At 44.1% G+C, this 65,928-nt stretch overlaps 2 protein-coding genes across 2 annotated transcripts; both read right to left on the bottom strand.

Annotated features, from left to right (window-relative positions):
- Positions 1 to 9,721: 9,721 nt before the first annotated feature.
- LOC142879633 (ribonuclease inhibitor-like) lies at positions 9,722 to 11,553 on the bottom strand. Its single transcript, XM_076013009.1, has 3 exons — positions 11,321 to 11,553; positions 10,256 to 10,429; positions 9,722 to 9,976 (listed from the first exon to the last, which is right to left on the bottom strand). The coding sequence occupies exons 1-3, from the start codon at positions 11,551 to 11,553 to the stop codon at positions 9,742 to 9,744; spliced, it is 642 nt and encodes a 213-aa protein (XP_075869124.1). The 3' UTR covers positions 9,722 to 9,741.
- Positions 11,554 to 18,813: 7,260 nt separating this feature from the next.
- LOC142879632 (NLR family CARD domain-containing protein 3-like) lies at positions 18,814 to 51,755 on the bottom strand. Its single transcript, XM_076013008.1, has 7 exons — positions 51,323 to 51,755; positions 36,692 to 36,757; positions 34,908 to 36,492; positions 32,762 to 32,935; positions 32,276 to 32,449; positions 26,422 to 26,599; positions 18,814 to 18,825 (listed from the first exon to the last, which is right to left on the bottom strand). Exons 1-7 carry the CDS (start codon positions 51,753 to 51,755, stop codon positions 18,814 to 18,816), a joined length of 2,622 nt encoding a protein of 873 aa, XP_075869123.1.
- Positions 51,756 to 65,928: the final 14,173 nt, after the last annotated feature.

Genomic DNA, 65,928 nt, shown 5'->3' with positions numbered 1-65,928 from the left:
ATCATTAATAAGTATGCAGTATCATAACTATGCTAATAACCTTTGTAACAAACCAAACCGCTCGAAATTCGGTTGAAAATAGAGCAATTTAGGGCTATTTAAAAGAACATGCACAATAAGAATACATAGTTATGAGTGAGAGGGGCGGAGCGAGGTGACTGTGGCAAGATGGCCGCCAGTGCGGACGTTCGATTCCATTGGCCAGCAGCGCGGATAGGACATCTCGCCTTCTGTATATATCTATGGTTAGAACAGTGCTCATCAGGTAAAACACCCGGAAGCCAACGTCATCAACTCGCACTCGATGTCTCTGCATATTGCATGGAACTTGGCTGCCATCTAGTGGTTAACTCTCATAACACTGTCCATTATGAAACATTTCGTCATCTACTCAAATCTTACAATAAAACTGTCAAACAGGCAAGAATAACCCATTTCTCCAACCTCATCACAAACAATAGCAAAAACCCTTGATTTCTTTTCTCTACCTTCAATCTTTTAACCAATACAAATTTTAATCAGGACGTACAGACACCAACAGATGCCCTCTGTGAGGATTTTGCAGACCACTTTGTAAGTAAAATTGATGTCATTAGGTCCAGTATTTTAATTAATCAAAATCAATTTTTCTACACATCTGGACAACCACTTTTATCTGAGGAAACACTGGAGAGTTTTGCTCTAGTTGATGCAAGGACACTTGGTCGAGTTTTCTCCCAAGTAAAGCCCACAGCCTGCCTTTTAGACCCAATTCCCACGTCACTCTTAAAGTCACTTTATGGGTTCTTTGAGGAGCAGATTTTATATATTGTCAATTGCTCTCTTCAGACGGGTGTTTTCCCTGCTGCCTCTAGAACGGCGGTGGTGAGGCCCCTTTTGAAGAGGAGCAACTTGGATCCAAACATTTTTAATAACTACCGACCTGTATCCAACTTACCATTTTTAAGTAAGATTTTAGAAAAACTGTTTTTTAACCAAGTAAATTACTTTTTAAATACAAACAATATTTTAGAGAATTATCAATCTGGTTTTAGAAAGAACCACAGTCCTGAGACAGCCCTTTTAAATATCGTCAATGATTTCAGGTGTAACGCAGACTCTCAGAAGCTGACAGTCTTGGTGCTACTGGATCAAAGCGCTGCTTTTGATACAGTAGATCACCATATTTTATTAAATAGACTCAGAAACCTGGTGGGCCTGTCAGGTACTGTTTTTAACTGGTTTCGTTCTTATCTCACAGATCAATGTTTCTTTGTAAGTATGGATACGTGCTCCTCCAGAATGCATGAAATTAGATGTGGGGTCCCCCAAGGGTCAATTTTAGGTCCAGTTCTTTTTAATCTGTACATGCTTCCCTTGGGGGACGTCATAAGGAAACACGGCATCAGCTTCCACAGCTATGCTGATGATACACAAATGTACATTTCCGTGTCTCCTGATGACACAGCGCCAGTTGATGCCCTTTTAAACTGTATTTTAGATATCAAATCATGGATGGCAGAGAATTTCCTACAGCTTAACCAGGACAAAACTGAGGTTTTAGTTATTGGTCCTGAAGGCCGGAGAGAGGAACTTTTACCAAAACGTTGGGATTTTAAACCCTCGCAATTTGTAAAGAATCTGGGCGTTGTTTTTGATTCTGAGCTCACCTTTGTTCCACATATAAAAAATATTACAAAGATAGGTTTTTATCATCTAAAGAAAATAGCCAGAATACGCCCGTTCCTCTCTCAGGCCAACACGGAGGTGCTAATGCATGCTTTTATTTCTTGTAGACTAGATTATTGCAATGCCCTGCTCTCTGGTCTTCCCAAAAAGAGTGTTTACAGTCTACAAATACTACAAAACTCAGTCGCACGTGTGCTGACTAGGACCAGAGGAAGGGAACACATTACACCGCTTTTAAAGTTGCTGCTTTGGCTCTCCGTCCGCTTCAGGATTGATTTTAAGGTTCTCTTATTAGTTTTTAAATGTCTCAACGGTCTTGGCCCATCTTATCTAACTGACCTGCTTTCATCATATCCTAGGTCTTCTGGCACTGGCCTGTTAACTGTTCCCCAAGTCAAAAAAAAACCCATGGTGAGGCTGCTTTCAGCCATTACGGCCCTACTCGGTGGAACAGCCTGCCAGAGAGCCTCAGGGCCGCAGAGACTGTTGATATTTTTAAGGGGAGGCTCAAGACGTACCTTTTTAACCTGCCGTTTAACTGACTTCTTTTACTCTTCTCTCTCTTACTCCACTAATTTTATGCCGTTTTACTATTTTTATGCCTTTTATTACCTTCAATTGATTTTTATACTTTTATAATGGTTACCCATTTTTATGCCACTGTTTCACACTTTATTTTTATGTATTTGGTTTATTTCTCATTATGATTATTCTCCCTTTTATACTTTTAGTGCCAGTGTTTCCTCATGGGGGGCCCTTCACGGTGGGAGCTACGCCTGGTCTGCCCATTGGGGCGCTGCAGGCCATGGTGCCCCCTTGTGTGGACGGCTCCCCATCGTAGCCTTTCCTCATCAGATTCTTCAGTGCCAGGCCGTGTTATCTAATGTCTGTGTGAATATGGGGGTGGGCGTTTGTCTGTGTGCGTTGGTGGGGAGGGGTGGGTCCGTATGGGGTGGGGGGAGGGGCAGTGGAGCTTTTTATTTTTTCTCATTGTTATTATTATGATTGTTGTTCTTCTTATCATTATTATTACCTTTCTTTGTTTTGTTTTGTTTTATTTTGTTAAGCACTGTGGGTTGCACATGTTGTGTATGAGCAGTGCTATATAAATAAAGTTTATTGTTATTATTATTATTATAGAAACATGAAGACACATCAAAGAGTAACATGAGGTTGTTGTTGTGACACTGGACGGTAGAGAGTCTGAATCCCTGTCCCAGGCGCAAATCCTCATGGAGGCTTCTGAGGAGGTCAAAGATGGCCAATCCGTCAATCCCAGCTCCATAACCGGGGTCTATGGAAGGAAGCCGCGAGCATTGCGCACTGATCCAGGAGAGCTTTCACCTGGCTTGATGGATCCGTGTCTTCTCATCCTGGATGGCTTTTAGTGCGACCCATGAAGCCTGGACACACGTGTTGTGGATTGGTTGAACGCTGAAGGCTTAGTGACTCATCTTGGATGACGCAATCCTACTTTGGTGCAAGGGGGCCCAGACAGCAACATCATCAAGAGCCAGTAATGGACTCCATAGTGTAGCACTCGTTCGCTCGCCCTCCCTCTCCCATTTTATTCTGTAGTGTCAGATTCTGAAGTCGACGTTTCACTTTGATTTTCAGAGTGATGACACCCTGGAAAAACTCTCCATCATTATAAACTCTCCATCATTTATTCTCTATTCAGGTTGATTGACTGCAGTTTGTCAGAGCTCAGCTGTGATTGGCTGCTCTCAGCTCTGAAGTCCAACCCCTCCCACCTCAGAGAGCTGGACCTGAATATGAACCCCCTGAAGGAGTCATCAGTGAAGCCACTGATGGATCTTGTCTACAGCAGTGACCATCAACTGGAGAGTGTGAGGTTAGTACTGGTTTGGAACCATTGGATGATGGTTCCAGCACCAAAGCCAGTTGATCCCACAGCAGAGGTCCAGTGTTCCCAGTCACAGTGTGAGAGGAGGATGGTGACGTCCAGCTGCTCCTCATTCATCCAACATCTGCTGCCAAACTGCTTCTTCTCTCAGTTCACCACTCAATTATTGATCAGTTCATCTTCATCAGGCCTCAGTATCAGTCCAACACTCCATGGTCACATGACCTTCTGATGTTCCACACTTGACATGTGACTGAGAGTCTGCTTCTTCTCACCAGTCACTCCATCATCTTCATCAACAGTCAACGTCTCTGTGATGATGCGTTCAAGGACCGTGAGTCCTGACTCCTGCTGTCTCTTCTTATCTTTGCAGGTGGTGGTGAGGATGAGGAGAGTGAAGAGGAGCGCTCCATCTACTGGTGGCTGACAGAACTACAACCAGTGGAGCCAAACAGCAAGCTGCATGCACCAACACTGTGTGGGTGTGTCACGACCTTTGACCCCAGTGCAGCCTGGTGGCTGGCGGACTGCTTCTCCCTACAAGCTGCTGTGGTTACTGGGAGAGACGTCCCAGAAGCCACTGGTGGAGCTGAATCCTCAGTGGAAGAAGCAGGACTTGGAGCAGCTGCTCAGTGAAGGTAGCAGCAACACAACCACTGCTTCTGCTCTCATCATCCACGGCTGGAACATCTCAGCATGAAGGTTCCACACATCAACAACACACTGCTCTGCTCTCACTTCAGACTTCTATAACATCTTCATTTTGGAGGTGAAAAATACTTTTCAAGAGACTTTATTTCTGCTTCATGATCTTAAATAAGGAAATCATGTGGAAAAGATAAAGTGATTCACAACACCTGTGATGGGAACTCAAATCATTATTGAATTATAAGTAAGACAAAAGAAGTTTCCCTCAAAATAATTCATGGTTTTGATGCTTGCCAGATGTTTGTGTGGAGATTTCAGAAGGACGTCAATGAATCAGAAGGAAACCAGATCATTTATTTTATGTGATTATGTTATATCATCCAAACTTTGTTACAAGCTCAAACTATAATTATATTTCAATGATTCAATATTCTGACAATAAAAGCCATCACAACCTCTGACCTGTGTAACCTTGACCTCAACTGACGTTTCATTTCTGCTGCTTTAACACTTTGATTATATATCTCCTGAAGTCCTGCCATGGGGATTCTCCATATCTGAATAACTTGTGTACTCAAACCTTCTGTAGGCCATACCCACTTCTCCACTAGGTCTCAACATAAACCACATGAATCAATGAAAATAAATCTCACTTTTACAAACAAATCCAATTCAGTTCAAATATAATTTAAATAAAATAAATGTTACATTATAATTAATCACCAACAGATAAATCAATGCTGGATATGAGGTGGTTTGCCCTCTCTGGGTCGGTGGGGAGGCCCTGCCTCAGGGGGAGGAGTTCCAGCATCTCGGGGTCTTGTTTAGGACGCCTCCCTGGGGAGGTGTTCCAGGCATGTCCCACCAGGAGGAGACCCTGCTGGAGGGACCAGGTCTCTGGGCTGGACTGGGAAGCCTTGGGGTCCCACTGGAGGAGCTGGAGGAGGTGACTGGGTCCAGGGAAGTCTGGGGGTCTCTGCTGAGGCTGCTGCCCCCGAGACCTGACTCCAGATACGGCAGTAGAAGATGGATGGATGGATGGATGGATGGATGGATGGATGGATGGATGGATGGATGCCAGGTGATAGAACATTTCATAAAAACAGACTCTGCATTATAACTTCTGTTACACTCGAAATAACTCACTCCAATATAACTGCACTCGTCCTTCTCTCACATTACATTGGATCACAATGACCAAACAACACAACAAAGACAATGATCCAACTGGACTGCCACGTCCAGACTCAGTGTAGGTCTGTAGGCCTCTTGGACCTTCATGTGAACCACTGCGTGTTGACTGGAGGTGAAACATGACTGACTGCTGTCCTCCTACCTGGACAATGCAATCTCACTTTCAATCTCACAGCCACTAAAAAACCTGATTGTGATTGAGAGGTCCTCAGCAGCCAATCACTGTTGGGAGTCCAGCCTTCAAACACTCCTCCTGAATCCACAGTCACATCTGTGAGCATCTGGAACTTTGGCCCTGATCCTCCACACCACACAACTTGGGATGACAGCGCCACCTACCTGGATCCTTTCAGCAGCCAGTCCATGCTCTGACCCGTTTCCACTGTGGCCTGTTGTGTCATCTGGACCGGAGTCTGGATCATCAGTGTCCAGGTTCATGGAATCTGTCAGAGTGCCGTCATCCTGTGATGTAATGATAGAGAATCACTCTATTTATACTAATGTGCAGAACCACTAGAGTGTCATTTCTTCACTGCTGTCAGCAACAAGCATTTGGTGTCACACTGGTGTACAACACTTATGGGCTAATTAATAAGAAATTACATATTTATGAATCACCCGCAATGCCCAGATTGTTGCTGCTTATCTGCTGATATGAGCCGTCAACTGTTGCAATATAGAACCACGGGCAGGAAATTACAATTAGTGTAGAGTGTATTATAATTTAAAAGTTTACTAACGGTAGTTCTTTGAAGAATTTAGCAGGGATGGAACAGCCTAACGTGACGACGTCACTTGTAAAACGGTAGGAGCTCAACCTGCTGTCACGGTGAAAACTCTGTGTTACGTCCCGTCTCGGGGGACCGAGACGCAACGTGTGGGACACCTTCCCCCACTCCCAAGCCTCATTAATTTCTCACGGCAGTTGGCGGTTTTTAACAAAAACATTTATTGATCAGTAAATAAAATAAACAAAACAACTTAACCGGTGGGCAGCAAAGGCTTCAGGGTGGGCCCAGGCCAAAATAATAAACCAAACTCCAACTAGCTCGCCTTAAGAACTAACTAAAGAAAGAAAGAGAAGCCAAATACAGAAAGGCTAACCTCCCTACATACTTAATAAACAGGAGAAAAGAGGGGACAAAGAAAATGGCAGCCCACCCCTACGGCTGCGTGCTCTAACACCATTTCAGAAGTGACTAACTGCAGACTTGGGAGCGGAGGAGGGATGACCGTCAGGCTGGCTCGACTGCTTCTCCTTCTCAGCCGTGGCGCGTCCAATCAGCAGCCGACATCCAGGACCGCACCTGCAAGGCGTCATCCACTCTCACACACACACACACACAGACACAAACATAGAGGCACCTAGACCCACCCGTGGGTCATAACACCCCCTCCCTTAAGAACCAAACCCTATTAACATACCTACAAACAAAACTAAACAAGAAAACCCTCAGTTCCCCCGAAATAAGAATTTCGCAGCTAGTCCACATGTACATGTGATAATGCATCTGCCAACACAATATCAAGATCCCTAGATAGTAAGTTTGATAGATGGATAGAAATAGATAAGTTAGTTAAAGTTACACACACACAAACACACACACACATGCACATATATGTACATATGTATATATATATGCATTATATATTTTTTTTTATTAATGTCTTTCAATGAACTCCAAAACATACATGGTCAAAATCCATATTATAATTATGTTGTTGTTTTTTTTAAATGCTCATACAAAACAAGAAAAGTGGAGGGTGAGGAGTCTGAATTGGGTTCAGTGAAGGTCACATCCACTTGTAGCGCATTATTTCCGGCAGCAACCTTCTCGTTTTTCGTCCACTAACTCACTCACTCAACCGATTGGCTTAGACCTTCCCCGAGGTGATTGGTGGAGTGACGAGCAACCAGCACGTGACCTCTACGATGAGCTTCCTCCCACGGACGTGCCATAGGAGGACACGGATTAAATAGTATGGCTTGTCCACCAGAAGGCTGTATTATGGTGTACATAATATAAAACTTCGGCCCAGTTCTGCTTGTATTGCAATGTATTGGTTGGTGTTCCTGAAGTTTCATTTTTCGTCCCTTTTTATTTTTTTTACATCCATGTTTGTGATGAAATAGTATTGTTAATCGCTAGCTCGCATTGCATGCTGGGAAAAAGCGTCACTCAAGGAAGTTTTGGCTTCGCTGACACGGTCCTGAAGGGAAGTGGGTTTTAGTGCACTGGAACGGGATGAATGTGTTCAATCAAGCAGTACAAACCTGATTAATTGTCTTAATACTTCACTTCGAATGGCCATATTGTTTAGGATTAGAATTAGATGACAACTTCTTCACAATATTTGCAACTATTCAATTTGACCAGCAGGTGTCAGTAGAAGACGAAATTTCATGTTGACCATTTCCTAATGGAAGTGCTCTCTACGTTGGATTTTTCTCATAATTATTTGAAGTGTAGGCCTGTATCTGCACACAATTTGCAATTCGTCCCAGCGCCCTGAGCTGTAAATTTGGACGGTGTAAAAGGAAAATGGCCAGCTGCAGCAGAAAAGTGGACCCATATATATATATATGTGTGTGTGTATATATATATATATATATATATGTATATATATATATATATATATATATATATGTATATATATACATATACATTTATATATATATATATACATATACATTTATATATATATATATATATGTATATATCTGCAATTCATATTTTAACGGTTTATATAGACCCCTCAGGCTCCATTCAAAATGGGGGTTATTGTAGGAGAGTTGCAGTCAACTGAGATTTGGAGAGAGTTTGGATTACTAGATTTTGGATAGTGTTTATAGTTTGGAGTGTTTGAGACTAGATAGCGTTTACTTTGGAGATAGTTTTGAGAGCTTAGGGAGAGAGTGAGGAGAGGAGAGGTGATAGGATGGAGCCCCCTGTCCTGTCCATCAATGTCCATGTTACACAAGCATCTATGCCAGGGGTGCCCATTACGTCCATCGCGATCTACTGGTCAATTGCGAAGGGAGTTTGGGTGATCGCATGGAGAGAGAGAGAGAGAGAGAGAGATCCGCGTCAATTACAGCAGGTAGAATCGTTCAGGCAGGATTAGAAAACACGGTGGATCTGGTTGATTTTGGTCATAATGTACAATGTGCTGGATTTTGTTCTTATATGTGCTGTGCTTTACAGTGAAACGTAAATGTGACGTATCGGCTTCGGCACTATTCAGATCAAATAAAGACCAGACAGGGACAGGAAAAAGAGTTTCGCTGTTGTTTTACACGCAAAACTACCGGGGTTGTCGCGTGAGCTTGCAATCCTGGCGTAAACTGATGGAGACGCCTTGCTCGGAAAATGCGCTTCAAAGTGCGCACGCACTGCAGACGCGCCGGAGATCCTGGGAGATGCTGCTGGCAAAACGTCTGCATCACACACACACACACACACACACACACACACACACACACACACACACCAATTATCCCTAACCTATGCGCTGGAAAACACAAAAATATACAGCAAAACATCTTAACGTAAACACACTTTTATTGATAAAATCAAACATAGGCAGATATAACCTAAACAATTTTAAACCATGAGTTTTCTGTGCAATGATGAGCATAAATGCATATGGGAACATGTTGACCCATTTAATCCTTTCTTTCTTTATCATTGGACTACAAATATATTTCTGAATGACTTTTCCTGTTTTATAGGAGGTGGATCTTTTTGACTTGCTCATTTTAAAAGTAGCTTGCATGTTGAAAAAGTGTGAACACCCCTGATCTATGCCCTTTTCCAAGTCCCACAATCACTTTCACTGTCATCTGCCTGATTACACCCATGCCATTTTCAGAAAAAAATTGCACAAACAGAATACATTCAAAAAATGTATCATACACATAGTTATCAAGTCAAGTTATTTATTTATTGTCATTGTTGAACAAAGTTAACAACAAAATTTGTTTGGAGCATCCCCATAACCACTGGCATCAGTACCCATAAAAATAATCATAAATAAGTGAGAAAAAAAACCCAAAAATATATATATAATTTATGTACAGAAATTATTTGGTCATTCATTTCTTGCAATTCATAGTCATTCCCAACAGACATAACAGACACAAAAATTCAATGCATCACACGTGGTTGAGACACAGCTTGCCTGTGATTGTACATTTGGCCAGTAGGTGGTTTTGTGTGCACATGAAGCTTCGAGAAATGAACCGTTTCTCGAACCAGTTGGCTCAAATGGTTCAATGCCTCATGAGGCTTCACCTCACCATCACTAGTCGTGACACACAGCTTGCTGTTTGGCTCCACTTGTTGTAGTTCTGTCAGCCACCACTAGATGGAGCGCTCCTCTTCACTCTCCTCCTCATCCTCCCTCACCTCCACCTGTACTGACCTCACACTCTCCAGTTGATAGTCTCTGCTGTGGACAAGATCCATTAGTGGCTTCACTCCTGAATCCTGCAGCTGGTTCCCATCCAGGTCCAGGTGTCTGAGGTGGGAGGGGTTGGACTTCAGAGCTGAGAGCAGCCAATCACAGCTGAGGTCTGACAAACTGCAGCACCACAACCTGAATAGAGAATAAATTATGGAGAGTTTATAATGATGGAGAGTTTTTCCAGGGTGTCATCACTCTGAACATCAAAGTGAAATGTCCACTTCAGAATCTGCAATCTGCAAGCTGACCACTAGATGGGAGGATTTTACACACTGTACCTTTAAACCCAGTTTCATTCATTTCAAACACAAACCAGTGACTGCAAATTGAATTTCCAACAGCAGTCAAGTGAAAATCATGACAACAATAACAAGAGTGATAGAAGTTGTAGAGTGAAGAGGGTGAACTGACCTCAGAGTCTCCAGTTTACAGTCTGGACTCTGCAGAAAACCACTCAGCACCTTCACTGTTGAATCCAGAAGGCAGTTCCAACTCAGCTCCAGGTGTCTGAGTTGGGAGGGGTTGGACTTCAGAGCTGAGAGCAGCCAATCACAGCTGAGCTCTGACATCCTGCAGCCCTCCAACCTGAATAGAGAAGAAATGATGGAGAGTTTAGAATCAAAGTCAAATGTCGACTTTAGAATCTGACACTCAACAAAGGAGAGAGGGTGAGTGAATGAGCGCTGCAATCTGAAATCTGACCACCAGATGGCAGGATTTTACACTCTGTACCTTTAAACCAGGGGTGCTCACACCTTTTCAACATGCAAGCTACTTTTAAAATGACCAAGTCAAAAAGATCTACCTACTATACAATCGGTGTGTGTGTGTGTGTGTGTGTGTGTGTGTGTGTGTGTGTGGGGAACGCAGATGTTTTGCTAGCAGCATCTCCCAGGATGTCCAGTGCTTCTGCTGTGCGTGATTTTGAAGCGTATTTTGCGAGCGAGGCGTCTCCGTCAGTTTACGCCAGGATTGCAAGCTCACGCAACAACCCCGGTAGTTTGGCGTGTAGTTAAAGAAAACAACAGCCAAACTCTTTTTGCTGTCCCTGTCTGCTCTCAAACAGAATGCAGGTATCTGAAGTATACCTTGATTTTGTTCATTATAGTTGCAGATTTAAAATGAAACCTGCTTTATATCTCCTTTATTTGATCTGAGCAGTGCAGAAGCCGATTCATCACATTTACCTTTGACTGTAAAACACAGCACATATAGAAACAAACTCCAGCACATCGTACATTATGACCAAGATCAACCACAACCACCGTGTTTTCTAATGACTGAGAGAGCGGTTCGTCTCTCTACCCCACCCCCCCACCCCCTCGACCTAATGGGCACCCCTGCTTCAAACCCAGTTTCACTCATTTCAAACACAAACCAGTGTCTGCAAATTGAATTTCCAACAACAGTCAAGTGCAAATCATGACGACAACAACAAGAGTGATAGAAGTTGTAGAGTGAAGAGGGTGAACTGACCTCACACTCTCCAGTTTACAGTCTGGACTCTGCAGAAAACCACTCAGCTCCTTCACTGATGAATCCTGCAGCAAGTTCTCACTCAGGTTCAGGTGTCTGAGGTGGGAGGGGTTGGACTTCGGAGCTGAGAGCAGCCAATCACAGCTGAGCTTTGACAACCTGCAATACTCCAACCTGAATAGAGCATAAATGATGGAGAGTTTATCATGATGGAGAGTTTTTCCAGGTGTCATCACTCTGAAAATCAAAGTGAAATGTCGACTTCAGAATCTGCAACAACACTTATATCAGTAGACTCATCAAGTTGCAAGGCAAATTTCTTACTGATAGGGATCTTGTCCAAAACCACACTTTCGATGTCTGCAGACATCTCATTAATACGTCTGGAGATTGTGTTATCTGAGAGAGGGACTTTGCCTATTTCTTTAGCTGCTTCGGGTCCGAGCGTCTCATTTACAATGGCTTTGCAGGCGGGAAGTATTAATTGCTCTGCCACAGTGTGGGACTTTTTTGATTTAGCCACAAGTTCAGCGTAGTGTTGCCACCCGTCCCGTTTTTCCCAGAATTGTTCTCTTTTTTCACCACCTGTCCCAGGAAAAATAAAATCTCTCCCGGGACACAATTTGTCCCGTTTTTAAGGGAAAATGACAAAACCTCATTTGATTTCTGCCTGTGGTCTACTCCCGTAAAATACGCGATTGTCCCGTACTTGGCAACTAAAACACCTGTCCCGTAATGAACTGATACAGGACGCACTTCACTTTGTGTCCCGTATATTTCGGTGATCCCCCCAGTCGACAGACTTGAGACCCCCCCCCCCCCCCCCAGAGGTCCCGGATTTGTAACTCTGGTAGGTGGCAACCCTAGTTCAGCGACGTGGTAGCTAGCTTTAAGGGCTCTCTCGTTTACTTTTGCGGTTTTTCTCATGAAAGTTGCCTGTTTCTCCGTGTGTTCACGCAGGCGAACAAAATACTCCACATTTTTCTTTTGAACTGAGGGCTGTTTCGTTTGGAGATGGCGTTTAAGCTTACTTGGGACCATAGCACTGTTGGAGAGCTTTTCACCACATACCAAGCACAACGGAGTCGGTGCCGTTGCATCTCCGGTAAAAGTAAATCCAAATGAAAGATAGCTTTCATTGTATTGCCTCACGCCAGAAACTTTGCTCGACGTCACCGTCTTTGCCTCCACTCATACTAGGGCCTTCATCTGGGTCCGGATTTTGTCCAGGGTCCAGTTCAGAGTCAGCATTTTTCCTCTTCAAAAACTTATCCATCACTTTCAACCGTCGTCCCGCTATCCACAATCCACACACCTGTCGCTGCATCCATGCGTCACTAATTCGCTTGTCTCCAAGCGCAAGGCAATTAGCTACCTGCTGCTGCCACCTACTGGTATGGAAGAGTACTACATGATTACTCTGCCAGGCGCTAGACTGCACAGGCACACAAAGGGGATAATTTCCCACGGCACACCTGACAATATCTCGCGGCACACAAACACTGGTTTACAGGAACGGGTGCGTATCAGAAAACGCTGGCAGTGTGTTTCCCGTGTCTTACTTCCGGTATAAAGTTCGCTTCAAAATTACAACAGAAATACTACCGAAAGATGCCAGTAGGTGGCAACGACGCTCTATAAATGCTTCTCTTAATGCAACAAATAAATGAAATGACTTTCATACTTACACCAACTGCTCTTAACCTATTTATTAAACAATTTAGACTTAAAGGCTTCTTTGTTGTTTCACCTTAACAGAACACTAATAATAATAATAATAATAATAATAATAATAATAATAATAATAATAATAATAATAATAATATTAAGAAATTGCCATTTACAAAACGTGCACATTTCTTTTAAACTTAAGTGTAGTTGTTTTCCATATCTATTGACGCAAATGACGTTAACCTTGCAATGAACGCAGCAACACTTGTACCTAATAACACTAATGATACAACAAATACACGTCAAAATGGTTGCAGTGAAAATGGACGCTTTTAATCATATATGTTTTGGCTCTTGCCAAGTAAAATTTCAGGAATTATTCTTTGTTTGTTTAGAATGTCGGACATGTATTCAGCGCTTTGTGATGAAGAGCTGGATGCCGTCATTGCAGAAATCCAACTCAGTCACCCAAACACAGGGTACAGAATGATGAGAGCATTCCTTCATGCCAGGGGATTACGAGTGCAAAGTAAGTTTGATATGAAGTTGATCCCCACATGAATGTATTCAGTAATCTGTATTGTGCATCAGTTTAACCGAAACAAACAAATATAATTAGCTTTATTTGTATAACGCTTTCCGTACAAAATGTAGCTAAAAGTGCTTACATGGATGATTAAAAAAAGAATGGCGGTATATTTAAAAAAAGAAAGGGGGGGTATTTAATAAATGAAATCATACCTTTTGTCAGCATTATCTGTGTTAACACGGATTTGTGCCTTTAATATTTTATGTAGTTTGTCTTTCTTTTTTTTTTGCTGTTGTTGTAGTTCAAAGAGTACGTGATTCCTTAAGAAGAGTGGACCCAATTGGGACTGAAGTGCGAGCCTTGGCCAATCGCACACTAAGACGGAGGCAGTATTCTGTTCCTGCACCAAATGCAATGTGGCACATAGATGGAAACCACAAATTAATACGGTATTTTTCAAAACTGTTTTTAAATACTTGAACAAATGAAACATTGAGATTTTCTACCCACTCCAAATCTTTTCATCTTTGTACCATACCTTTTTTGTGTCAAATAAGCTGTGCATGAACCTTTTTCAATTAGCTATCTGATGCCTTATATATTTTAGATTTCTCTTTCCATCTTCTCTCCCTTTTTTACAGAAAGCTGGAGATTTGTCATTCACGGTGGAATAGATGGCTTTAGCCGTTTAATTGTTTATCTGTCTGCTGCAATAAACAACCGAGCATCCACAGTGTTGGAAACAGGGGCGGTCCTAGAATTTTTTTCTTGGGGGGGCAAGCTCGGGGCACAGACGGGTGGCACACCGGAATGACATTTGTTTAGTTTTTTTAAATGCCCTATGCCTTAGGTAATAACAAATGGTAGGCGGAGGTATGAATAATAGAACTATTTTATTTACCCAAATAATGCACAAAACAGTGTATCATCCAGCATTTAGTAATCTTATCTGACTGAGTAAAATGCTTTTTGTTTGTTTGAGTGGGTTGATCTGTGCTCCGGGAGAGTATACTGGTGTATCTAGTACTAGTAACCTAGTATTAGTTTCAGCAAGATAAACAAGTGTTTCATAGGTATCTATGTATCTTTGTTAACTTATAGAGATGGAAACCAACAACTGAGTTTAGTTATGATTTTTTTTTTTTTTTTTAATTCATAACAGGTACAAAGTGCATACACATGAAAAATCCCTTTGTGAGAATTATATTCAAGTTACCAAAGTTTGACTTATATTACAAGTACACAGTTTATATGTATTATTTACAAACAGGATTATGACAGCTGAATACGCTTGTTTTGGTGTTGACTACCTGCAGAATGCTGAATTGCAGATGATGGGCCCTCAACCTCATCATTGGGGAAAGTTCCTGGGAAAAGTTGTATAAATTACTCATAATGTCAATACAAGTATAACATCAACTCAACTTTTAATACTTATTCAAATGTTATCGATTTTAAAGACACCCTGCTTCCTTTCTTGACATTGTGGACATATCCTATTCACTTCATTTAAGCGTCTTATGTTATAGGCCCCTTGTCTATCCATTAGCTCATAAAACAACAACCACACTTCCATTCAGCACCAATAAAGAGCATTAAAATAGACATAAAGTAATAAAACAGAATGTAATTAGATTAAATTAATATTGCCCATTCCACAGTCCAGAACAAAGCAGAGGTGGTGTGCGACTTTGAGTGTGACTGATTCAGGATGCAGTGACTGTAGTGATGGTGAGGTGAAGCCTCATGAGGCATTGAACCACTTGAGCCAACTGGTTCGAGAAACGGTTCATTTCTCGAAGTTTCATGTGCACACGAAACCACCTACTGGCCAAATGTACAATCACAGGCAAGCTGTGTCTGAACCACTTGTGATGCATTGAATTTTTGTGTCTGTTATGTCTGTTGGGAATGACTATGAATTGCAAAAAATGAATGACCAAATAATTTCTGTACATAAATTATATATATATTTTTGTTTTTTTTTTCTCACTTATTTATGATTATTTTTATGGGTACTGATGCCAGTGGTTATGGGGATGCTCCAAACAAATTTTGTTGTTAACTTTGTTCAACAATGACAATAAATAAATAACTTGACTTGATAACTATGTGTATGATACATTTTTTGAATGTATTCTGTTTGTGCAATTTTTTTCTGAAAATGGCATGGGTGTAATCAGGCAGATGACAGTGAAAGTGATTGTGGGACTTGGAAAAGGGCATAGATCAGGGGTGCTCACACTTTTTCAACATGCAAGCTACTTTTAAAATGAGCAAGTCAAAAAGATCCACCTACTATAAAACAGGAAAACATATTAATTCAGAAATATATTTGTAGTCCAATGATAAAGAAAGAAAGAGGATTAAATGGGTCAACATGTTCCCATGTGCATTTATGCTCATCATTGCACAGAAAACTCATGGTTTAAAATTGTTTAGGTTATATCTGCCTATGTTTGATTTTATCAATAAAAGTGTGTTTACGTTAAGATGTTTTGCTGTATATTTTTGTGTTTTCCAGCGCATAGGTTAGGGATAATTGGTGTGTGTGTGTGTGTGTGTGTGTGTGTGTGTGTGTGTGTGTGTGTGATGCAGACGTTTTGCCAGCAGCATCTCCCAGGATCTTCGGCGCGTCTGCAGTGCGTGCGCATTTTGAAGCGCATTTTCCGAGCGAGGCGTCTCCATCAGTTTACGCCAGGATTGCAAGCTCACGCGACAACCCCGGTAGTTTTGCATGTAAAACAACAGCGAAACTCTTTTTCCTGTCCCTGTCTGGTCTTTATTTGATCTGAATAGTGCCAAAGCCGATACGTCACATTTACCCTGGACACCCTTGTCCAGGGTGTCCCCTGCCTTCGCCCCAAGACAGCTGGGAGAGGCTCCAGCAGACTCCCGTGACCCTGAGTTCGGGACTAAGCGGGTATGGAAAATTAATGAATGAATGAATGAATGTAAAGCACAGCACATTTAAGAACAAAATCCAGCACATCGTACATTATGACCAAAATCAACCAGATCCACCGTGTTTTCTAATCCTGCCTGAACGATTCTACCTGCTGTAATTGACGCGGATCTCTCTCTCTCTCTCTCTCTCTCTCTCTCTCTCTCTCCCTCTCTCTCTCCATGCGATCGACCCAATCTCCCTTCGCAATTGACCAGTAGATCGTGATGGACGTAATGGGCACCCCTGGCATAGATGCTTGTGTAACATGGACATTGATGTACAGGACAGGGGGCTCCATCCTATCACCTCTCCTCTCCTCACTCTCTCCCTAAGCTCTCAAAACTATCTCCAAACTAAACGCTATCTAGTCTCAAACACTCCAAACTATAAACACTATCCAAAATCTAGTAATCCAAACTCTCTCCAAATCTCAGTTGACTGCAACTCTCCTACAATAACAATAACAACCCCATTTTGAATGGAGCCTGAGGGGTCTATATAAACCGTTAAAATATGAATTGCATATATATATATATATATATATATATATATATATATATGTATATATATATATATATATATATATATATATATATATATATATATATATATATATATATATATATATATATGTATCCACTGAGACTTACCGTCTGTAATGTGTCTTCCACAGGTCCGGTACGGGTCATGACTACGAGGAGTACGACGACGAGTACTTGCTCTTCCAGCAGCTTCTCAACGACACCGCCAACACCTCTGAGCCGGGTTACGTGGTCAGCGACCCGGTCCAGCTGTGTCCCAGGACCGGCGTCAACCACTTTGGCGCCAGGATCATCCCAGTCTTCTACTACGTCAACTTCCTGCTCAGCTACCTCGGCAACGGCTTGGTGCTCTTTGTCATCTACAAGTATGAAGCTCAACACCGCCACCAACGTCTTCCTCCTGAACCTGGTCCTGTCCAATGTCCTCTTCACCTCCAGCCTCCCCTTCTGGGCCACCTACCACCTCTCGGAGTGGATCTTCGGCGAGGCGCTGTGCAAGCTGGTCAGCGGCGCCTACTCTGTTGGCTTCTGCTACCTGACCGTGGTGCACGCGGTCCCGGCCGCCAAGAGCAGGAGGAGGGCGAACGCCGTGGCGGGAACGCTGACGGTCTGGCTGGTCAGCGTGGCGGCCAGCGCCAAGGAGTTTGTCCTGCAGACGGTGTGGGAGAGTCCGTTCGACGGGCTGATGTGCGAGGAGGCCGGGTACCCCGAGAGCACCGTGCTACCAGCAGTTCCTGCTCTTCTTCCTGCTCCTGCTCTTCATGGTGATGTACTGCTACACCGGCATCACCGTCCGCGTCCTGTCCACTCGGCTGAAGAACAAGTGCCGCACCGTCAAGCTCATCTTTGTCACCGTTTTCACCTTTTTCCTCTGCTGGACGTCCTACAACGTGATAGTCTTCCTGCGCGCCCTCGAGCTCTCCGGCCCCAGCCGGGGGGCGGCTCATCGTGTGCCGCCTCGGAGGCCACGGACTATGCGCTGTACGTGACGCAGAACGTGGCCTACGTGTACTGTTGCGTCAGTCCCGTGTTTTACACGTTTGTGGGCAAGAAGTTCCAGAGCCACTTGAGAAAGCTGCTGGCCAGGAAGCTGCCGTGCCTCCACAAGCACATGAGCCTCAGCAGCCAGAGCAGCAGGACCACGTCCCAGAGGACCGCACACTCTGTCTACTAGTGCCCGTCTCACACACACACACACACACACACACACACACACACACACACACACACACACAGCCAGTTGTTCCCACCTAGACAGTAAGCGCTGTATATCTAGAAAAACATACTAGCAGTTCATGGACTAAGTCTCAATCCAGGGTCTGCATCCTTGGAAGGAAGCCTCCATTGTCTGAAGGAAGCGTCCTCCGTCTGAAGGAAGCGTCCTCCGTCCGAAGGATGCGTCCTCCGTCTGAATGAAGCGTCCTCCGTCTGAAGGAAGCGTCCTCCCAAGGACCCGGCCCAGAAGGACCGACCCAAACCCCGCCTCCCCGATAACCTCACGGGACGGTCTAGCCTTGGGCGTACTTCCTGGTTGCGTCACCGCCGTTCCCTCCTGCTGGCCAACCCCGGAAGTGTGGTTTTCATAGCATCAAGCTCACCATTGGTTGGTTGGATGTTCAAATCAGTAAAAACCCTGCGTTAAAAACTGAAGATTTGATGTGAAATTTCAATACTTAAATTTATACGCGGTGTCTTTGCGCTAATGGCGCTAATTTCAGCTGACTTCCCAGGATCCCAGGATGCTTTGCAGCAGCAGCACGCAAAGCATCCTGGGATACAGAAGGAGGTGAAGGATAGTCGTGGTTTAGCCTTGGTGCTAACAGTAGGGAGCATTTGGAGCGTCGTTCTGACTATTGGGAATTGGGAGGAGCCTTCAGCGCAGTGCGGTGATGCAACTTCCTTTCAAATTGCAGCCTTCCAAGGATGCAGCGCCTGAACTGAGACACAGCCATGGATTGCTGGTGACGTACGGGGTCACGTGACCCGTTCACTGACCAGTGAACATGGCGCGGGGATGTGTGTGAAAAGTACACAATTATTCTTTGGGTTTTGAACTCAACGGTTTGTTGTGTTGTGTAAACCTTGTCAGCAGTGAGTTGTATCAACTATTATCAACTACTACAAATAGATCAATAAATACACACATTTTATGGACTGAAATGTGTTTTTCTGATGTGGGCTGTTTGTCCTGGTGTGTTTCCAGAGAAGATGTTTGTTTATAATAACATGATTATTAATATAAAGCTGTTTAATCATTTGGCTGACCTACTCATAGAGAAAAGGCATTGTTGCAGGAGTCACACAAAGAGCTCAAGAAGGAACAAAGGGAAGAACATCCCTCACTAACTGGTGACCCTGGGGGAGCAGAGGGTGACCCTGGAGACCAGAAGGTGACCCTGGGGGACCAGTGGGTGACCAGAGGGTGACCCTGGGGGACCGGATCACCCTGGGGGAGCAGAGGGTGACCATGGGGGACCAGAGGATGGACAGAGAGCTAACTGACTTTGCGACCACCATAAGACTTTATAACCCGGTCATTTACAGGGGGGAGAACTCATGATCCATCGGAGGCACGGGGGGGAGGAGCCTGTGACCTCAGGCATGTTGTGCACTGTATTATTTCAACAGGTCACGCTGGAACCAATGATGGATCATTTGGCTCCCTGCCAAATAAGGACTTGTTTCCTGTTGCACTCAGTAATCAGAGACTTGGATCAAAGGCTGCCCCAACATCCAATGAGGCTTGGGTCTGGAGACCGGGCAGCCAGTCAGAAGAGGACAACACCTGGGAGTGTTTGCATGTTTTCTTTCTGTATAAAAGGACTGGGTCAAGGGACAGAGAGCAGTCAGACTTCATGCCCTGACAATACTTTGGTGTTGCTAGGGTTCTGAACTGGGCCCAGAGCTCTGTATAGTTGTACCCTCAATTGATTTCTTTACTAAAGACATATTTAAATTGGCATTCTTCTCCTGTGACTCTTCATTCAACCAACACGCGGATCAGCAGCACGGCACAAGGAAATCTGATCCAACAATACATAGAGAGAGAGAGAGAGAGAGAGAGAGAGAGAATTTTGTGTATACAACATTAATACAAACAAAGTACCGTAAATACACCAGGGATTGACAGAAAAAAAAAAGATAACCTTAATCAACCGATGTAGTTTGGCCTAATAGAGTTGCTGTATGTGATGTCATTGGCAGTCGCCCACCGGACAGAGGCGACTGCCAATGACGTCACATACGGCAACTCTATTAGGACGGGGTTTGCCCATGTCTGTACTAGAACCACCCAGAACCACCAGGGTGTTTAGCTCTTAGAACCTCCTAGAACCTCCTACAACCATCCAGAACCACCAGGGTGTTTAGCTCTTAGAACACCCTAGAAGCTCCTAGAACCATCCAGAACCACCCAGAACCACCAGGGTGTTTAGCTCTTAGAACCCCCTAGAACAATCCAGAACCACCAGGGTGTTTAGCTCTTAGAACCCCCGAGAACAATCCAGAACCACCAGGGTGTTGAGCGCTTTATTGCAATGACTCTGCAAACACTGAGACACCTGAGTCAAATGATACAAGTGTTGGTGAAGATGCCACATTTCACAGCACATTGAAGCTACTAACATAGATCTACATACACATTAATCTACCTGAACATGCAAACACAAGCAGGTGGAGATTTAAAGATACTGCTCAAGAAAAAAGGTGCATTAAACATTGATGGACTTATATGGGTACGCATACAAATATATATTTATTAGTGCTGGGACTCCATTAAAGAAAATAATCTAATTAATTATGGTCTTTGTAATTGGTCAAACCTCTGACCTTTGACCTCTATCAGTCATGGTTGACCTCCAGTGCTCACGCAGTGCTTCACTGGAAGGCCAAGAACAATCCAAGAGTCCATATGTGGCACTGCAAGGTCCACCAGTGGCTTCTGGGACGTCTCTCCCAGTAACCACAGCAACGTGTAGGGAGAAGCAGTCCGCCAGCCACCAGGCTCCACTGGGGTCAAAGGTCGTGACACGCAGTTCTGTCAGCCACCACTAGATGGAGCTCTCCTCTTCACTCTCCTCCTCATCCTCCCTCAATACCTCTCCCACCTGCAGCAGAAATAAAGTCTCTTGAAAAGTATTTTTCACCTCCAAAATGAAGATGTTATAGAAGTCTGAAGTGAGAGCAGAGCAGTGTGTTGTTGATGTGTGGAACCTTCATGCTGAGATGTTCCAGCCGTGGATGATGAGAGCAGAAGCAGTGGTTGTGTTGCTGCTGCCTTCACTGAGCAGCTGCTCCAAGTCCTGCTTCTTCCACTGAGGATTCAGCTCCACCAGTGGCTTCTGGGACGTCTCTCCCAGTAACCACAGCAGCTTGTAGGGAGAAGCAGTCCGCCAGCCACCAGGCTCCACTGGGGTCAAAGATCGTGACACGCAGTTCTGTCAGCCACCACTAGATGGAGCGCTCCTCTTCACTCTCCTCCTCATCCTCCCTCAATACCTCTCCCACCTGCAGAGAGAAGAAGAGACAGCAGGAGTCAGGACTCACAGTCCTTGAACGCATCATCACACAGACGTTGACTGTTGATGGAGATGATGGAGTGACTGGTGAGAAGAAGCAGACTCTCAGTCACATGTCAAGTGTGGAACATATGAAGGTCATGTGACCATGGAGTGTTGGACTGATACTGAGGCCTGATGAAGATGAACTGATCAATAATTGAGGGGTGAACTGAGAGAAGAAGCAGTTTGGCAGCAGATGTTGGATGAATGAGGAGCAGCTGGACGACACCATCCTCCTCTCACACTGTGACTGGGAACACTGGACCTCTGCTGTGGGATCAACTGGCTTTGGTGCTGGAACCATCATCCACTGCTTCCAAACCAGTACTGACCTCACAGCCGAGTCAAAAGCGCACCACTTGAACATTTTGATCTGGTTACCTAAATGGCAAATTTTCACTATTCTTCTCCAAGAGTTTAGCATTGTGTATAACATCGAGTCATGCGGTATCATCAAAATATTCTTGTAGTTCTTTGTCCATCAACATCGATAAGAGAGGTACACCTTCCACTGAGGAACTCTCTATGTCTTTCCATCCTGCATTGTATTGTGGACAGCATAGATAGATTAATGGTTTCAGTTGAGCTGCAAGATAATATTCCTGTAGGTTGGGAAGACCCAACCCCCCTTTCTCTTTCTTCAACTGCAGTGTTCTGTACCTTATTCTGGCCTTTTTCCCTTGCCAGATATATTGTGATATTAATCTGTCCCATTCTGTAAATTGTTTCTCCGGAATCAAGATAGGTAAGCACTGAAATAGATATAACAAGCGTGGACTGACTCAACTCTGGAGTGTAAATTGAAAAAAGGGATCACATTCCATCTCTGTATGTCTATTTTTAGTCTTGATGTTAGGGGGCCATAGTTGGCATCGAAAGTCCTGGAAAATTCTTTTGTTAGAAAAACCCCCAAATATTTTATGGAATCCGCCTCCCAATTCCATCTATACAAACTCTTAATTTTGTTTGGAGGGACATAATTCAGTGTTAAAACCTGAGTCTTGTTGATCTTAATCTTGTAACCCGACAATGAACCATATTCCGCAATCATCTCCATTAATATGGGTATAGTTTTAGTTGGATTTGTTATAGTTAGTATTAAATCATCAGCGAACAGGGATAGCTTTTGTTCACCAGAGGCCATCGCAACTCCTGTTATGTCAGGCCTCTGCCTTATCCTTTGGCTCAAAGGCTCTATAATGTATCTCTAGTGTGTTTAACTCATCCAATTCTCTTTTCACTTCCTTGATTTTAATATTTGTTACCTCCCAGAAGGTTTTAGAATGCTCCTGTTGGAGTTTCCTTAACTCCTCCTCCAGTTTGTATTGTTTTTGTAATCTCATTTTCTTTTCGTTTGAGGAGATTGCTATTATTTTACCCCTGATCACCGACTTTAACGCGTCCCAGAGTATACTTGGCCCCACCTCTTCATTGTCGTTTTCATCCAAGTATCTTTTAATTTCATCTTTCAAATTATTTTTTAATAATTTTATTTTTCAGCAAGTTTGTGTTAAACCTCCAGAGAGTGAATCTGTTTTTCTTAGTCAGAAAAAAAGACATAAATTGGACTGTGGTCTGAGTTAGGGCTCTGGCCGATTTCACATTTTTCTATCCTATGAATATCATCTTTGAGCATGAAAAAATAATCTATGCGTGAGTATACTTTGTATGGAGGGGAGTAATGCGTGTAATCCCGACGACATGGATTTTTAACTCTCCATACATCCACCAATCCAGTTTCTTCTAACATGTTTCTGATTCTTTTACTGATAGTTTGTTTATTAGATTTTCCATTAGACAAATCCAAATTCGGGTTTAATCTAACATTAAAGTCCCCGGCATATATCAATACCCCTTGACTTTTTGTTACTGTCATTTCAAATATGTGTCTATAGAAGGTCCAGTCACTACCAGGTGGAGCATAAACATTAATAAGAGTTATCAGGACGCCATCAATTTTCCCTGTAGTCAAAACAAATCTGCCTTCCTTGTCTTTATGTTCTGCAATATGTTCATAGTGCAGGGTACTTGATATTAAAGTTGCCACCCCTCTTCGCCTCCCCGAAGCATGGGAAGAAAAATACACATATTTATATCCCATCTTATTCAACTTGGCATGTTCAGAATCGTCTAGGTGGGTTTCCTGCAGAAAAGCTATTTGGACCTTTTCTTTCTTTCTCTAGATAAAATCTTCCATCTTTTTATCGGATTATGCATACCATTTATATTGACTGAAACCACCTTCAGTTGTTTTCTTTCCCTTTAAGTGATGTCTTCCATTTCACCAATCACATTGGAGAGCCCCCTCAAGCCCACTAGAACTAAAAGAACATGAACAGATAAAGCAAGAATATACATACTCACTGCACAATGAAAAAACAAAAAAACAAAAAACAAAACAAAACAAGCTCGGCTTCCAAACAGGGGTCCATAACCTAGACCCTGTTGAGCTTCTTGGTGACAGCCCGGAAGGGAATGTCCTCCCAAATCTATTGGTGAGGGCCCTTCAGGTGGCAGCAGCACAGTTCCGGATGGACCCTGACGAACCTTTTTGTGAAACTATCATCTTTAACTTAGCCTATGTAGAAATTTCTATCTGAGAAGTGTACCTCAAGAGGAAAAACGTGGTATCCTTCAGTTCTCAAGGAGCTGGTGGTGATGTTCTCCTAAATGCCCGGAGCCTCTCTTTGTAGTTGACTTCTCTTGAAGAGCTGGAGGCGCCTTTCTCTCTTCTCCCTCCTGTCCTAGTCCAGGTCAGCCGCTCGATCTGCTCCTTCAGGGAATCAGGTGAACTGATGACTTTCACTTTGTAACCTCTTTTGACCATGTCCTCCGTAGCCTCCTCTATGTTGTCGTAGGTTCTGGGCCCTTCTTCATATCTCACTCGCAATCTCGCCGGAAAAAGGGTCTGGAACGAGACCCCGTTCTCCTTCAGAGCCCTACGAACCTCCGTATACTCTCGTCGTTTTCTGAGAATGGCTGGTGGGTAGTCGTGGTCGAGATTTATTCGCTTTTCACGCCAAAAGAGTCCCTTTTGTTGCCAAGCCTTGCGCAGTACAGACTCTTTCATTTTGAAGCTCGAAAACCTCACAAGTATTGAACGTGGTGATACATTCTTCGGGGGTTGCGGTCCCAGCGCCTGCAGTTGATAGTCTCTGCTGTGGACAAGATCCATCAGTGGCTTCACTGATGAAGCCTTCAGGTTGTTCAACCTCAGGTCCAGGTGTCTGAGGTGGGAGGGGTTGGACTTCAGAGCTGAGAGCAGCCAATCACAACTGACCTCTGACAAACTGCAGTCAATCAACCTGAATAGAGAATAAATGATGGAGAGTTTATAATGATGGAGAGTTTTTCCAGGGTGTCATCACTCTGAAAATCAAAGTGAAATGTCGACTTCAGAATCTGACACTACAGAAAATGTCACCTTGAAATTAAATCCTCAGTCCAAAACTAATGTGTGTTGAAATGATGTTTGGTCACATGACCACTGATGAACAGAATGAAGTTTTCATATTTCTGGATGTCATTTTGATATGAATCAACCTTCAGTTCAATGTTTATTCAACATGTGTGATGAAGTGTGTTTGGTGCTGAAACCATCATCCACTGGTTCCAAACCAGTCCTGACCTCAGAACCTCCAGTTTACAGTCTGGACTCTGCAGAAAACCACTCAGCACCTTCACTCCTGAATCCTGCAGCTGGTTCCAACTCAGGTCCAGGAGTCTGAGGTGGGAGGGGTTGGACTTCAGAGCTGAGAGCAGCCAATCACAGCTGAGCTCTGACAAACTGCACAACTCCAACCTGAATAGAGAATAAATGATGGAGTGAGTGGAGTTTTCATCACTATATGAAATTAAAAATATGAATGTCTATAACACTGTAATGTCCATTAAACCAATCAGAAGCACAACAATAATACTGAAATAATGAATCACCACAATAAAATATTTTATATCAACCTGTTTAGTCATGTGACCACTGATCATCTGTTAACAATGTTGGAATTCATTGATTCATTTTGCCTCAAAGGTTCAGTGTGTAAAATCAGTGCAGATTTATTGCTGAAAGCTTCATATACAACCGTCAATATAGTTTGAAGTCTTTGATTAGTAGAAAATAAAAGTCCTCTGCTTTTCCTGCCATTAGAATGCTTCTTTCTAGAAACAGACAGAAGGTCAAAGGTCGTGGCCATCTTGCACCGCCATATTTGTAGGCGGCTGGTTGGGAAGATCAGTTTGAGAAACAGTTTCATATTGATGGTTGGAGGCTGGAATCCTCTAATAAAGCAAGTGCTGAGAACAAATGGTTATTAAGTGACTGAAATGCAGTGGAATCTTTTCTGCATCTTGCTCATCAATTCTGAACTGACTGAGATGATAGAACCTGCATTGACCCTTGACCTTCTGCTGAGTCCAGCTGGATCTATCTACAGTATCTAAGTGCTCATACAGGTGGCTAATGCTAGCGCTAGCTGAAAATCATGCTAGCACTGGACTGTCTGCTGTGACTATGACTGATTGTGATGCTAATAGATGGTTGTAATATTTGTGTTGATGGAACTTTATCATTATACAGAGAACTAGACACCTTTGCTGTCAACCACATCCTTTATGATGCTGGAAGGCTACCGTAGTTCACTGGCAAGAAGGGGAGAGGGAGCGTCAGCAAGTAAGCACTGCAATCTGATGGCACTAGATGGCAGGATTTTACATACTGGACCTTCAAACCCAGTTTCACTCATTTCAAACACAAACCAGTGACTGCAAATTGAATTTCCAACAGCAGTGAAGTGAAAATCATGACAACAATAACAAGAGTGATAGAAGTTGTAAAGTGAAGAGGGTGAACTGACCTCAGAGTCTCCAAGTTTACAGTCTGGACTCTGCAGAAAACCACTCAGCACCTTCACTCCTGAATCCTGTAGCTGGTTGTTCAACCTCAGGTCCAGGTGTCTGAGGTGGGAGGGGTTGGACTTCAGAGCTGAGAGCAGCCAATCACAGCTGAGCTCTGACAACCTGCACCTCTCCAGCCTGAATGTAGAATAAATGATGGAGAGTTTATAATGATGGAGAGTTTTTCCAGGGTGTCATCACTCTGAAAATCAAAGTGAAATGTCGACTTCAAAATCTGGCACTACAGAATAAAATGGGAGAGGGAGGGTGAGCGAACGAGTGCTGCACTGTGGAGTCCATTACTGGCTCTTGATGATGTTGGTGTCTGGGCCCCCTTGCACCAAAGTAGGATTGCGTCATCCAAGATGAGTCACTAAGCCTTCAGCGTTCAACCAATCCACAACACGTGTGTCCAGGCTTCATGGGTTGCACTAAAAGCCATCCAGGATGAGAAGACACGGATTCATCAAGCCAGGTGAAAGCTATCCTGGATCAGTGCACCATGCACGCGGCTTCCTTCCATAGACCCCGGTTATGGAGCTGGGATTAACGGATTGGCCATCTTTGACCTCCTCATAAGCCTCCATGAGGATTTGCGCCTGGGACGGGGATTCAGACTCTCAAACTTTCTTTTTTTTTGTAATTTATTGTTTATTTGGAGAAGCAAGTGTACAGACATTTCTCTTGCGTACAATATAAAGTCCACATCAAGTGTGGATATGAAAATATAATTGCTAATCCAGTATTTTTTTAACAACAATAACCATAACAGAACGGAACAAGTGAGCAAGTGAGAGGGTTTACTCCTTCAGTTTACAGAAATTACAGCTTTTATATATTCCGTCCATTTTGTCCATATCCTGAAAAAGGAGTCTCTTTGACCTTTAAGACAGAATGACAATTTCTCTAGAATGTAAATATTCTGAACAATATCAATCCATTCATCAATTGTAGGTGCTTCAGTCCTCAACCATTTTCTCGTGATAGTTTTTTTGCTTGCTGCCAGAAGCATTGCCATGAGTTTTTTATCTGACAAATTCCAGTTATCCCATGAGATGTCTCCTAAGTACAGGACTTCACATTTACAAGGAATTTTCTCAACAACAATGTTATTTAAGTGCATGCACAGTTGATCCCAGAATGGTTTGATCACCGGACAACCCCAGAAGATATGGTAATGATTTGCCTTGTCTGTCTTACATTGTCTCCAGCAGGTTGCACTGTTGCTGTGATGTTTTTTCTGGGCAGGGGTTACAAAAAACCAAACAATGTTCTTCCAACAGAATTCCCTCCATGAATTGGAGCTTGAGGTCTTCCATTGAAATTTGTGAATCTTTTCCCAGCTTTCAACTGAAATAATTAAATTTCCTTCTTTTTGCCATTTATTCCTTATGTAGTCTGTGTCAACTTGTTTGAACAGCTGAATACCATTGTATAACTTGGAGACAACTTTAGTACAGGAACCTGATTTCAACAATGACAAAAGCACTTCTAAGAATCCTGGTCCAGCTGTTTCCCAAATTTCTTGTAGATTATGATTATAGTAAGACCTAACCTGCAGATATCTGAAGAAGTCATCCTTCTCCAACCCATTTGACCTTTGAAGTTCTTCAAAACTCTGAAACACCCCCCTCTTGATAAATGTATAATAGGTGGTTAATCCTTTTGAGATCCATCCCTTGAATCTCCCGTCATTCTTGTTTGGTTTAAAAGCCGAGTCAAAAGCGCACCACTTGAACATTTTGATCTGGTTACCTAAATGGCAAATTTTCACTATTCTTCTCCAAGAGTTTAGCATTGTGTATAACATCGAGTCATGCGGTATCATCAAAATATTCTTGTAGTTCTTTGTCCATCAACATCGATAAGAGAGGTACACCTTCCACTGAGGAACTCTCTATGTCTTTCCATCCTGCATTGTATTGTGGACAGCATAGATAGATTAATGGTTTCAGTTGAGCTGCAAGATAATATTCCTGTAGGTTGGGAAGACCCAACCCCCCTTTCTCTTTCTTCAACTGCAGTGTTCTGTACCTTATTCTGGCCTTTTTCCCTTGCCAGATATATTGTGATATTAATCTGTCCCATTCTGTAAATTGTTTCTCCGGAATCAAGATAGGTAAGCACTGAAATAGATATAACAAGCGTGGACTGACTCAACTCTGGAGTGTAAATTGAAAAAAGGGATCACATTCCATCTCTGTATGTCTATTTTTAGTCTTGATGTTAGGGGGCCATAGTTGGCATCGAAAGTCCTGGAAAATTCTTTTGTTAGAAAAACCCCCAAATATTTTATGGAATCCGCCTCCCAATTCCATCTATACAAACTCTTAATTTTGTTTGGAGGGACATAATTCAGTGTTAAAACCTGAGTCTTGTTGATCTTAATCTTGTAACCCGACAATGAACCATATTCCGCAATCATCTCCATTAATATGGGTATAGTTTTAGTTGGATTTGTTATAGTTAGTATTAAATCATCAGCGAACAGGGATAGCTTTTGTTCACCAGAGGCCATCGCAACTCCTGTTATGTCAGGCCTCTGCCTTATCCTTTGGCTCAAAGGCTCTATAATGTATCTCTAGTGTGTTTAACTCATCCAATTCTCTTTTCACTTCCTTGATTTTAATATTTGTTACCTCCCAGAAGGTTTTAGAATGCTCCTGTTGGAGTTTCCTTAACTCCTCCTCCAGTTTGTATTGTTTTTGTAATCTCATTTTCTTTTCGTTTGAGGAGATTGCTATTATTTTACCCCTGATCACCGACTTTAACGCGTCCCAGAGTATACTTGGCCCCACCTCTTCATTGTCGTTTTCATCCAAGTATCTTTTAATTTCATCTTTCAAATTATTTTTTAATAATTTTATTTTTCAGCAAGTTTGTGTTAAACCTCCAGAGAGTGAATCTGTTTTTCTTAGTCAGAAAAAAAGACATAAATTGGACTGTGGTCTGAGTTAGGGCTCTGGCCGATTTCACATTTTTCTATCCTATGAATATCATCTTTGAGCATGAAAAAATAATCTATGCGTGAGTATACTTTGTATGGAGGGGAGTAATGCGTGTAATCCCGACGACATGGATTTTTAACTCTCCATACATCCACCAATCCAGTTTCTTCTAACATGTTTCTGATTCTTTTACTGATAGTTTGTTTATTAGATTTTCCATTAGACAAATCCAAATTCGGGTTTAATCTAACATTAAAGTCCCCGGCATATATCAATACCCCTTGACTTTTTGTTACTGTCATTTCAAATATGTGTCTATAGAAGGTCCAGTCACTACCAGGTGGAGCATAAACATTAATAAGAGTTATCAGGACGCCATCAATTTTCCCTGTAGTCAAAACAAATCTGCCTTCCTTGTCTTTATGTTCTGCAATATGTTCATAGTGCAGGGTACTTGATATTAAAGTTGCCACCCCTCTTCGCCTCCCCGAAGCATGGGAAGAAAAATACACATATTTATATCCCATCTTATTCAACTTGGCATGTTCAGAATCGTCTAGGTGGGTTTCCTGCAGAAAAGCTATTTGGACCTTTTCTTTCTTTCTCTAGATAAAATCTTCCATCTTTTTATCGGATTATGCATACCATTTATATTGAATGAAACCACCTTCAGTTGTTTTCTTTCCATTTAAGTGATGTCTTCCATTTCACCAATCACATTGGAGAGCCCCCTCAAGCCCACTAGAACTAAAAGAACATGAACAGATAAAGCAAGAATATACATACTCACTGCACAATGAAAAAACAAAAAAACAAAAAACAAAACAAAACAAGCTCGGCTTCCAAACAGGGGTCCATAACCTAGACCCTGTTGAGCTTCTTGGTGACAGCCCGGAAGGGAATGTCCTCCCAAATCTATTGGTGAGGGCCCTTCAGGTGGCAGCAGCACAGTTCCGGATGGACCCTGACGAACCTTTTTGTGAAACTATCATCTTTAACTTAGCCTATGTAGAAATTTCTATCTGAGAAGTGTACCTCAAGAGGAAAAACGTGGTATCCTTCAGTTCTCAAGGAGCTGGTGGTGATGTTCTCCTAAATGCCCGGAGCCTCTCTTTGTAGTTGACTTCTCTTGAAGAGCTGGAGGCGCCTTTCTCTCTTCTCCCTCCTGTCCTAGTCCAGGTCAGCCGCTCGATCTGCTCCTTCAGGGAATCAGGTGAACTGATGACTTTCACTTTGTAACCTCTTTTGACCATGTCCTCCGTAGCCTCCTCTATGTTGTCGTAGGTTCTGGGCCCTTCTTCATATCTCACTCGCAATCTCGCCGGAAAAAGGGTCTGGAACGAGACCCCGTTCTCCTTCAGAGCCCTACGAACCTCCGTATACTCTCGTCGTTTTCTGAGAATGGCTGGTGGGTAGTCGTGGTCGAGATTTATTCGCTTTTCACGCCAAAAGAGTCCCTTTTGTTGCCAAGCCTTGCGCAGTACAGACTCTTTCATTTTGAAGCTCGAAAACCTCACAAGTATTGAACGTGGTGATACATTCTTCGGGGGTTGCGGTCCCAGCGCCCGATGTGCTCTTTTTATCCGCACGTCTGCCGCGTTCTCGACCAGACCGAGCCCCTCTTTCAGTAAGGTCTCCACAAATGTAGTCATCGACTCCGAGTCCTTCTCGGACCCCTCCGGAACACCGTAGATCCTGACATTTTCCCGACGAGATCGACTGTCCAGGTCCGTTAGCTTTTCTTCCAGCTTCACGTGTAACTTTAGCAGCCCGGTTAACACTTCCTCCGTGTTTAGAGTCCTCTCTTCATTTTTCTCCACCCGCTCCTCCACTTCGCTGATTCTTGCATTCGTTTTATTAATTTCCTCCTTGATAGACTTCAGTTGTTTGCTGTTTTCCTGACGGAAACCTCTCAGTTCTTCTAGTAACACTTCTAAGCTAGCCATCTCGTCCTTGCTTCTTCGTTAGCCCGTGGCTTCACGGAGTTAGCTGTAACTACTTCCTTTCTCTTGCCGATTGTTATATAGAAGCAGGGGCTTCGTTTGTCGTCTTACCCCCTCTGTACGTTTACCGTGGTATGTGGAAATGATATTACTCAACTGGATGGGGGTAGGTCTGTGATTTCTTCGGTTCTTTCGGGAGCCATTCTATCGAGCTGCCATCTCCATGAGTCTCCAGACTCTCGAACTTTCAAAGCTTGCGAGCTTGGAAGCCCAGACTCCCAGGTCATAGTCATCCGCACCAAGCATTCAGCCAAAGGGATCTTCCCTTGGCCAAGCAGCCAGGGCGCATGATCAATTGGAGGCATAGTGACAGGACCGTCCACTGTCACAAAAACAAGCTCATGTTACTCTTTGATGTGTCTTCATCTTTCTATGGGATGTGTATTTTTATATAGGATGCATGGCAAAGTAGAAGTCATCTTAGAAATGATCCAATGATTGCAATATGATCTCAACTCATTTCTTTATCATGATTGAAATGAAATGATTCCAAAGCTTGAAATAATGACAGTGGCTGGAGGTGAATGTGATAACAATGTGCAGTGTTGAGTGGAAGAAGCACTGCCTTCCACTGGTGGTGACTGTTGACTGAGACAAGGATGAAATAGATCCTGGAACTCAGCCTGGTCTGGAGCAGCTCACTCCACACAATAAATCTCCACGGTAACTTCTAGCAGAACATATCTCACTTCCACCTATCCCACTGTTGTGCAACCACATCAAACATCAATTGATCCAGGATAACCAAGATATCCTGGCTTAATCCCTCATCCTAGTTTCCTGCAACAGGCCCCAGTCAAGTGAAAATCATGACAACAATAACAAGAGTGATAGAAGTTGTAGAGTGAAGAGGGTGAACTGACCTCAGAGTCTCCAGTTTACAGTCTGGACTCTGCAGAAAACCACTCAGCACCTTCACTCCTGAATCCTGCAGCTGGTTGAGACTCAGGTCCAGGTGTCTGAGGTGGGAGGGGTTGGACTTCAGAGCTGAGAGCAGCCAATCACAGCTGAGCTCTGACAACCTGCAGCTCTCCAACCTGAATGTAGAATAAATGATGGAGAGTTTTTCCAGGGTGTCATCACTCTGAACATCAAAGTGAAATGTGGACTTCAGAATCTGACACGACAGAAACAGAGAGGGAGGGAGAGAGGGTGAGTGAGTGAGCGCTGCAATCTGAAATCTGACCACTAGATTGCAGTATTTTACACACTGGACCTTTAAACCCAGTTTCACTCATTTCAAACACAAACCAGTGACTTCAAATTGAATTTCCAACAGCAGTGAAGTGAAAATCATGACAACAATAACAAGAGTGATAGAAGTTGTAGAGTGAAGAGGGTGAACTGACCTCAGAGTCTCCAGTTTACAGTCTGGACTCTGCAGAAAACCACTCAGCTCCTTCACTCCTGAATCCTGGAGCTGGTTCTGACTCAGGTCCAGGAGTCTGAGGTGGGAGGGGTTGGACTTCAGAGCTGAGAGCAGCCAATCACAGCTGAGCTCTGACAAACTGCACCTCTCCAACCTGAATAAAGAATGAATATTTGATTCCTTCCATGGTGCAAATGTCATATTCAGAGTCATTCCTCCCTGTTGATGATCCAGATGTGCGGCTGTTGGGATCACTGAGTCATTCCCTCAAAGGAGTCATTGTGCCAGTGTGTTGTCAACACAATAACAACAGCAGTGTGTCAGTCAGTGTGCAGCCAATCAGCAGTGAAGATGGAAAATAATCAGTGAGTCCTTTGTGTGCTTGTGGCTGTTTTCAGTCATCAGAGTCTTGTTACATGTCAAACACATTCAAAGGACAAGATGAAGAAATACTGCTGCACTATTAATCTGCCTTCACAGGATCTTCTGCTCAGTCATGTGACCTTCATCACCAATCAACAACTTCCATTGAGCTCTCAAGTGACTGGAGACATTTTCCACACTTTCTTCCACCATCCAAAGTCTTTTCTGGCTGCAGATTGTTGACATGAAAATATCAACAACATCCACTTTGTCTAGATGAGTCTTTAATATCTGCTTCAAAGTCTTCACACTGAGCAGCGTTACACACCAGTTGTCATCTGCTGACACACACTGTCCACCAGTAGAAAGCAGGAACTGACCTGAGAACTTCCAGTCTGCAGTTTGGACTCTGCACAGCACAGAGCAGCTTCACTCCAGGATCCTTCAGGATTGTCCAGCTCAGGTCCAGCATTGTGAGGTGGGAGGGGCTGGACTGCAGAGCTGAAGACACCACTGCACAGTGAAGATCTGAGAGTTGAACACTGAATGAAGGAGAGCAGAATGAGAAGTTGCTGCTTCCATCATCATCATCATCATCATCATCATCATCATTACCATCATCATAATCTTCATCACCATCATCTTCATCATCATCATCATCATCACCACCACCACCATCATCATCTTCATCATTATCACCATCATCATCTTCATCACCATCATCATCTTCATCACCATCATCATCATCACCACCATCATCATCACCACCTCCATCATCCTCATCATCGTCATCATCATCATCATCATCATTACCATCATCATAATCTTCATCACATCATCTTCATCATCATCACCACCACCACCATCATCATCTTCATCATTATCACCATCATCATCTTCATCACCATCATCATCATCACCACCATCATCATCACCACCTCCATCATCCTCATCATCGTCATCATCATCATCATCATCATCATCATCATCATCAACATCATCATCACCTCCATCATCATCATCATTATCATCATCATCAACATCATCATCACCACCATCACCATCATCTTCATCATGAATGATTGAAGAGTTGATTTTGGTTGACAGTGTAAATTCAATCAATCTTGTGCAATCAACTGACAACAATGAAAAAGAAGCTTCCCAAACAAATGTGCACATTATAAAGACTCACAACAACAAAAACATAACAACTGTGTGAAGGAAAAAGCAGCAGGCTGAAGCCCAAGCTGATTCTTGCCTGTCCTATACAGTCCATAAGATTAGCTGGAATAATTAGTCAGACAAAATCAAAAAGGAAAAAAAGAGAAGTGCAACTCAACAAAATATGCTTGACATTATTCTTCATCATTGACTCACAATTCAACACACATACACACACACACACACACACACACACACACACACACACACACACACAGACACACACACACACACACACAGTGTTTACATACCTTACTAAACGTATCACAGCCTTCCTGCAGTTCCTCACAGCTGGAATCAGTCTCAATCTTCCCTCCCAGGTTGTGTTGTACTTGCTGGGGTCCAACTCCTCCATAACCTCCTCTGACATCTGCAGCATGTAGGCCAGAGCTGAACACTGGATGGCTGAGAGTCCCTTCTCTGATCTGTTCTCTGACTGCAGGAACTCTTGGACCTCCTGATGCACTGACTGATCCTTCACCTCCAGCAGACAGTGGAATATGTTGATGCTTCTGTCAGGAGAAACATCACCAGTGTTCAGCTCCTTCAGGTTGTTGATGACCTTCTGTAAGGTTCCTGTATGATTGTCAGTGAGACCCAGCAGACCCAGACTGAGTCCATGGAGAAAGCGAACAAACAAGTCCAGGTGACCGTTTGGACTCTGCAGGGATTTCTTCATCATCTTCTGAAGGAACTCATCCAGGGATTCTCCAGAGTGACCATCTTCTGTCCTCTTCCAGTTGGTGTGACAGTGGAAGCTGAAGACTGCAGCCAGAAACTCCTGGACGCTCAGATGAACGAAGCAGTAGACGGTTTTGTGGAAGATCACACTCTCTCTTCTGAAGATCTCTGTACAAACTCCTGAGTACAAAGAGGCGTCAGTCACACTGAGACCACACTTCTCCAGGTCTTCACTGTAGAACATGATGTTTCCACTCTCCAGATGTTCAAATGCCAGCTGGCCCAGCTTCAGAAGAAGCTCCCTGTCAGCCTCCGTCAGCTCCTGTGGACCTCCTCCATACTTGTGCTGCTTCCTCTTGGTCTGGACCAGCAGGAAGTGTGAGTACATGTCAGTCAGGGTCTTGGGCAGCTCTCCTCTCTGCTCTGAGCTCAACATGCGCTCCAGAACTGTGGCAGTGATCCAGCAGAAGACCGGGATCTCACACATGATGTGGAGGCTCCTGGAGGCCTTGATGTGGGAAATGATCCTGCTGGACACATCTCCTCTATCTCTGAACCTCCTCCTGAAATACTCCTCCTTCTGGTCATCGGTGAAGCCTCGTACTTCTGTCAGCCAGTCCACACATGACGGAGGGATCTGATTGGCTGCTGCAGGTCTGGAAGTTATGCACAGCAGAGCCGAGGGAAGCAGATCTCCTCTGATCAGGTTTGTTAGCAGGACGCTGACTGACTTCTTCTGAGTGACGTCAGTCACCACCTGGTTCTTCTCAAAGTCCAGAGCCAGTCTGCTTTCATCCAGGCCGTCCAAGATGAAGAGAAGTTTGCAGACATGCAGCTGCTCTGCTGTGAGCTTCTCTAACGTTGGATGAAAAACATGGAGAAGCTCCAGAAGACTGTCGTGCTGCTCTTTGACCAAGTTGAGCTCCCTGAATGAGAGAGGAAGCACCAGATGAAGGTCCTTGTTCTCCAGGCCCTGGGCCCAGTCCAGAGTGAACTTCTGCACTGAGAAGGTTTTTCCAACCCCAGCGACGCCGTTGGTCAGCACCACTCTGACTCTGAGTCCCTGCTGCTCAGGTGAGGCTTCAAAGATCTGGCTGCACCTGATTGGACGGTCGTGGAGGCTCTTCTTGGTCTTCTTGGTCTCCATGGTCTCAGTGGTCTTGGTGGTCCTCTTGGTCTTCTTGGTCTTCTTGGTCTTCTTGGTCTTCTTTGTCTCTGTGGTCTTCTTGGTCTCTGTGGTCTTCTTGGTCTTGTTGGTCTCCAGCTGCCTGACCTCATGCTCTCTGTTGACCTCCTCACTCAGTCCCTCAGTGATGTAGAGGTCAGTGTAGATGCTGTTGAGGAGGGTTTGACTTCCTGCTTCTTCACCTTCAGTCACACGTTCACATCTCCTCTCCAGACTGATCTTCTGCTGCTGTAGAAGCTCCTGCAGACCATCATCAGCCTCTGGAGCAGAGAAAAGGTTGGAGAAGAAAACATCAGTGTGACAGTGTGAGCATCATTTTCTCTCCACAACTTTTCAGCTGCTGTGGTGAAGCTGCTGTGTGACTGTTTGCTCTCAACGTCCCTCAGTGAATCTTCTCACTGGAGGTCCTGACGTGATCTCAGAGGGAGAAGTGAAGGAGGTGCCGGTGGACAGTCTTACTGTGATCAGTCTGGCTGTGACTGGCAGGTTGCAGTGCTGCTCCACACTGAAGACACGAGGACTCACCTGATGGAGCAGGCCGGTCCCAGAATGAGCCAATGAACCTTCTGTATAACGAGGACGTCCAGCTCATCCTGGCCTGCTGCTGCTGCTGCTGCTGCCGCTGTAGAAGCTCCTTCAGCTGCTGCTTCTCACCACCAGGACTCCCCTCCGTCTTCCTGTGGAGACACTTTGGCTTTGAGTGAGTGGATCAGTTGTTGGTGTCCATCACTTGTCAGCTGTTTTTCTGACTCCATCATTAGTTGGATGGAATCATTGTCCATTATCCATCAACACTAACTGACAGCCTGCTGGCCTCCTAGTGGGCTCTTCACAAATCACTTCTTGTCTTTTGCTCTCTTTTCTAAATTCAATCCCTTCATGCAGCTTCACAATCAAAGAATTTGACCCACAAAGAATGGAGCGCAGCCGTTAATGACGGCGTCTTTTAGCCACCACGTTGCGCCCATCATGGATTTGTAGCTGTTTTCTAGGCTGGTCTTGTCACATCATCTAATATATTATTAGATGACATATTCATCTATCAAATGTATATTTTCTATCTGGTGTGGTTGACACCTGGTGGGCTCTGGTTGAGCAGTGGCTCTGTGGAACTGGCCCTTTGTTTCTCAGCAGACAGAGACAGTGGAGTCACATTGCACTGAACTTTGGATTGAAATTCATCTCAGTGGAGTTGAGCTGCACTTTATGACAGAGCATCAAACATTCCTGCCACTGCATAAAGTTCAGTCTCAGAAAGGCTTTGCTGCATTTCAACATGATGAATGTGACCATGTCAAAGGGGGGGGGGGAAGACAGAGTGGGTGGGAGAAAGGGGGGGGGGGGGGCAGAGAGAGAGAGGATTGATTGATTTTCAGCAGTATTATTATGTTGACATAGTTTTTCTATTGGCTGGAAATGTCTTGTTGCCAGGCAGAAAGATCAACTCCACAGTATGATACAACTGATGCTTGCATTGTGGCTACAAACAAAACCAAACAAGCAAAAACTGGTCAAACAGCGCCCCTCAGTGGCAGAACTGGGAGCTGCGAGGACCGACGAGTCATAGGAAGGTTTGAAGGTTCAAGGCCACATTTGAACACATTGTGTTTCTTATTGACATATTATAGAGTGACCTGTCTGAAATATCTGCCTGTTAATCAATGTGTTATTTTTTCAGCATGTGTTCATTTCTCTGTAAAGTCTGCAGTAGAAGGTAGTTTTGACTCGAGGGCGCCCCCTGGCGGCTCTTTCCAGAACTACAGTTGCCATCACTTGTTGGCAGTCCATGATGACGGTGAGAAAAATGTGATTTCCTCTTTGAAGAGCTGCACCTGTTTCTCCCTGACGTGATGAGACTGGACACTTGTTGAGGGATGTGACACTTCCTGTCAGCTCCTGAGGACAACAAGGAGGCCGAGCCTCTAATGCCCCCTACTGGCTGCACTCTGGAAGAGCCCTCCCCCCATCCTCAGGACCAAGTGATCCTCCCTCAACGTGAACACATCACTTCCATGTGAGGAGAGAAGAAGAGACGGCAGAAGTCAGCACTCACACTTCAGTCCTTGAACGCATCATCAGAGACATTCACTGCTGTTGAGTGAAGATGATGGATTCACTGCTGATGAGAAGCAGACTCTCCGTCACATATGTGCTGTGTCTCAATTCAGGGTGTGCACCCTTCAGTCCAAGTGTCCTCCGTCTGAAGGAAGCGTTCTTCAAGGACCCAGCCTAGAAGGACGGACCAAACCCCGCCTCCCCGGTAACCACTGGGGACGGTCTAGCCTTCAGTGTATTTCCTCGTTGCGTCACCACCGTTCCCTCCGGCTGGCCAACCCCAGAAGTGATGTTTTTATAGTATCAAGCCATTGGTTCGCCATCTAACAATGCTGTTGGATGATCAAATAAGTAAAATCCTACGTTAAAAACTGGATACTTTATGTGAAACTTCAATATTTAAATTTATATGTTGTGTCTTTACCAGTATTGGCAGCGGGACGGCTTGACTGGTGAGAGGGGCATGATGGGAAATGACACTATTGAGCAGATCAGGACTAAAATATTGATCCGTCCAATACGTGGATTCTCAAATCAATACTCCAGTTATCTGAGGCCTTCCATTGTTTCTCTGGGGTACAGCCAGATAGAAATGCTCCAACTCTGAGGTGTGGGCGGGGCCAAGGCTGATGGGACCGACCAATAGCAAGGTGTTGATTTTTCAACATCAGGTGTTGATGATCAAGCAGGTGTTGTCATCAACAGCTCTGTTGAGTCAGCGGTTCATCTGTATTTCCGGGACAAAGGCCCCTCCTTCCAAGACTCAAAGGTCCAGATTTTAGACACAGAAGACAGATTGTTTGAGAGAGGAGTGAAAGAAGCCACCTGTGTCCACCTAGAGCGACCCTCTGTGAACAGAGAGGAGGACTCCTGCTGCTGCTGCTGCTGCCTCCAGCCAACATGCAGCCAGACGGAGAAGCACTTGGACTTTGAGGTGCTCTTGGGATATTTTCTGATTCTTAGATTCTCTGATCAGTGTTTCTGCTCCCACTTCCCTGAAATCACATGACGCTGTGTTGAGCTGAAGTGCAGCCACGCCCCTCTCTCTCTGCCAGGGTGCATCCAGTGTGGCTGTGGCTCCCAGGAGCAGTTGGAGTGCAAGAGGTGAAGATGGTCTGGTCCTCAAGGATGCTCACTCCATCAAAAGACAAGGGCAGCAAACATTGTGTCAGAAGCAGTGGCAGGAAAACAGTGGCAGAAACTGCACAAGGAGCAGAACACACTGCAGGACAAAGCAGTGATGGACAAATGAAGCTTGTGGGAAACATCCAAGCACTGGAGCCACTGCTTGAAAATGGCTGCAAATGACTGCAAGCTGCAGTAACACTGCCCTCTGCTGGCCACACACACACACACACACACACACACACACACACACACACACACACACACACACACACACATCTCAATGAGCAGCATTCAGGATGCTGCATTTATTGTAGAGAAGCTTTGATGCTGAAGTATCATTGCTCTGATCACCTTTGACCTTAAAAAGCCTTGACTTGAAATAATCTCTCTCTCTCAGGGTCAAAGGTCAAGGGTCAGAGGTCAAGGTAGGTCCATTACTACTGTTATTCTCATTGCTTTGTTAATTAAAAAAAGGTTTCAACAATAAATGTTGTACACATGTGTATTTTTGTAAGCATCTTTCACATGTGTATGTTCTTAAACGTGTATATTTCAATAACATTTTAATAATCCTTTGTGTTTGATCTTCAATGTCTTTTTTCAACACATTCTATCATCTGCATGCTTTACCATCTCTTTGAAACACATTCTAATAAATATCGCAGTGTTTTTCAACATATTTTTCAATGCATTGAAAGCTCCTCCAGTTCTCCAGTCAACTCATGTCTTCATTCTGAGGCTGCTGGTGCAATTCCTCCAATCAAATCATCAACACATCAACTGTAGTCAGAGACTTTCATCATCACTATGGACACTGTTGCTTTTCCCGCCGCTTCATCGTTCAACTTTGGCTTCACTTTCAATAGGATGCCGCACTTTTCACGCTCGCCTCCCCTGCAGTCCTCTGGCACCCCCCAGTGGAGGCTTTGAAAAGCGCAGGGCCAGAGGGATCAGTGGCACTGTTCAAATCCACATTCACTGACTTTACCTTCCTGTTGTTGAGTTGAAACTCCGCCCAACCTCCCAGTTTCAGGGAGCCTGATTGTAACGGAACAATTGAATCAGGGGTCAGACGGTTGGAACCGGGTCAAAGGTCAAATTCATAGGTCAAAGACGTGTATTTCAGGAACGGAAGGTCATATAAAGATGATTCCACCTCTGGCCTGTTCAGAAGGGAGGAATTATGTCAGAGGATCCAGGTTTGAAGTCAAACTACGTCCCGGGGGCCATATGCGGCCAATTACACTCTCCAATCCGGCCGACCAAACTTGAAGGAATTATATTAATAGTCATTAAGTCATGAAATAGAAAACAATGAAAACAATTATTTTGTTGTGTTCATTATTTAATTGCCATTAAAGCAACATGTTGTCTACACATCCCCTGATATATGTCTTCCTCCAATGAGAAAGCGGCCCCTCTGTCATATTGTAGAAGCCATTATGGCCCACCAGTCAAACAGATTAGAGGCTCACTTAGTGTTGGAGTGGGGCTTGGTTCAAAGTAGCAAGAGAACAAAAGAGGCTTTGCTTCAGAATTGAACCAACAACCAGGATTGGAACCCTGGTTTTCAGCACCACAGTAAGCAGGCTAACCCACTGAGCTAAGCTGCTAAGCAGGTTCCTGAGGTCTGTGCAGGGATGTCACTATATCAATAGACAGCAGTGACTTGACATTGGTGCGTTTCAACACTGGACTCTGCAGGAGAAACAAACAGCCACAGTCACTTTGTACAAGTGCAACACAACAAGTGGAGCTGAAGCCTTTTAGATACAATGAAGAGGAAAGAAAATTCTCCTCACTCTTTGAAAATGGAATTCAAACAGAGTTTGAAAAGAGGGAAGGGGGAGCTCCGTGTTGGGAGTCAGCATTGGGCCCCACAAGACAGAAAGCAAAGAACTACAGAGGCCTCAGTGCTTCACCTGACACACTGACACACACTGACACACACACACTGACACACACTGACAAGCAGCGACACAGACACACAACAAAGGACAACAAGTTGCCAAAACCAAAGATTCTTCAACTCATTTCCTCATCAGTGATGAATAATAGAAGATCATCAGCATCAAATCAATCATATATAGGTCACTGTATGATATAATGACACAGTTTATAGTCACGTGTTTACCAGAAGCAGTGGGCTGTATAATAGGATGTATGAACAGGGTGACCGATTGACCTCCACAGTGCTCAGGCTAACAAGGTGGTTAGCCCAGTAGGCTAAATCTCTCACTGTGGTTGTAGAAGATGTGGCTTCAAATCCCACTTGGTACCACATGACCAGGTTTATACTGTGTATATTTGTACTTTATACTATAGCATGTGTTTTTTTCTGGTTTTCAGACATGTTGAGATTTTGCTTGGAGTAGCGCCGTCTCGTGCTAAGCTACCACAGGACTTTTTTAATAACTTTTAATGAAAGTATTTAAAATTCTTTGTACTTGGAAAAAAACAACATTGTATGCAGATTTTTTCAACTGTTCAGAGAAGAGCTTCAATCAGTTCTCCAGGAGCTGCATCCCATCAGCCCACAGATGGCTCAGTTAATAAGACAACTAACTGTGAATCACAAGGTTGTTGGTTCGAGTCCCACCATGGACTGAGACTCCAACGGCCCCAAAAGATCAGTAGAAGTGACTTCAGAGTTTTCACGTAGCTCAGCATGAAAAGCAAAATGTCTCTGAATACTGGATGCTTCAATTGAGATGACAAATTGCTCCTCTTGAATTGAAAACACTAGTCCCTACTGAGTGACAAAACCTTTGCCAATACTCTTTCTTTGCACACTTTATGATTCTTCCTACCCTGGCTTGTGATCTTTGATATACAATAAGACTCTGATCATTAAGATTCTGTTTGAAGACTTTCAATGCCTTGTTTCTGCTTTGAATTGCCTCATCACAACCACCTGAGCCTTGGTGGTCAGCTTTTAACTAGCAAACCCCTCCCTCTGGACCAACCCACAATGAAGTGGCAAATGACAAAAGCAGCCAATAGAAGGCCTTCAGTCAACATTAGAGGCTCCCTACCATCACTCTCACAAGCAAAACAAAAATACACACAATTCCACTGCTTCCCCCTGACAAGTCAACCTCAAAGTCGTAGCACAACACTCCTGATTGGATGATTACTGAAGCACACGTGATGCTCCACTATCAGCAGCAGCCCTGTGCAGATGGCTACTTCCTGTTAGCTCTATCAGCAGCACTTGAGAGCAGCTCTGGTTCCGACCCAGTGACTGTGGAGGAGGGAGACAGCAGTTAACAGAAGCCCTCAGCAAACAATGAAAGGATGAGTGTGTATGAATCAATAACCTGACTGGCCTCAACACACACTGTGTGTGTTCTGCAAATATACTGACTGAAAAAACATCTCCTTATGTTTGAACTGTTCAATGTATTCTATATTGTTGTCTGTTGTTTGAAATGATTCTCTTCCTATGTTGACATTTGACTTTGGATTGATTGTAGATGATGGGAGTAGAACTCTGTTCAAGCCCTTTGGGCTTCGTTCCCTCCTTGTTTTAAATTGTGCTCAATAAATCAATACAAATACAAATATATGTGAGGGTAGGTGATGGTGTCAATGTTCAAATGTTTCTTGACAATGACAGAGGGGAATCTTTTTTTTCCCTTGTCCTGTCTGGCCATCATGAGCAGCAGAAGTGTGTCTGAATGTCTTCATGATGGCTGACAGATTTGATTCTCAAAGGCGGAGCTTGTGAGCCCAGGGTGTGAATGACACGGGTGGGTTCAGGAAGGACCTGATGACTGCTTTGATTCTATTTTGATGGATGAGTGATATTGTGGCCAGGACTGAGGGAGGGACAGAGAGAGAAAAAGAGAGAAAAAATTGGATGGAAGTGAGGGCTTGGGAGAGCAACTGGCAACAATGTACAGGTATTGTGTCCAAACAACAACAGATATTAGTTTACATAATTAGTGATCCAAAAATGAACTCATTCTAATAGTAAACAGATGAACTCAGAGCCGGTGGGGAAGAGGTCCAGAGCAGTGAGCCCCTCTGGCCAGAGGCCACCAGCCCCCCGAAGAGCCAGGACCAGAGGGCTGGGAAGCAGACACCCCTGGATGGAGGACAGGAAGCACAACCTGGCCCCCGGATGGATGGGGACCCCCAGGACAAGAGAGTACCAGAACCAGGCCCTGGACCAGAACCCAGGCCCTTCACCCACTGGACAAGACAAGGCACGACAGAGAGGCTGGTCACATGGAGCAGCCTCTGAAAGACTGCTTTGACTCCACAGACTGGGACGCATTGCAGGGCTCTCACAACCACAACATGGACCAGATGGTTGACTGCACTACGGACTTTAGAAACTTCTGTATGGACGCTGTTGTTCAAGTTGGATCTGGACACTGCTTTGCCAACAACAAGCCCTGGAGAACCAGCGACATCAAGGACCTTCTGAACCAGGAGAAGGTCTTCAAAGATGCTGAGCGACAGGAGTTCCAGCGGGTCCAGAGGGAACTCAGAGTCCAAGTCAAGGAGGCGAGGGAGCAGCACAGAAGGAAAAATGAAGAAAGGATGCAGAACAACAATATGAGGGAGGTGTGGGAGAGGATGAAGACCATCACTGGCTGCAGCTCAAAGAGAGGTGGCCACTGTCAGAAAGCTCCCACACATGTGTTGTTTAGTGCTCACCACTTGGGGGCGGTGTTGTACCTCTGTTGGCCACCGTCATTCACTCATTTATTACGTCTGTGCCTGACTGCACCTGATAGCGCTGTCAGTCAGTTAGTCATCAGCCTCCCGGCACGTCACTGCCCCCTACCGATGCGGCGCGGTACTTTCTGCCTGGCCTGGTGTATTTTCACTTCGTTCACACGTATTTTCATGGATCATTAGAAAGAATACACTGGTCACAAACACTCATTGAATGTATTAGACAGCCTGTGGAACTTCAGCAGATGTAGTACATCAGTAACAGTAGTAATCAAGCATGATAGATAGATAGATAGATATTGATACATTTTATTTGTATGGCACATTTTAGAAACCTCAGACACTTTACAAAGTCATTAACATAATAAAATCAATAGTGTAGTGTGTCTGTTGATGAGCACCATGGTCTTGGCCTGGGCTTGAAGAAGCAACCATCTCTTTGAAATGTCCCACTGTGGATCTCCACATGATCTTCTGTGCAACAGTTTGTCCTGTGAGCTCACTGGAAGAGTCTGCAGAGGAAGCAGAAGATGAGGGTGTCTACCTCTCAGCTGCAGCAGCTCACCATCTTCACCACTGTGCTGACTGGTGGAGGCGTCGCCACCATGTACTACCCACAGCAGAGTGAGTTCCATTCACTAACACCATTCACACCTTCACATCTCTGTGTGTAGGAAGAACTCTCTGGAGCTGCTTCAATGGACCACAGTGACAGACAAAACAAAGCATCCCAGCACTGCAGGCCACCAAACTACCAGTGGAGTTAGAATCAGGTTCTTGATGTCTGAAGATTCTGTCTGTCATGAACAGAGTCGGGTCGGAACCGCAGCGGTACCGTCTACACCGTGTGCACAATTATTAGGCAAGTTGTATTTTTGAGGATTAATTTTGCTATTGTACATCTAGAGTGCTTTTGATCTATCCAAAATGTGAACAAACCATCAAACCTGAACATTTAAGTAGTAAAAGTGAAGTTCTGGCTTTCTTATGAGAATATCTTTATGTACACCATTATTCGGAAACTATTAGTGTGCACAATTATTATGCAACTAAATGAAAAACAAAGATTTTCGCATCTCACTTGTTTATTTTTACATGTTAAAGTGAGAATTAAAAAAAAAAACTCAGAGTTAACAAATAAACATTTCAGAAATAATAATAATAATAATAATAATAATAATAATAATAATAATAATAATAATAATAATAATAATAATAATAATAAGCCTTCCATTCGCGGAGTTTAGTCAGTTTCTTGATCTGGTCAGAATCAACTTTTTGTACAGCTGCCGAAACACTGTTCAGAGAGGTGCACTGTTTACCTTTACTCTAAATGTCCTGCTTAAGAACGGCCCAAAAGTTCTCAATAGGGTTTAAGTCAGGTGAAAAGGGGGACCATGTCATTAGTTTTTCATTTTTAAGGCCTTTACTGGCCAGCCACACAGTGGAATACTTTGATGCATGTGATGGAGCATTGTCTTGCATAAAATCAAAGTCCTCTTGAAAGATGCATACTTTTTCCTGTACCACTGCTTGAAGAAAGTGTCTTCTAAAAATTGGCAGTAGGTCTGAGAGTTGATTTTGAGTCCATATTCAACCCAAAAAGGTCCAACTGCTCATCTTTAACAATACCTGCCCATACCAGTACCCAGAGATGGGGACTCGAGTTAAAGACTCGTACTCGAGTCGTACTCGAGTCGCATTTTTGGAGACTCCAGACTCGACTCGGACTCGCCCCTAAAAGACTCGAGAATTGACTCGACTCGAGATCAAAGACTCGTGGGCAATCTTTAATTTAATTTAATTTTTTTGTTGTTTTATTTATTTATTTATTTTTCACAAAACCACCTCCGATGCGCGACGCATCGCGTCACATCCCTCCCTCTCTCCTTCATTATCAGTCATCATGGCAAGTGCAAGTGGAGCAGCTGCTGCTAAAGAAAGTCCACCGCCAGGTTCGCTACCCTTTATATTAACGCACTGCTACACAAACTTCAAACAGAACGGCAGAGACAGAACTGCAAAATGTAAATGCTGCAAAAGGACAATAAAAGAAAAAGGTTCCACAACCAGCAACTTCCTGCGGCACATTGAAAAGGTGCACAAGGAAAGGTAAGTTGTACTCATAGTGTTTTTGCATACATTGTCTAGTTATTGTTTAGCTTAGTGCATTACCAAGAAGAAACGGTCGGGCCGTGGTGTTTAACGAGACCGCAGTGTAACATTAAACAAACACCACGGCTTGGTTACCGCCGTTTTACAAGCTAGCTTGTTGCGCTAGCTTGTTGCGCTAGCTTATCACACTGGTGTTTAGGGTTGCCACCCGTCTCGTTTTTCCCAGAATTGTTCTCTTTTTTCACCACCTGTCCCGGGAAAAATAAAATCTCTCCCGGGACACAATTTGTCCCGTTGTTTAGGGAAAATGACAAAACCTCATTTGATTTCCGTCTGTGGTCTAGATAGGGTTGCCAACCCTCCCGTAAATATACGCACTTCACTTTTTACCCGTATATTTCGGGGATGCCTCCGCCTCCCCCCCATGTCCCGGATTTGAAACTCTAGGAGGTGGCAACCCTACTAGTGTTTGTGTTACAAAAATGAGCAACCTCCCATGTTGTTCATCTACAGGTATGCTGAATATAAGGCAGCCAAAAAAGTTTCCTGTGGAGAAGCCCAAGAGGGTCAGACTCAGAGCAGCCTCGATTCCTTTGTGGGACTAAAACAAGGAGTGAAAACATACAGCCAGGGCCATCCCCGACAGAAGACCATTACTGACTCCATAATTCATGACCTCATCATCTCATGCAACCTTCCTCTGTCCTTGGTTGACATACCCAGCTTCCAGAACTTCATGTCAGTGGTGGATGAAAAATACTGCCCAGTAAGTCGAAACACCGTTACCAGACGTCTGAGTGATCTAGCATCCGACAAAAAGTACAAGATCAAATCCAAATTACAAAAAGCAGACACTGTGTCTGTGACTGTGGACATTTGGACTGACAGGAGCATGCAAGGCTTTCTAGGTGTAATGGCCCACTTCATGGAAATGGAGAAGAACAGTGTCTCAAGACTGCAGACAGTTCTCTTAAGTTGTGATAGATTCACAGGTTCACAACAATTCAACAATTCAACAATTTGAGGAGATATGTGACAAATTTAATGTAAAACACAAATTAGATTACATTATCAGTGATAACGCTTCAAATATGAAGAAGGCCTTTACAGTTTGTTTCCCCTCAACAACTAGAGCTGAGAGGCATGAGTTGGATGACGAGGGTGAAGATGATGATGAGCTAGAAAATGATGACATGGGAGGATACAGGTGAAACCCTCCAAGAAGATGTGGACACCATCCAGAGTAGCTGCCGGCAACAGCGGCTGCAGTGCTTTGCCGATTCATTGCAGCTCGTCGTGCGAGATGGACTGAAAGAGACCAAAATTATTAACTGTGCATTGGCAAAGGTGACAAAATTCTGCAGTTTACTTCATACAACTTGTGGACTTAAGGAAGCTTTTAAGAAAACGTATGGAGCCAATCGGAGCATCCCCTCTGCTGTAGCAACTCGTTGGAACTCGACTCTCTGCCTTGTACAGGCAGTCACTGACCTTGATCCCCAAAGCCTTAACACTCTCCTGGAAGATGAAAGACACAAAAGCCTGTGCCTAACAGGCAGAGAGTTGAGCCAGCGGAAAGAGCTTGTGGAAATTCTGGGCCCGTTTCTTCAAGCAACAGATCTCACACAAGCAGAGAAGGTGGTTACTCTCAGTGCGGCTCTCCCTAGCATTCTATCACTCAACAGCCACCTCAACAGTATGCAGAAGAAAGCTCATTACCTGCGCGGTTTAGTGAAAGCCCTACAGCAGTCCCTCCAACGCCGTTTTCAGGTATGATGGTAGCTATAAAAACAAAACATTTTCACCCACTTCTTTACTTCTGTAAACCTGTGATCTGACCGTAAAGCTGAATTTGATGATCTGATTTTGTTTCAGGGGATGTTCGTAAATGTCAGAATGGAGGAGTCGGACAAGCCTGCAGGAGACCTGCCCTTTGGAGATAAGGTTTACATGATGGCTGCACTACTGGACCCATACTACTGCCTCTTTTGGCTGGAGCATGATGTTCCCATCCCAAATGATGTCAAGAGTGATGTGAAGGAGATGGTAATGGGTAAGTTTACTTGTGATAGATTCCTTAACTTATATATTCCTTAATTTAATCATCACTATTTGTATAACTAAGATCATGATCTGATGAACATAATGTAACTAACCATGTTTTTTTTGGACATTTTTCAGATCATGTCTTGGCTGATGCTTCTCAAGTCACTGTACGTCAAGAGAACAGCAGCGGTGGTGAAGATGACAAGGAGCAGTCACCGACACCTGCCAAAGTTCCTCGCCTGTTCTCAGCCTATCGGAAGAAAAGCAAGAAGAACCCAGACCATGCCTCATCTGTCAGGGCTGAACTCAAGCGCTACATCCAGAATTCGGAGTCCACTGCGGCCGATGAAGAAGAAACGCAAACAGACTGTCTGGAATTCTGGAATCGACATACTAAGGGTTTCCCCAGACTTCATAGGGTGGCTATGAGAGTGCTTAGTGTCCCTGCTACCAGTGCACCAGTAGAGAGGGTATTTATTCACGGAGGTATTAGTATTATAATGCGCCCGCACAGAGCCAGGCTTAGTGCAACAAATCTGTCATGCTTAATTTTTCTGAAATGTAACAAGCATGTTGCATAATTTTTGATGGTCTTTCAGCGACTGAGAGGCAGCCTAATAATTTTTGAAATGTAACTTAAGTTCAGTTGCATCATTTTTCAGTCTTTCAGCCACTGAGAGGCAGCCTAATATTTTTTTTTAAATGTATCTAAGTTCAGTTGCATAATTTTGATGGTCTTTCAGCCACTGAGAGGCAGCCGAATATTTTTTTTTAAATGTAACTTAAGTTCAGTTGTATAATTTTTCAGTCTTTCGGCCACTGAGAGGCAGCCTAATGTTTTTTTTTTAAATGTAACTAAGTTCACCTTCTTGGAGGCTTTCTTTCTTTTCTTTTTTCCACACATGGGTTAGTTTAGTAATAGTTAAGGCCCATGGAAAGGACAGACAGTTTTACTACTTTATTTTATCTATTTTATTATTTAATATTATTTATTATTATAAATGCCATCTATTTTTGTGTTTTTTTAAAAAAAAAGTCTGAATAAAAATTTGGATATACTGTATTTCAGCCAGAGGCTATGTCATTTTATATATATGTGTGTGTGTGTGTGTGTGTGTGTGTGTGTGTGTGTGTGTGTGTGTGTGTGTGTGTAAAGACTCGTGACTCGACTCGGACTCTAAATCAAAGACTCGCGGCTCGACGAGTCTTGCCCCTCAAAGACTCGAGAATTGACTCGACTCGAGGCCGAAGACTCGTGACTCGACTCGGACTCTAAATCAAAGACTCGTGGGCATCTCTGCCAGTACCCCACCGCCATCTTGCTGGCATCTGAGTCGAAGTGGAGATCTGTAGCCATTACTGATCCAACCATGGGCCCTTCAATCCTTTCCAACAAGAGTCACTCTCATCTCATCAGTCCACAAAACCTTTGAAGAATCTGTCTTCAGATATTTCTTGGCCCATTCTTGACGTTTCAACTTGTGTGTCTTGTTCAGAGGTGGTCGGGTTTCAGCCTTTCTGACCTTGGCCATGTCTCTGAGAACTAAATACCTTGTACTTCTTGACACTCCAGGTAGGTTGCAGTTGTGAAATATTGCAGAACTGGAGGATAATGGGTTCCTGGTGGCTTCAAGTTTGTTTCTTCTCAATTTTTTGCGGTTAAATTGCATCTTTTCTTCTCAACACGTTTCTTGCAACCCTGTTTACCATTTGCTACAAAACGTTTGATGGTTCTGTGATCACGCCCCAATATCTTAGATATTTCAAGTGTGCTGCATCCCTCTGAAAGACCTTTTTACAATTTTTGACTTTTCAGAGTCAGTCAAATCTCTTTTTTGGCCCATTTTTCCCGAGGAGAAGAATCTGCCTAATAATTATGCACACCTTGATATAGGGCGTTGATGTCCTTAGGCCACACCCTCCCTCGTTATACAAATACACATCATCTAATATGCATTATATCCTCTTAGCATTCAAGTTTATACAGCTTGGGGTTGGAAATTAAGGATAAAATGATCATATGGTCAAAATAGTCACTTGCCTAATAATTGTGCACACGGTGTATATATGGATCTATCTACTACTAACTCTCAAAAAACTGACAACCAACAGCAACAAAACCAACCTACTCTGCAATTTTTTTTTGAAATTAGCGCCATTAAATAGGGATGCCCTATCCCTAAACACAATCGATTCACATGACAAACCGAACCAATCAGGTGATTCATTTGACGTCCGAAGCGCTCAAATGCTTCGGACGTCACTAGTCACGTGACCAAACCGCGCCTCGGCACAGTGTTTCGATACGTTTGCTTCATGAGCAACAGCGCATGTGTCGGAGCCTCGGGTGTCAGCGGACCATCACTACAGGTGGGTCCCTCACGACCAGGACACCACAACGGGGCATGGTTTTACCACACAGTTGCACATCAAGTTCCAAGTACCCGAGGTAAGGGATAGTCAGGCCATTGGCAGCCCTGACCTCTAACCAATGGCAGGCACGGAGGCGTTCCTGGCCCAAAGGCTCAAGATGCTGGCGGAAAGAAACACTCAACACAAGGGACCCTAACGCCACTCATGTTCACATCTAAATGAGAGCAAGATGAAATTAATCCGGAAGCATCCACGTCAGATAAAACAGCCTGTGAGCCAGTAACGGCCCTGTCCAAACTGTGGCTCTGCAGTTTGACGGGCACTAGTTTTCCGCCACAGAACGGGATTGAGACTGCTGACCAGAATTTGACTGAGGTCGAAGAGAGAACTGTGAACGAGGCGGAACACGCACCCCATCACACTCGTGCGAAAAGTGCCCAGGCTGGTTACAACGCCTACATACTAAAGGTCCGGATCGGGGTGGACGGCGGTGCTGACTGGAGTTCTGCAGTTGAGCGATACTGGCCATCAGCTGATTAAGCTGCTCCTGCTGATGCCGTAGCATATCACTCATTTCACTCATCTCTGACTGCGCAGCAGCTTGGGGGCTGCCAGAAACGCCATACTGAACACCATACACAGTGGAAACTGATTGACTGCGGCCCCTCGCACCACCAAGCGAACCTTCACGTTCCCAGTGGATGGCCTCAGCTCTTACATCCAACAAAGTGGAATCGGGTTGCCGACGCACCAACTGCTTCAGCTCACGCCGCAAGGAACAGTTCAGGACATGCTCAACGAACTGGTCTCTCAAAAGCGTCTCAGCATTGGGCATGGCAGTAGGGGCACACTGCTTTACCTTCCCCATGAGACCCATCAAGGCAAGAGAGAACTCCTGAAGAGTTTCTCCCTCTTGCTGTCTTCTGGAGAAAAAGGCCTGCTGCAGTGCCACATAAGACTCTGTGCACCCATAGAGCTCCTCTAAAATGGCAAGTATTCTTGCCGGATCCTCCCTCTCAGCGGCAGAGCGGTACCGTATCTCCTCCTTAGCCTCCCCTTCCAGATGGTCAAACAGGAAGAACGCCTGGAAGGATCGGGATAAGCGCAGAGCCCTCATGCTCGCCTGTACCTCCTCCACCCACTCACTCAAACCTATACCTGACAATCCCCTAAAAATGGGACACTTCCTATCCCTAGATACAAAAATTAGTCCTGGTTGGGCAGACAAGGTGGACGGTAAACCACTAGGGCCAGCCTGTTCCCCTCACAACCTCTCGTTATCGGCTTTTAAATGTGCGATCAAGTCCCTAAGCTCTTGTATTCCCTCCTCCATGACTAAAAAAAAGAATTCCCTAAAACAAAAACAATTGCTATGATGCAATAGCACTCAAAAGATAAAAGGGGGAAAGTTACACCTAGAATAAAACCTCACCACCATTCACGAGGGTCCTCAAGAAGTCACTGCTGCTCTGTCACCAATATGCTCCAATCTACACACAATAAGAAACAGGATTAATACAAGTAAAAAACACATTCAAAAGAAAATCCCCCCAAAAATAGAAAGACAAAACAAACAAAAAAAACAAACAGAGAACACACGTCTTGACCGTTTAAACCGAGAATCCTGCCGACAACGCCAAGTTGTGGCGAGGGTAGGGGTGAACTGAACAGAATAGAACTAATGATAAAATGGATTAGCAAAACAAGAGAAATGGGGACCGACAACACCACCCTGGGAATTTCACCCAGGCATTAACTAAACTAAAAAAGACACACAGGTTTGCTACCCGGTAACGGATGCAGGATGTGGTTCTCAGATAATGAAAAATACAACTTTTATTGAATACAAGAGACAGTGAATAAAATCTTTTCTTTTTGAGTAAAAACAAACAAAAGCTGGAGCTGGTTGAATGGTCATGGACCAGTGTGAGGGGTGAAGCTGAAAATAACAAATAATAACAAATCCAAAAAAAACAAAGTCTAAAGTTATACTTGTGCACAAAACAAAAGGAAACCACTCCCAAGACACAGCACACCAAACGTGGAGGGTCTCCACCACCACCACCACACTGGTACTGCCACCACCAGTCTCCAACAACTAAAAGAAGGAAAAACAACAATTAATACAATAAAAACGAACAACAATGGCAACTTATTTTAACAATCGCTCACCTTCTCTCACACGAACACACGCTCTCTCTTTTACCCACACACAATACACTGGGCGAAGCGACGGGGAGGCGGTGGCGGCTCAGCAGCAGCGGCGAAGCGGCGGCGGCTCAGCAGCAGCAGCAGCGGCGAGGCGGCGGCGGTGAAGCAGCAGCAGCAGCGGCGAGGCAGCGGCGGTGAAGCAGCAGCAGCAGCGGTGAGGCACAGCGGCGAGGCAGCAGCGGCGAAGCAACAGAGTCGGGACACAGGGCTCGACGGAGCAGTCGACAAAACAGTTGACAGGACGGTAGACAGAGCAGCAGAAACTGGGGTGATTGCAGCCAGTCCTCTCAGTAAGGTTCTATTGCACATGCAGGAGGAGGCAGGAAGGGGACAATCTAAGGGGACAATCTCCAACACTGGCGTTTACCGCCGGGAGCTCCAGAAATTCACAAAGCCCGGGCAGCATGCACAGGGCACAATTGCAGCATCCAAACTAAAACCCCGACCGGAAATGACGTCCAAATGACGGAAGGCGCAGAACCAAGAGCTGGCGAAGATGGGCGTTTTTATACGGCTTGGCCCGTCACTGCCACCAATGGCATTACGGGTAATCAACGCACTATTTGGGTTCATACTGCTACACTTAGTTAATAAAGATATAAATATTACGAAACCATTTTATTGTCTTAGTTTAAGACTTTTTTATGGATTATTGACATCGTTGTTGCGTAACATTTTTTTTTTTACTTTACGATGTTTGTCAACCGGACTGGCGGTCCCGGCTTCACGTTACTTGTGTACATCGTTGTGTAGCGACAGAGGACTTTTTTTTTCCGTCGTCTTCTTCTTCTTCTTCTCCTTCTGAGCGGAAGGAGCGTGAGAGGGAGAGAGAAAATTGAAAGCGATTGCGCTACCTATAACTTTATTCTATTCTTTACACTTTGGTGGTTGTTTTTGTGTATTTGTGTAGTTTATTTTAGTGTGAGTTAGTTTAGTTTTTAGTGTTTGTTTTGTCGTGTTTTGCAGCCAGACGCCGTCTGGTCGGGAGGAGAAGACCAGGTGCGCCGTCATGGCGGCCGCAGGGTTCTCCTCCCTGTCAAGAAAGCACGGCATCAAGCTAGGTGCCGGCTCCTCGTGCAACGTGGAGGATGTAGCGTTAGCCGTGGGGGAGCGGATCGGACACAGCTCGGTGAAGTCGGCAGCCCGAATGAACTGAGCTGTGGTCCTGTTTTTAGAGAAGGTGAAGCAGGTAAAGTTGCTGGTAGAGACCGGGGTGACGGTGATCGGGCTGTTCGAGGCGGTGCAGCCGCTCACACAGCCGGCAGCCCGGATCACCCTGTCCAACGTCCCCCCCTTTCATCAGCGACAAGTTCCTGCTCCAAAAACTGTCCCGGCACGGTAAGGTGGTCTCCCCGATCAGAAAGTTGCTTTCTGGGTGTAAATCTCCGCTGCTTCGCCATGTGGTGTCACACAGGCGGCAGGTTTACATGATATTAAATAACAGGGCACAAGAGTTCAACTATCGATTCATCGTACGAGTGGATGACTTCGATTATACTCTGTTTGCCACATCATCGGAGGTAAAATGCTTCGGCTGTGGGGCGGAGGGACACCTCGTCAGAGCCTGTCCGAAACCGGGCGGGTGCTGACGCGTCGGGTCCGGTCGGCGGTGTGGCAGTCGCGGCTGCGGCAGCTCCGAGCGGAAGAGAAACTCCAGAGATGCGGGGGGCACCGCTGGCCCGAGCAGGGAAGAGGGAGCGAAGGAGCAGGAGGTGAGAGTGAACAAAGGTGGAGAGGTCAAGGAGATGGAAGAGGGTGAGTTGGGAGAGACAGGTGAGTCAGGGAGTCAGGGAGGGGAGACGGGTGAGGTGGGGGGTTAGAAGTAGGTGAGGTGGAGGAATTAGGGAAGGTAGCGGGGCTGGGTGCGGGTGTGGTGAGGGAGACGGGTGAGGTGAATGAATTAGGTGAGGTGGTGGAAGCAGATGAGGTGAGGGAGACAGGTGAGGTGAAGGAAACGGGTGAGGTGGAGGAATCAGGTGAAGGAAAAAGAAAAGAAAAAGATCCTTCAGAGGACACGATAGTGGGTGGAGGTGTGTTTGAAGCACTGGGTGGTGTGGATGAGAAAACTGGTGGTGGGTCTTCTTGTGTGACTGAACAAACTGATGGTCTGGGTGAAACACCGGAATGGAAAACTGCTGTGTCTCAGAGACGCAGCAAAAGGAAACAGACAGTGTCAAATGAGGGGGGAGGGAAAACTGGTAGACTGGGGGCTGGAGCTGCTGCAGAAGACAGCAGTGACAGTGAGGGCGCCATATCTGACTGCAGCGAATTGTCGCTCTCACAAATAGTTTTAACAACACCTCTAGCTAATAGAGAGAAACATTTTTATTCAGCAAAGATGATAAAAAGTTTTTTGCAAAAAACAAAAGGAGTTAAAAACCTGAACATTGACATGCACTTTCCTGACAAAGTCACCTTTTTTCTGTCTGCCAAACATGTTATAAAAAACAAATCTTCATCAGATTTAACTGAGCAAGAAATCTTCAGGTTAAAAAAGCACCTTATACGAGTCCGAAAAGAAATACATTTTTAAAATGATGACAGGGATTTTATTTTTATCTGTGTTTTTATTTTCTTATTTTTGTGCTTTTTAATCCCAAACATGGATGTTTTAAAAATTGGAACGCTCAATGTGAATGGAGCCAGAGAACCAAAAAAGAGGGCACTTGTGTTGGACACAGCAAGAAGAAAGCACTTGGACACTTTATTTCTTCAAGAGGTCCACAGTGACCCAAGTATTGAGGGGTGCTGGGAGAAGGAGTGGGAGGGCAGCGTGTCTTTAAACCACAACACCACAGCAAGTGGAGGAGTGGGCATCCTCCTCTCCAAGAGGTTCTCTCCATCCTCTGTGGAGGTGGAGCAGGTGGTGAAGGGGAGATGCCTGCTGGTCAAAGCCAAGGTCCACAGTTTTAATCTGTTTTTTATGAACATTTATGCACCAAACCATGGAGCAGAGAGGAAGAGGTTTTTAGAAATTGTTAATAATAAGTTAAACAGCTGCGGCTCAGAGGATTATTTAATTTTGGGCGGGGATTTTAATTGTACTGAAGATGAGTTTTTAGACCGCAACCACAGAGCCACATCCAGCTTCCCAGCACACTCTGAAGCAGCTGGTCTACTCCCATGACCTGGTGGATGTGTGGAGGAGGATGCATGCAGACTGTCGTCAGTACACCTGGTCCCACCTGAGAGAGAACGGAGTCTCTCTAGCGAGGTTAGACAGGTTTTATTGTTTTAAGCATCATTTTAATGTTTTTAAAGATTGTAGGATTGTGCCATCTGTTTTTTCTGATCACTCTCTGGTTTTATGTGACGTCATACTAAAAAATATTTTACCAAAGAGCGCCTACTGGCATTTTCATTCTGCTTTGATTTTAGATAAAGGTTTTAAAGAAGTTTTAAAAATTTTCTGGTGTGGTTTTAAAAATCAAATATCTGATTTTAGTAGTCTTAGCCAGTGGTGGGACCATGGAAAAGTACAAATTAAACTACTCTGTCAGCAGTACCCTCTCAATGTCACACAGTATACATGTAGATCAATCAAAGACCTGGAGAGTGAAATAGTGGAATTAGAAGCGCTTGGCTATTCCACAGGAAATCGAGGGCGCATTGAAGTCCTCAACTCCAAAAAGATGGCCTTAGCCAGCCTGCTGGACTAAAGGGTACAGGGGGCGCTGGTCCGGTCCCGGATCCAGAACATCTCAGAGATGGATGCTCCCTCTGGCTACTTCTTCGGCCTGGAGAAGAAGAATGGACAGCACAAGGACATCCACTGCCTGCTGACGAACACCGGGCAGGAGCTGACCGAGCCCCAGGAGATCAGGAGCAGAGCCACGCAGTTCTTCTCCCAGCTTTACTCGTCGGAGTATGAGGAAGACGTTGAACTGGAGGAAGACTTTCTCAGAACTCTCCCGCAGGTGTCAGCTGACACAAATGCACAGCTGGACCTCCCTCTACAGCTGGAGGAATTAACGGCTGCCCTGAAGGGCATGCAGGGACGGAGATCCCCGGGGATCGATGGACTCACCGTTGAGTTTTACAAAGAGTACTGGGACATTCTAGGAGCTGACCTGCTCCAGGTTCTGAACCAAAGCTTGGACAGCGGTTCCCTCCCTCTCTCCTGTCGAAGAGCAGTGGTGACTCTCCTTCCTAAAAAAGGACAACTGCAGGAGATTAAGAACTGGCGCCCGGTGTCCCTTCTCTGCGTGGATTATAAAATACCCGGCAGGTCCATGGTAGACAACGTCTACCTAATTCGGGATGTTTTGGAGGTCTCCAGCTCATTGGGTATTGACACTGGTCTCATTTCGCTAGACCAGGAAAAGGCTTTTGACCGGGTTGAACACAGCTTCCTCTGGAAAGTCATGGGGAGGTTTGGGTTCAGCCCTGGCTTCATTGCCATGATCCGTGTGTTGTACAGTGACATTGAGAGTCCTATAGAGGCAGAGTTTTGGTTTTAAACAACCGAGTCGCGTCCCTCCTGTGGCACCGACTGTCCTGTCTGGATCCTCCAGCTGGACTTATGGTCAGAATCCAAGAAAAAGTCATAGATTTTTTTTGGGATGAAAAACATTGGGTGCCACAGGGGGTGCTGTTTTTACCGAGAGAGGAGGGGGGACAGGGCCTCATCCACCTGGCCAGCAGGACTGCAGCTTTCAGGCTGCAGTTTCTCCAGCGCTTCCTGACTGGTCCAACAGACCTGGTGTGTAGGGGTGTGGCCAGCTGCATCTTCAGAGAGGTGAGTCAACTGGGACTGGATACTGCTCTGTTTTTAATAGATTCCAATTTTTTAAAGTTAAATGGGATTCCTCCTTTTTATCAAAGTGTTTTTAAAGTATGGGCTTTTTTAAAAAGCAGCAAAGAAAAAACCACCTCCGATTCTCTGTTCTGGCTTTTAAAAGAACCACTCATTCATGGTGCCAGATTGGACATTTCCAGTGGTGCGACGCCCGGGTTGACGGCTGCTCTGTTCAGGACAAACACCGTGGACTTGCAGCGCCTGGTTCAAGCGGCAGGACCGACCCTTGGTGACCACCAGACTGTGGGAAGTGTGCTGGGCCTGCAGTCCACCAGGATGACGGAGAGAGACTGCTCCAGCTGTGGAGGGAGAGACTATCCCCTGGAGAACGCAGTCTCCTCGTGCAGCTGGAGTCAGGCACAGAGCCAGACACCACAGAACCCTTCCCGGCTTTAAGAATCACCCCTCGCCTTGAGACCCAAGGCCCTCTACTGAAGACCACATCCCTTCACCTTGGTCACACTAAGAAGAAGGACCTCTATAAAGTGTGCGTCCAAGTTTTTAACCAAAAGATTCTGGGGAAAAGAACAACGTGTGCTTGGAGTAAAAGACTGGACGGTAGACCCCACTGGAGAGTCCTGTACAAGCCGCCACTGAAGAAAAGAACAGGAGATCTTCAGTGGCGGATTCTGCATGGGGCCATTGCCTCCAATGCTTTTATCTCCATCATTAACCCTGCTGTGTCCAACCAGTGCCCCTTCTGCGACTCCAGCGAAACGGTTTTTCACATTTTTATTGATTGTTTTAGACTCACTGCATTTTTTATTGTTTTAACAAATGTTTTTAGTTCTTTTAATCAGAGTTTTACAATCACAAATTTTATTTATTGTAGGGGCTACAGCAAAAAAAACAAGGAAATGTGGCAACTTTTAAATTTTATTATTGGAGAAGCGAAAATGGCAATTTACATCTCAAGGAAAAATAAAATAGAATGTCTCGGTAGCGATGATGCAACAATGGTGTGGCGCCGCAACCTGCGTTCCCGAATCCACCTAGAGTTTTCTTTTTTTAAAATGGTGAAAGACCTTGACGCTTTCCAAAAAATCTGGTGCCACAAGAATACTTTGTGTGCTATTTTAAACAATAAGTTATTTTTTTCTGATGCACTAAAAGGTTGAATGTTTTCTTTTTTTGGCTTTTGATTTGTGTTTGTGTTTTTTTTTGTGTTTTTATTTTTATTTGTCTATTTATGTATTTATTTATTTAATATTTTATTTTTATTTTCGTTTTGTTTTGAATGGGTTGTCTCTTTTGGCTTGGTTTTGATTTTGTGTTGTTGTTCATTATTATATTTTTTTAGTTCATTTAATTCTTTGTTTAATCAGTTATTTATGTTAGGAAAAGGTGCATAAGTTTTTAGCCTGTATTTTGTAAATAAATGTGATTGTAAAAATCTTCTTCTTCTTCTTCTTCTTCTTCTTCTTCTTCTTCTTCTTCTTCTTCCAAATATCAAACACACTCCTGAGTCAGAAGACGTGACAATCTGACGGCTGCATGCAACACTGAAAATCATTTGTCCTTCTGAATAATGATTGTAATAAAATTAGATAAAAAATACAAAACCACCGCTACTATCTCAAAACAAATGGACCTGATTAAAAGATGAATGGCAGAAGTGAATCACCTACTACAGCACAGTGTAAATAATCTCCTGAGTTCTGTGTACCGGTAACCTCACACTGTCTGAATCCTTTTGATTTATTTCTCGTGTCCAGTCAGTCCAGGTTGCTTTCAAGCTGCCTGATCCCATCTCTCACTAGTTTAGCCAGGTAGCCTCATGCTAGTTTAGAACGGGGCTGCGGTATCCAGGTTTGGGTGCTGCATTGATGTCGCTTTCTTCTTCAGAATCTCCAAATATTACTCACATAACATTTATTGCACACCTTTGACTCGCTGGTTGAGGATCATTGCCGTGTTCATGAAATGCAAAGTCCTACAAGTCGCCCTGGACTCTGCTGTTTGTCATCGACAGCGGAAGCAGACGGAGTCTCCCGCGTGTCCCACCAGCGTCCCGAGCGCCACCGCCACCACCTTCGACAGGAGCACCTTCCGTCCTACACCTCCTACACCTCTTCCTCCTCCCCCTCCCCCGCCTCCCTCCATCAGCACTCCTCCTCGACCCTCCCCCACCAGTCCAGCTCCCACGTTCACCCCTCCCCGCACTACTCCACCTCCTCCCTGCCGCACATGCACACCTCCCTATCGCTGGGCCAGCCCTCCTCCCCCTCCATCTTCCGCTCGTCCAGGTGCCGCACCTCCTGCATCCCCCCGACCCCGGCGCCCACCGCCCCGCTGCCCGTCTGCCCCTCGCCACAGACGGGCATCCGCTACGTGTCGCCTTCCTGCTAGGATCCACACACGGACCTGCAGAGCCACTCAAACAGGTAGGAGGAGCCTCGTTGCATCAACACAGATCAAAAGAGCCTAAACTACTGGTACTGATACAGGATGTTTCTAGTGTTTCTGAGCGTTGTTTGTTTTTTAAAAGCAGCTGAAAGCAACTGCTTCCTAGTTATAGATGGCAAAAGTATGGATTCGTATGTAGAAAAATAGTCTGGTAAACGTAAAAGTACTGATTCAACTCCTTTACTTAAGTAAAGATACAAAAGTAAAAGCTCTGAAATGTACTTAAATTAAAAAGTTCTTTTTTTTTTTTTTTTGCCTTTAATGAAAAAATACATTTGCAATTAGTTTTTGCAAAAAGGACAAAGTTGTAGCAGAATCATCTGGACTGAACTGACCAGAGGTGTTGCATTAGCACCTGGATCATTTTTTGGTTCTCTTGATACTATAGTTTCTTTTTGTTTTTCAACGGCAGCACAACCAAACTGTAATCACTAATGCTTACAACCAAGGAGTCATTATTGAATGCTTACACTTTTAATAACAATAACCAATGTCATTTTCTCCATGCTTATTTTTGTCTGTACTGAAAACTGAACTTTTACCCCAAAAGATGAAGGAACTCTAAATAATCCCCCTCTGAAATATCATCTATCTTTATATTTAACTACACAACAGCATAGTTCAAATAGCTCCACTTCAAGAAATAGAACTGAAATAACGATAGGGTAATGACTTTGCAGAGAATTTGTATCTTTTAAATACAAAAGCAACAAGCATGTTTTTTTGTTATTTCCCATCTTTGTTCCCAGTTTCTTTATAACTCAATGTAAAGTGAATCCCAAGACTTCTTTTAATATGATAAAAACCACCGCGTATACACAAAAGTTTCTCCAAGTTTCTTCAGCAGCAGCTCAGCTCACAGTCAATTCCTGTTTTCCTCCATCTTCTACTGGGACTGGGCCAGCTTGCGGCAGCTGCTACCTGATTATAGCAAAATGTTAAAGAGGCTGATTGGTCAGGGTATGCTGAGACTGACTGAAAATGCTTTTTTATTGCAAGTTGGCAAGGTGGTCCACCCCTTCTGCAAGGTTTACATTTTCGGAGAACATGCAGTTCTTTTTTGAATTAGAAAGAATCAAAGAAAACACTATAAAAAAACATTTTATTTAACGGCCAATGGCTCACATTTTGGTTTGCAACCATTTCAAATTAAGACACTCTAAATAAATGTTTATTTGTTTTTGTAGGGGCCCATATCTGGAGCAGAGGGGGCGAGAGGAGCTGAAACAGGAGTGGTTTACCAAGTACTTCTCCTTCTGAGTACAAAAAAATGATGAAATTTGCTCCGAACTCATCCCACTACTACTCAAAGGCCAGTGGACATTTCTTAAAAAAACATCTTCCAAGTGTCTTTTTTTCAATACGGAAGCATTCGACGTATTCAAGCCGAGACCTTTGTCGGAACGGATAAAACACACAACTTCTCACACCAAAATGAAGCTTGTTTTAATGCAAAAATGTACGATAAAGATATTGAATAGAATATTTTGTTTTTGTACATGCTTCCATTTGTGTGCAATGGCTTAACTGAACTTGTGGGGGTGGGGGTGGGGTCTCTCCTCTTGAACTGTCGCTGGATTCCATAATTGAAATAATAATAAAAAGTTTTATTCTTTTTCAACATCATAAGGAAAAACTGTAAATGGCAGTGATTTTATTTTAAAGTGTTGTTGTGTTACCGTTTTTCGTTTGTGCCTTTATTTTGAAAACCGCCTATTTCCTTTTTGCCGAAGAAAGTTTGCTCCTGCCTCGGAAAGCAACATGCGCCATCTCACTTCAGAGTCGGTAAAACATGTAAAATCTACTTCTAACGTAATGTGTTAATCTTGTGAAAGTTTGTGTCACTGTGGCTTGCCTTACGTTTTTCTTTGTTGGTTATCTTATGTAAGGAGCATCATCACGAAGTGTCGAAGCTAAAGGTTTAGCAGACTGAGTTCAAGTTTATCACCCTTGGAAAGCGGAAGGAGGTTGGCAAAGTTTATTGATGTATTTAATGTGAAATATTGAGTTTATGGTGGATAATTGTTTATTGATTCAAAAGATGTAAATATGATTTGTATTGTTTGCTGAAGCATGACACCACGTCATTGTATTTTGTTTTGTTGTTTTGTTTATTTATTAGTTTTCACTGTGTCAAACGTGAAGGATTAGGAGGAGGAGAAGAATAAAAGAACACCCGTAAAAACCCTCTGCGTTTGCGAGTAATTCCAAGTGGGCTGCTACAGTGAAAACTCCCCCGACGACGATCAGCGAAAGCCCCAGCTGCAACGGATCCCTGCAGAGAAGTTGGCGCCATCCGGTTCTAGATTCATCTGCCGACCTGCTACAAGCCAGACGACTTCGCTCTTCTCATGATGCTCAGGCAAGATTAAAACGACAATATACTAATGGTACTAACTAAGAAGGTAAAGAAGGTAAAGAAAGAGACATTGAGTGTGAAGGAGCCAAAGAGACTTTATCCACATAAGTTCACAATGCAACTAAAGTGTCTTGAACATATTCTGAGGTCAAATAAATTGAAAAAGTGAACTGATATTGACGATATTTCATGGTGTTTGTCAAACGTGTCAGTGGAATAATAATTCATGTTTATGAAAGGGTCTATATATCTTCATGGTCTGTGAATGCATGACATATTGTTACTCTGTGGTGAAGATAGCTACACCTTATAAGTAAAGATTTAGGCATAGTAGACAGTTGAACTAAAACAGTTGCAAGGCAAGAAAAATGTCACTCCCAACGGAAAAAATAGACAATCCTGTGGACACCCCACTCGAGTCTAGCTCACATCAGAGAAAACGAACAGAGAAAGGTCAAGAAATGCATCATGAAAATGCCAAAAAAACGTGAAAAACATTTCACAAGGCTTATAACTCTTGGAAAGTTACAGCAAGGGAGGCAAGGACAAAACTAAAAACCCTGTGCTTCTTAGAAGACCTAAATGACTTACAGAAAGATATTGAAACAAGGCATGAAACCGTAAAACAGCAATATGAACCAATTCTACGTAACAGCGACACTACACCTGAGATTGTGAACAAAATGGACGCCTGTGGTACACTAACAAAGGAAATCTGTGAACTTGTAAGCAACCGCATAGAAACCATTGATAAAGAATATAATAATCAACTTGAAAAGGAAAGAGTTAGAGAAATTTTAAACAAAAGGGAATATGGGTCTGTCTTTGGTCACACCGAAACTGAAACCACAAGCCCATCAGAGCAATTAAGCAATCACTCTGGCTCAAGCAGTACTCACAGCAGCATAGTTAATGCAAAGGCAGAGCTCGCTGTTAAAATGGAGCAATCCAAGGCCATCGAAGAAATTCAAGCAGAGCAAGCACATGTCCACAATTTAGAAAGTGAATGGAAACTTAAAGAAGCAAAACTGTTGTCAGAAATGAAACAAAGAGAGGTGGAAATGCAACAACAGTTGGAACAAGAGAGAGCAAAGCTGCAGCAGTTACAAGCAGAAAAGGAGGTTGCTATAGCAGCAGCCCCTGTCAGAGCCTATGAAAGTTTTGAGGACCATAATGAAGGAATTGACACTCAAATTGGTTCTGCTTGCTACAGAAGACAGAAAAAAGAAGCTCCTTTAAATCCAGATATCGCATCATTCCAACCTAGCCAAGCAGCTTCTGCAAGAACACTGAACCAAGAGTCTGCCAATCTAGCACAAGCAATTGCTAGTTCATTGAGTATGAATCGCTTGCCAGTCGCTGAACCCACCACATTCAGTGGCGACCCTTTAAGATTCACAGATTGGAAGATGTCATTCATTACTCTTATTGACAAAAAGCCCCTACCAGTGAGTGAGAAGATGTTTTATCTCAAAAATTATCTTGCCGGAGAGGCGCGCAAAGCTGTCTTTTATCGAGATTCAGAGAACACATACAACGGAGCGTGGAAAGTTCTACAGGACAGGTATGGAAATCCGTTCATCATATAAAAGGCTTTCCGTTATAAGCTCATGAAATGGCCAAAGATCAGCACAAATGACCCACTAGCACTACGAGAGTTTTCTGATTTCCTCCGAAGCTGCACTGAAGCAATTCCACACGTTCAAGGACTGGCTATCCTTAATGATTGTGAGGAAAACCACAAATTGCTCAAAAAACTGCCAGAATGGATTATGAGAAAGTGGAGTAGAGTTGTCGTAGATGAACTCGACACATCAGTCAGCTATCCAGATTTTGCACGTTTCACAGAGTTCTTGAGTAGAGAAGCAAGAAAAGCCTGTAACCCTGTCGCTTCTCCACTGATGATAAATTTTAAAACTAAAGGTGATAGAATCCCAAAGAGAGCTAAGGCCTTCAACACAAACACACAAACAAAGAGTTTCCCCCAAGAAAGACAGGAAGCATTCAGCAGTAAACCAAAATGGCCTTGCTTTGTCTGTAAAAATTAAACTCATGGCATCACAAGGTGTCCCACTTTCACAGCTAAGGTCGTTTACCCACTAGCCCTGTGCGGCTAGTGCCAGCCTTTCACGGTACGGGACAGCTCGGTTGAAATGTATTTCCATAAGCCTGACTAGTACCTGAGCGTGGACGGAGTCACGGTTGCAAGGCGAACCAAAGGTTTTTTTGTGCCTCCCGTGTCCCGGAAACCATAGGGTTCACTTTTTGTATTAACCGTGGTTTTGTTTTGTTTTGTGCGAGACATTTTCGTAGGTCTTAGAATGATTTTGTTTCATACTGTTGACTTGTATCAAAACACTTTCCTAGAAGAGAAAACGTAGACGCTGAAACGATCACCTGAGTCTCACAGTCGTTTATTATTAGACAAGAATATCCGCACAACTTAAGTCCACACAAAGCACAAAACAGCAACAACTCTATTCGACCAGCGTTAACAAGCGAGCAGCGTTTAAAAATCGCTATAGGGAGTGAAACTTAGGAAACTTGCGAGCCAGAATCGCCACTTTCGCTGCCAGCAAACACAACACAAGCAGAGCACGGAGTTAGCGGTGGTGGCTAGCGGTTTATCGACACGATTCAACGGCTCTACTTTGCAAATAGCCTTCAAACTAAAGTTGCTTGATGTTACAAAACACATTTACAGTCCTCAAGCATGTTTTCAAATAGCGTTGTGGCCGACTATTCTCTCGTCGTCCACCAGGGGGCCGAGTCGAGCCCGTCTCACTCCCGTTGGACACCGCGGCGGTGTTCCATCGCATCCGAATTAGGCTGAACAAACCTCCAACATTTTCTCTGTTCGTTCCACTCCGACTGTTGTAGTCCTTGGTGCGTCGGTAGTCGCTCGGCATTTTTATTTTTTTGTTTCTCCGGACGCTGTTTTGCTGTACAGCGACGGCCACTGGCTGCGAAACCAGGAAGGCTTTTCATTGCGTGTTGGAAGTTACAAAAGTGCTTTGCCAGAAAAGATCTTTGCACAGCAGAACAGTGAAAGTATTCTTGTTTAAAAAGTAATGTTCAGGATTTGATGCCACAAAGAGTGATTTGCTAAAGTTGTTTATTTGAACAACATAAATGATTTCATAAATGAAGAGAAAAGTGAACTGAATGTGAAATGAATGTTAATGATAAAAAAAGAATGTTGGTTTTGATGTCACAAAAAGTGTCAAAGGTCAAACATTATTTGCACAGCAGAAATGCGTAAAGCTGGTGAGAGGAATGTTCATCTTTTATGTTGTTTCAGTCAATTTGAAAAAAAATATATAATATATAATATTTTGCCACGATTTTGTCTGGGGGGGCATGAAAACTTTCCTTCCTCCAAGGTGGGGGGTGACAGAGAAAAGTTTGAGAACCACTGGTCTAAAGGCACAGTGTGTAAAATCCTGCCATCCAGTGGTCAGATTTCAGATTGCAGCGCTCATTCACTCACCCTCTCTCCCTCCCTCTCTGTTTCTG

Source organism: Nelusetta ayraudi, unplaced genomic scaffold, assembly GCF_046127955.1.
Source record: "Nelusetta ayraudi isolate G7.1 ecotype Tasmania unplaced genomic scaffold, CSIRO-AGI_Nayr_v1 ptg000138l, whole genome shotgun sequence".
Lineage (NCBI taxonomy): Eukaryota > Metazoa > Chordata > Actinopteri > Tetraodontiformes > Monacanthidae > Nelusetta > Nelusetta ayraudi.
The sequence above is the reverse complement of the archived record's forward strand: the minus strand, read 5'-3'. Positions and strand labels throughout refer to the sequence as shown.

Excerpts from the sequence above, each read along its gene's own strand:
- LOC142879633 (XM_076013009.1), bottom strand. The coding sequence starts at position 11,553 with ATGACACCTGGAAAAACTCTCCATCATGATAAACTCTCCATCATTTAT. Across the intron at positions 10,430-11,320 it reads TGTAAACTGGAGAGTGTGAG|GTTGGAGGGCTGCAGGATGT; the intron begins GTCAGTTCACCC and ends TTCTCTATTCAG. Across the intron at positions 9,977-10,255 it reads TGTAAACTGGAGACTCTGAG|GTTGTGGTGCTGCAGTTTGT; the intron begins GTCAGTTCACCC and ends TTCTCTATTCAG.
- LOC142879632 (XM_076013008.1), bottom strand. The coding sequence starts at position 51,755 with ATGAGGGCTCTGCGCTTATCCCGATCCTTCCAGGCGTTCTTCCTGTTT. Across the intron at positions 32,936-34,907 it reads GTCATCAACAACCTGAAGGA|GTTGGAGAGGTGCAGTTTGT; the intron begins GCTGAACACTGG and ends TTCTTTATTCAG. Across the intron at positions 26,600-32,275 it reads TGTAAACTGGAGACTCTGAG|GCTGGAGAGGTGCAGGTTGT; the intron begins GTCAGTTCACCC and ends TTCTACATTCAG.